The sequence below is a fragment of the Podarcis erhardii genome (assembly GCF_964252035.2).
Source record: "Podarcis erhardii genome assembly, chromosome: 16".
In the NCBI taxonomy this organism is placed as follows: Eukaryota; Metazoa; Chordata; class Lepidosauria; order Squamata; family Lacertidae; genus Podarcis; species Podarcis erhardii.
Genome location: NC_138514.1, coordinates 11,982,919 through 12,053,973, shown reverse-complemented (window position 1 = coordinate 12,053,973; position 71,055 = coordinate 11,982,919). Strand labels below are relative to the sequence as shown.

At 45.2% G+C, this 71,055-nt stretch overlaps 4 protein-coding genes across 6 annotated transcripts in view; all 4 read left to right on the top strand.

Annotated features, from left to right (window-relative positions):
- Positions 1-10,223, top strand: part of LOC309331891 (carboxypeptidase inhibitor SmCI-like) — a 14,501-nt gene extending 4,278 nt beyond the window's left edge. Inside the window, exons 3-7 of one of the 2 annotated variants that reach the window (XM_081844474.1) lie at positions 3,814-3,864; positions 5,945-6,121; positions 7,534-7,572; positions 8,193-8,372; positions 10,028-10,223. In XM_081844474.1, the coding sequence (XP_081700600.1) occupies positions 3,814-3,864; positions 5,945-6,121; positions 7,534-7,572; positions 8,193-8,372; positions 10,028-10,032 (452 nt within the window). In that variant the 3' untranslated portion in view covers positions 10,033-10,223. Of the gene's footprint in view, positions 1-3,813; positions 3,865-5,944; positions 6,126-7,533; positions 7,573-8,192; positions 8,373-10,027 lie in introns of both variants that reach the window. The other variant, XM_081844473.1, reaches the window with a different exon arrangement.
- Positions 10,224-13,248: 3,025 nt separating this feature from the next.
- LOC309331483 (carboxypeptidase inhibitor SmCI-like) lies at positions 13,249-33,708 on the top strand. Of its 2 annotated transcripts, none has more exons than XM_081843693.1 (8): positions 13,249-13,436; positions 13,757-13,936; positions 14,088-14,123; positions 15,079-15,255; positions 16,375-16,413; positions 17,698-17,877; positions 20,046-20,093; positions 21,954-22,088. In XM_081843693.1, exons 1-7 carry the CDS (start codon positions 13,346-13,348, stop codon positions 20,057-20,059), a joined length of 717 nt encoding a protein of 238 aa, XP_081699819.1. In that variant the 5' UTR covers positions 13,249-13,345; the 3' UTR covers positions 20,060-20,093; positions 21,954-22,088. The 2 variants fall into 2 exon arrangements, with proteins under 2 accessions (XP_081699819.1, XP_081699818.1); XM_081843692.1 differs by lacking the exons at positions 13,249-13,436; positions 13,757-13,936; positions 14,088-14,123; ... (2 more) ...; positions 17,698-17,877; positions 21,954-22,088 and adding exons at positions 25,119-25,519; positions 27,170-27,349; positions 28,304-28,339; ... (2 more) ...; positions 32,140-32,319; positions 33,462-33,708 and having other exon boundaries at positions 20,064-20,093.
- A 4,095-nt stretch (positions 33,709-37,803) lies between these two features.
- LOC309331840 (boophilin-G2-like) lies at positions 37,804-53,793 on the top strand (the record flags this gene model as incomplete). The annotated part of the gene is made up of 6 exons (XM_081844345.1): positions 37,804-37,906; positions 41,920-42,099; positions 44,322-44,363; positions 50,277-50,453; positions 52,308-52,347; positions 53,649-53,793. 6 exons carry the CDS (start codon positions 37,804-37,806, stop codon positions 53,659-53,661), a joined length of 555 nt encoding a protein of 184 aa, XP_081700471.1. The 3' UTR covers positions 53,662-53,793.
- A 17,142-nt stretch (positions 53,794-70,935) lies between these two features.
- Positions 70,936-71,055, top strand: part of LOC309331889 (carboxypeptidase inhibitor SmCI-like) — a 9,658-nt gene continuing 9,538 nt past the window's right edge. The window contains exon 1 of the mRNA XM_081844471.1: positions 70,936-71,055. This exon is cut by the window's right edge and continues 86 nt beyond it. Coding sequence (XP_081700597.1) covers positions 70,949-71,055 — 107 coding nt within the window. The 5' untranslated portion in view covers positions 70,936-70,948.

Below are 71,055 nucleotides of genomic sequence, written 5' to 3'. Positions count from 1 at the left end.
GTATTTTCAGGGATTCCCATTATTATTCATCTCCTGCAGCGTCAGCCAATCGGCTGGCGGCAGGGGCGGGCCGTCCTTGGGGCACTTAAGGTCGGGGCAGCCCTGGCTCGCCCCTTTTCCTCCTTTACAGCAGCTGCGGTTTCCCACCCACCCGCCCTTTAGGTTTCGCATTCGGACTTTGCTATGGGCTTCGGCTGGTCGCCGCAAGGGGCCTGGTAGGAGTTTTTCCATTTGGCTAATTGGCTGGAATTTTGAAGCCACTTGGTTTTTTCGCCTACCTCGTAGCAAACATCACAACTCCTTGGTATTGGCGGTTAGGCATTGGCAGGGGTATTGTTATGCAAATGAGATGGGGGGGAGGAACGCCATCACCTCCCCCAATTCTTGAAGGGTAGTTTGTTAAAGGACTCCGAGGGGCGTCGCCTCGTCCGAAACCTACGGAGGCTAGGGCCTAAAGCGCGCCCCCGAGCGGTAAACCCCCTGGGGAGGTGCCCAGGGATGTGCATCTGGGGGGCTCCCCCTGCTGGTGTTTAACCCTTCCTGGTTAGACTGGATAGTCTGTTAGGGCCAATGCCTAAGCCAATACTGCTCTTACCTGTAATCAATAAAGTTGTGGCCATTTTTCGCCCATTAACCTAAATTCTGGTGTCCGGTGTCTTTATTTACTCCAGCTGTAGGAGGGGGCGGGAATAGCCACGCAATATGACACACAGCTCTACTTCTCCTTTACATCTGCTGGTTCATTGTCTTGCCTTGGTAATGGACTCAAAGAGAGCCAACAAACTGAGATGAAATCCAGATAAGGCTGAGGCACTATTCTTAAGTACTGTATTTTTCGCCCTATAGGACGCACTTTTCCCCCTCCAGAAATGAAGGGGAAATCTGGGTGCATCCTATGGGACGAATACAGGCTTTCGCTGAAGCTTGGAGAACGAGAGGGGTCGTGCGCACCGACCCCTCTCGCTCTCCAGGCTTCAGGAAGACATCTGCAGCCTAGGCAGCCCTGCAGGAGGTCCTGCAGGGATGTCTAGGCTGCAGATAGCAGCCTGCTTCCCGGAGCGTCGGGCGCCCTGAAAGCAGAGTGCCCGGTGCTTCAGGAACACATCCGCAGCGTGGGGAGCCCTGCAGGAGTTCCCCACAGGGCTCCCCACGCTGCGGATAGCAGCCTACGGCCCGTCGGGCAGGGTGCCCTGAAGCAGAGCGCCCTGCGCGCTGGACAGACATCCGCAGCGTGGGGAGCCCTACAGGAGTTCCCCGCAGGGCTCCCCATGCTGCGGAGAGCAGCCTGCCGCACAGCGGGCAGGGCGCCCTGAAGCAGAGCGCCCCGTGTGCCGGACAGACATTGGCCAGCCCCACAAGCTTGGGGGACAGCAGGGAGGCACAGCGCCGCCATCCCGCTGTTCCCCGACCTGGTTCGGTTTCCCCGACCTGCTTTTGGGGGGGAAATAAAGGAAAAATTTTTTCCTTTATTTCCCCCCCAAAAAACTAGGTGTGTCCTATGGGACGGAGCGTCCTATGGGATGAAAAATACGGTAGTTCCCTAGACTAGATGGATGGGAGGCTGCTTGTTCTTGATTACCGTACACTCTCTCTGTCGCTTGAGGCTCAGGTGACCTTGGTGGTGCAAAATGCCTTCCATCAGGTTTGGCTGGTGGGCCAGCTGTGCCCCTGTTTGGACAGGAACAGCCTAACTTCTGTCATCAGTGCTCTGGTAGCCTCTAGGTTAGAGTACTACAATGTGTTATACGCAAGACTGCCTCTGAAGACACTTCAGAAACTCCAGCTGGTGCAGAATTCAGCAGCCAGGTTGCTAACCAGATACAAAGCACCGCTGAACCTTTTGTTACATAAATACAATACTAGTAACGACATACACGATGTAACAGGCTGCATGTAACAGTATAACTTCTATTTCAAAAAAGCAATTCAGCATATCATATCACAATATGCAATTCCATAGACCTACTTATCATATGAGCGGAACATACTGTATACTGAGAGATTAAAGTCCAGCGGATTGATCGGGAGATACAGTCTATTCTTTTGAGAATTCTAGAGTTTCTCCAATGAATTATCTAATTTTAAGAAAAAGAAAATCAGTAGAGATCTCAAAGATTACGCTACAGGGAGGGTTTATTTATGGCTTAGCCCATCTGGACAAGTCAACAGATTATCCAATAGGTCCGACAAGCAGCATCGTTTTACCATGCCTACAGATTATGATAGTTTATCCAGTATCAGTGGTACAGATGAAGATAGGGAGCTTAGACTCAGATCCGGTCTCACTTAGCATTCTTTTTCCAAACAGTGCATCAGGCACCCATACCAGAGGAAGTAAGCACAGACAGCAATAGTACTTCGTTAGTAGTTAATTTATCCCAAAGAAAACTTACTCCAGATGAACTCCGCGTGTTGAATATAGGTTTAGGTTCTGTATCTACACCCAAGTACTCTGCTTTCCAAACAAGGATTGATTGATTTAAGTTGATTTGGCAGATTAAATTAAGGGATTTTTTTGGTAACAGACCATGGATACCTGAACGTTTCAAGTTCAGTGCAAATCTACCTTCACCCCAGTCTCCCACAATCACCTAATTAGAACATTTCAACATTTGGTACATCATGATTTAAATAGTAAAGAAAAGAAGAAGGGACACATGCAATATAATCTAAGCAAGGAGGACTCAGTGATCCTGAGCAAACTCGCTGCAGACAAGAATATAATTATAACACCAGCAGATAAGGGTGGAGCTATTGTCTTAATGAACAAGATTGATTACATTAAAGAAGCAGAGAAACAACTGAATAATTCTAATTTCTACTCGCCCTTATCTGGTGATCCCACCATATCGGTGAAGAACAAACTTCAGACAATTTTAAATGAAGCTGTATCTTTGGGCTACGTAGACATACCGCTGGCAGAATTTTTATGTCCTGAACATGCCAGAGTACCAATATTTCACACCCTTCCAAAAATACATAAAAATAGGTTACCACCACCTGGGAGACCTATCGTCTCAGCTTCAGGTTTCCTTTTGGAAAATTGTTCACATTTTATTGATTCTTTTTTACATCCCTTTACTAAAGAAACTCCGTCCTATATTCAGGATACTAAACACATTATAACCCTTATTGAGAACATGACTTTTACCCAACATAGTATTGTGGCTACGTGGGCTGTCTCTTCCCTATATACCAATGTTCCTTTAGATGTTGTTAAGTCACAGATTCAGGAACTATTGATTGATCACAACCAAACTTCTCCCCCAGTTCATTTTTTGATAGAAATGGTAGATTTTATTTAATTTAATAATTTAAATAAACTGCACTTTAATCTCTCAGTATGTGTTCCGCTCATAGGGTAAATTGGCCTATGGAATTGCATATTGTGACATGATACGTTGAATTGTTTTTTGAAATAGAAGTTATACTGTTACGTACAGCCTGTTATGTCGTGTGTGTCGTTACAAGGTTGCTAACCAGGACAAAACAGTTTGAGCATATTACACCAATCCTTTGATCGGTAACCTATTGGAAAGCCTTACTTTATTTTTTGGGCTATGTCAAGATGAGGCTGATTTAATCTAAGGCTCCAATAAGGCTCAGTTAAAATAGCCTGAAGTTTATTCAAGAAAAGAATGGTAACTTAGATTAAGAACAGCTCCTGGGTGTCTAGCTAATTGCTAAGTTGCTGAAATACCCCTTTTTGTTTTCCTATTGAACTCTAATATCAAAGTGGTTTTGACAGTACTGGACACTCATTCACATCAAACATACCACACTGTAACAATCTTCCCCTTGTCCTTTTTGTAGAACTCCTTGTATCCTGGTCAAGTATGGGAATTGATATGAGGTGGAGACAAGGTAAGAGTTCCTATTCTTGTCTGCTCTGTGTTCCTCAGTGAGGTGCATGATTAGTGCAGGGAGAATGCCTGCAAATATGAGAGGTAAGACAGTCGCAACAGGCAGGCCTGTGCCATAACTTAAGCACCAAGATAATGGGCAGGGACCCCCTCAGCTTGCCACTCAGTTCTGTGAGGCTTGGGGGGTTGGCCTTGGTTCACACAGTAAGGATCTTGGTGTTCAACACTGGAAGTTGTGTGGCTCAACAAAAGGGAACGAAGCTGAATACTGCTTCTAGTTCATAGTCAAGTTAGGTTGGCCTTCACTGCATTGGGGCGGTTGCACACTGACCCCCCACTTTAAAAAGTGCCCAACACAGTTAGAATAATGATTGCAGATAACCTTTTTTCGTTAAGTTTAAATAATATCCTATTCTCCAAATCTGTACTGTATGGAGCGGGGTAGAGGGTGTGCATGTGTAGGGAACTCCTTGGTCCTGAATGGGGTAACTGTGCCCCTGAAGGACCAGGTGTGCAGCCTGGGAGTCATTTTAGACTCACAGCTGTCCATGGAGGCACAGGTGAATTCTGCATCCAAGGCGACTGTCTGCCAGCTCCATCTGGTATGCTGACTGAGACCCTACCTGCCTGCGCACTGTGTCACTGGCGTGGTACATGCTCTGGTTATCTCCCACTTAGACTACTGCAATGCACTCTTTGTGGGGCAACCTTTGAAAGTGACTTGGAAACTACAAGTAATCCAGAATGAGGCAACTAGACTGGTGACTGGGAACGGCCTCCAGCCTTTGATGGTTCCAACATTCTGTTCCCATCATCAAATGTCAACAGTTTCCTCACCACATGAAAAAGCTCCACTGGCTTGAGGATGCAATGAGGGAGCAAAGTAAACACGATTTGTTTCCTTCATCACAATGCAGTAGGCACAACTATGCACTCTTGTTTCCTGCAACTTCACTTCTTGCAATGAGGGAACCACCAGAAGGTCTTCGGCACAGGACCTCAGTGTCTGGGCTGAACAATGGGGGTGGAGACGCTCCTTCAGGTATACAGGGTCCAAGGCAGTTTAGGGCTTTAAAGGTCAGCACCAACACTTTGAATTGTGCTCGGAAACATAGCGAGAGCCAATGTAGGTCTTGCAGGAAACAAGAGTGCATAGTTGTGCCCACTGCATTGTGATGAAGGAAACAAATCGTGTTTGCTTTGCTCCCTCATTGCATCCTCAAGCAGCTGGCCAGTGGAGCTTTTTCATGTGGTGAGGAAACTGTTGACATTTGATGATGGGAACAGAATGTTGGAACCATCAAAGGCTTTCAATGACAAGTTTGCCAGGTGCTTTTTGGATAGAAACATCCCTCTTCTTCCAGGCCTTTGCCTAATTAAAAAAATCTATAGCCTTTTAAACTATGTGGTGGTATTGTTTTTGTCTGTTACTATGGTACATATTTTTGTGTTTTTATATTGTAAACTGCCCTGTGATTCTCAGATAAAGGGCAGTAGGGAATTATTATTATTATTATTATTATTTCAGTCTCATTTGCTATGCTACCATTATTATGGAGCAGGTAAGGTGTCTGACACAACTTACCTGATAATAGGGGATTTGTATTAGTTGATGAGGCCTTAGGATCTGGACAAGGTGCTTGCAGTGGCTTGGCCCACAACATGCCCCCCCCCAATTAAAAGAAATAATTAACGTGTCTTTACATGGGAGTGGTGCTTCAGTGTGAGGTGACAGGAAGAGAGAGTTTTTAGCAGGGTATTCTGAGAAGAAGGGAGAAGAGAGACTGGGATGCATCATGGGCAGGCTGGCTGAAGGCTGGCTGCACTGCTGTGGGGGACAAGCCCCTCTTGAAATGTCCATGCTGTAACTCCCTCCATGCAGACTGTGGGTGTAAAGAGTTGAATAAACCATATTTCTTAAAGCTACAAAAGTCTCTGTCATGTCTCAATTCTACAAAGGAACACAGACCCTGTAAGCCCCCGGAGTCTTGCAGAAAGCGGGGGTGGCACCCAACATTTTAAACAATATGTTGCAGAATAAGAGATTATATGAGCTTTCCACCCCTCCTTTCCCCCTCCAGACCCACCTCAGAAATGCAAAAAGAGGAAACGTGTAGGATGGTGCAGAGAGAAAATTACGCGTTATTATTATGATGTCAGGATGAAGAGATGTTTGCCATTTGTTTATCATGGCTGCGGAGGCAATGAGAACAATTTTGAGTCTTACTGGAAGTGTTCTCAGATGTGCGAACCATTGGGTAAGTAGAAATAAGTTTTTATGGTAATTTCAGGCAACCAAAACAACTTGCACCTTTCTTTTAACATTATCCACTCATTAAGGGTATTTTAGCTCCAGTACCTGAAATCTTGCCTGAAATATACTCAGAGTCTTGTAGTGATTTCATGCTCTTTATTGCAGCTTGTAAAACAGTGATTGAATTGCCCCCCCCCAAACCTCAGGCTTTTATATACATTATTTACACAATGAGTTCCGTCGGATTGGCTGAGTCTGCTTCGCTCCTGGAGCCTGATTGGTCTTTTCCTGCAGGCCAATCAGTTGTTGCATTCTAGGATCCTACTTGCCTGTTGTTCTAGGATCCAAGCTTAGTACATAACATTGCCCTTTAAACATGAGAGGGGTAATGAGAGTGTAGGAATCCTGCTCGGGAAGGGGTTTTCCTGCTGCTGCTTTTTAAAAAGTCAAAAGAAATCCAGCCTTTGATGCTAGAGTCGGAAACGTACACAACTGTCAAAGGGGTGGTGGAAAGAGTCCAGAAAATGTGCTGCATGGTTGGTAGGTTTCTGGTGTTTACAACTCTTTCCTATTAGGATTACATGAGTTAACACAGCCTCTGAATAAGTAACAATTTGAAAGGGGAGATCATCAGGCATGGTGCCAGGTGAGCATTCCTTGGGACAGCATAGTTGGGTGGGAGCATTACTGTATCCAATCTGATTGCCTTTCACCTAATCTCTGATGGCATATGGAGAAGGAAAGATGTTAATTTATAGGCTGATTCATGCGAAAAGAAAAGGCAGCCTTGGGTCTTAAGCTGAGCTCCTGTAAGTCCTTAGCTGCAAGTGGCCATTCTGTTCTTGAATAAGCATTGGGCAGCTAAGAGCAGCTCCGACAAAAGAAGAATGGCAAATGAAATTAATGGACTATGCAGAATTAGATAAATTAACAGGAAGGATTCGAAACCTGCAGGATCAGAGATTCTTAGAGGACTGGAGTAAATATTTGGACTATTTGAAAAGCAATTGTAATAAACAGATTACTCTAGTAGGACTGCAAGAAGTTCTGCAAGGATGGTTTTGTGAAATATTGCAAGAAAGACTTTGAAAAGAATTATTAGTTAAGGAGTTAAGGACAATTAAAAGTAATAGAGAAATTAAGAAACGCAGAACAAGTGATAAAGAACGGAAAATCTTCAGAGGTTGTTGGCGGAAGTCTAAAATATTGTATAAGATAAGAAGTTATATTAAATGATTGTTGGAACTGATATGCTAAAAAATCAATTTAAAAAAAATGCAGCTCCTGGTCCTAACCTGCCACCACTAGCATGCAGGCCATGTAAGGTTGCCATGAGGGGTTGCAACTTTCAGATAGAAAAAGGTTTCTCACCCCTGCCATATAGTAACATTGCACTCCTTGTCCTTATTATAACAGGAAGACCTCAAGATTCGAGAAACCCTGAAGTGAATCCAGGTAAGGATTGAGTCTAAGTAACAGCCTCATGGCATTTCATGTCTGACCCTCATATGCACTGGCTTTCTTCAATATTGCAGTCTCCTTTTTAAAGTCCTTTTCTAATGTTTCTCAATCACTTGGGACTTTCCACCTTGTTCCCAGGATAGTAAGGCTTGTGTCCTCACAAGACACAGTAGCATCTGCCCATAAGCACCAAGTCTACCACCATTAGACCCACTGGGCTAAGCAGGAGCTACCGCAGCCTAGCAGAAATCAGGAGTTCAAGCAATTCTTGTAGGGATGACAGAGAAGGAGAGTAGCATTCCAGCCTCAGCTGTGCTCCTCTACTCAACTGTCCATCCAATGGCGGTAGACATAGTACCATGCTAAATCTGCCTTATGGAACTACATAAATCATAGTCGTACCTAGCTAGTTTCAGCCAGTCTCCTTTGGTATATGATTTTACCTCTCCATCAGTATGACTGCTGAATCTCAAGGCAGAGGTGTCATTATTGTCACTGAGATCATCTTAAGAGTGGCGATCACAAACATGACCCATTCAGACTTTGTTTTCCTTTGTCGTTCAAACAATGAAATAATAGGTGTCTTTGTCCTTCTCTCCCTTCTGAAATTCCAGACTCTTTGCTTCCCACATGCCAACAGCCATTAGACAAAGGGCCATGCGATGAAAACTTTCCTCGCTTTTACTATGATGCCAAAACCAAGAAGTGTATACCTTTCCAATTTGGTGGCTGCAATGGCAATAGAAATAACTTTATGAATGAAGCAGAATGCCGTCGGGAGTGTGGAGGCCCTGGTAAGGATACAGAAATTTTACAACTTTTCCAGAGAACCTAAGGAACCTCTTGACATGGTTTATGCAGTGATCTTGTTCCAACTGCAGTAGTACAATAAATATACTTACTTCATGGGAGAGGGGGAAGCTTTGTTGCTGGTGATAGTCTTTGAGTTATGGGTTGAGGTAGAAGCAGGTGCACTCTGATGCTGGAGAAGACAGAAGTGGAGAATGGAATGTGGAGAGCCTTTTTAAAAACAAACAAACAAACAAACAAACAAACAAACAAACAAACAAAACCTTGCACCTCCCAAAATGGCAGATGGTTACTGGAGAGGTGGTATCTTTGCTGCAAACTACCTTTTCACCTGAAGTCTAGATAAACACTGTTATCCTTTGGCTTGTATGGAACCCACAGCTTCTGCAGAATTAAAAGGTGGAAAACAGTGGCATGAGGTGAAATTTTTCATAAGGTAACAGTTAAGGCCAGAGGCTCCAGATTGCAAAGGCGATGGGGAGGGTGACATTCCTGTTGGCTATTTGCAGTATGGTAGCGCAGCAGAGAGCTTGCTTGCTGGGGAGACCATGCATTAAAAAGGGACTCAAAAATAACTTAAACAAGGTTTTAATTACAAAAACTCCTTATACACTAAATACATCAACAACAAACCAGACCCAACCACCAACCCATCCCCCAGGGTAATGGGAGAGCTAGGTGCTGCTCCTTATATACTACACCCAAATGCTGACACACCTTAATCAGTACAACTCAGCAGCACCTGCTATGTTTCACAGCTGTAAAGCTGGGTCTCGTTATTTTGCTCTGGCCCTTTCTCTGGCCCCTTAAAGACATACACATCGGGTGGAACAATGATGAACCTTTACATTTAAAGAAACCATTCAACAATTCCGTGTGTGATGTTGCAACATCGCATGTGTGAACATCATACCTCCGGAAGTTGAGCAGAAGCTTCCTGGGCTTTGGGAAGGAGGTGTCAGGCCGCTGACAGGAAGCTGGAGCCCTTCTGCCTCCTTCCCAAAGCTGGGCAGGCTTTGGGACAGTGGCAAGAGGGCCCTTGGACCTGTCAGAGCACTGTGCCTTCCTTTCCAAGCCGGGCAGAAGCTTCCTGCATAGTACATGAACAGTGTGTGTGGTTTGGGTTATATCAGCGATGTTGTTGTAGATACAGTGGATGTGTGCTTCTGTCCTCCAACAGGTATGGGGACTTTCTGCCAGTCATAGCTGCATAAGTTTTAGTGCAATAGTTTTTAGGCCAATGTAGCCGATAAACCAGAGCATGCCAGATGCATGAAGAGTCAAACACAACTAAACAACAACAACGAAGCTGATAAACAAGGCAGATCTCTATAGTTTGGATTGTTCTATAAGCTGGTGGCCATCATCAGCACCTGGGGTAATGAATTCCATAGTTTAACTGTATAAAGAAGTCGTTCCTCTTGTCTGTTCCTGAATCTCCCACCATTCAGCCTCATTGGTTTTTCTAGTTTTGTGAAAGCAAGAAAAAATTCTCTTTGCCTAGTTTCACCACACTTTACCTTATTTTATAAACTTGGATCATGAGCTTCCTGCCTAAAGCCCTCAAAGAAACATTTCCTCGTAGTAGCATCTCTCACCTTTAAATTTGATTGTCCCTACATTTTGCTTCTTCCTTCAGGTTAACATTGAATCCTTGTGCAGAACTGTATTCAGACTCATTAACATATCATTTGCTCCTGCGGAATAAAGGCACCAGAGAAAGCCAGGAAGCCTTCCCCCCCACAGCTTCTTCTAAAGATGGATGCCTTTTATCCTGCTGTATCAGTCTGCTGGAATGTCTTTCTTGCTTGCCAATAAATTCACCTGTTATTCCAGATCCTGTGGGCTCTATTTGTTGGGCATTATTACTACTACCACTACTGTTACTACTATTATTATTGATGTCTTCATTTTAGAAAGTCCATGCACCCCTGGGGCAAAAGTGGGGAGAATGAGGGAGAGTCTTTTAAAGTAGGACAGCAACTCCCAAGCAGAAAGGGCCTTTTCTCCAGTTCTGAATATCCAGTCTTCAGAGCTTTCAGAATCTACCCTGGTACCAGTTTAAGGGCATTGGCAGAAACTACGCCAACAAATTAGCCTTCTAAAAAGTAGGTGGGTTTCATCCTTTCAATGATTAGACTTTTTAAACTGGAAAAAAAATGAATCATTAATTAACATTAATTAAAAAAGGAGACTTTGGCAGCATGAAATGCTAGCTAGCAGCAGGCATCAGCTTAGAAGAGACAGGCCTCCTTTCACTTTCATAGGATGGATTGCATCTTTGACGAAGGTGACTCCTATGCCATAGACATGGAATATCGTTTTTAAAAGTACGAGTTTCTTCTTCTAAACTTTAATGTCAGTCATATGCTAATAGATATAGATAGATAGATAGATAAATAGATAGATAGACAGATAGATATTCTATGCCTAACCCAAAATCACAGGGTAGATCTACACACAGGGGAAAACCCGCTATAAATAAGTCAGAAATTAAACGGTTATAACAAAACAAACAAAAAAAAAAACCGCTATGGAAAATCACAAAGAATTTTATTTTTTGCTCTCCAGTGCCATCTGGTGTTACATGTTTATAATACATTCAAAATGCTGATGACCCAGACCGTGACAGTTTTTCTAAGCAATAAATTAAAGCTGAATTTCTAGCCACTGCAGTAAAGAGGCTTCGTTGGATGCCCACAACTTCTGCTGTTACAGTGTTATGAGAAAGGGAGAAAACTGTTCTCAGTCCATCTTCTTCTCTGTGTTGAGCATAATTTTATACAACTCTATCATGTTGCCTCTTGCACGGAAACAAAAACACTTGAACAAAAATATATATTAGGGCAGCAGGACAAAGAAAACAAAACAAAAAACCAGGAAAAAACCCCGAAAAAAAACATCCCTCAAACACAGACAGGAAAGGTGCCAGGCAAAAGTTAAGTGCCCTTTCTATAAGCTGCTGACCTCCAAATGTTGTTGGACTACAACTCCCACTGGTCAGGGGAGATGAAAGCTGCACTTTAAAATGTCTGCTAGGCTGGGGTAGGCAGCGGCGTAGCGTGGGTTGTCAGCACCCGGGGCAAGGCAAGTAATTTGCGCCCCCTAACCCAGGGCAAGGCAAGTAATTTGCGCCCCTAACCCCTAACCCCTAACCTGCTGCCGCTGCCAGCTTCTTCTTGCTGCTGCCTGGGCTGGTCGGGTGTGGTTCTCTCCCGCGCTCAGCGCTGCGCTGGGCGGCCGCTGCACTGTCCCTCCCCCAGATAGTCCCTCCCTCGCTCTCTCTCCACTCCACTCCGCACCGCAACGCACGCCTGGCACCCTCCCCCTCCACAGTGGGCAGCGACCCGGCAGCTCGGATCGGATTCGCACAGCCAGCACTGCAGTGAGAGTGAGTGAGCCAGATAGGGGCAGAGAGCTGCGAGTGCGAGCGCCCCCCCCCAATGTTGCGCCCGGTGCGGCTGGCCCCCCCCGCATCCCCCATGCTACGCCACTGGGGGTAGGCTGTATTAATTCAACGTTCACCCAGATACATACGTGTGATGGGGAAATTCATCATAATCGAAATCATTATTGTGTCATGAATTGCAAGCTATTCTGGGAAATACAGCTTGTCACTGGAAAAAGCTTCTTATTTTTAACTGGGACTATTTCACACAGTGTAATTGCCCTAATCTGTGGAACAATTCCAAAACCGTAGTAAGTGCTGGTGGAAGGTGTGGAATGAATATGGCTCTTGCTTACCCACACGCTCTTAGAAGCAAGCAGAATCCAAGATCCTGCCATAGAGTACGCAGAGAGTTAACAAGAGAAGTTCAAACCTGTAGAAACCGGTCCTGTTTTGCCAGCCACTCCTCTAGAGATACAGCCTGAGAGATCTCCCAGTACCCCAATAATAGCCAGTGGGGTTGGATTGTGCTTTGCTGTGGATAAACCAATTGTACTCTGTTCCTTTTCCCACCCACATCCCTTCCTTAAGTATAAGATGGTTCCAGAATAGCTCACCTGGCTAGTTTTCTTGTGTTGAGTACAGGACATTTGTGAGGTTTTTGAAGCAGCTGATCACACAGCCCAGGGGCTGACTATGTTACATATGTTTTTGTGTTTCTCAGTAGTGTCGTTAATTATTTGTGGATTTCCTAGTCCATGTTTCATTTGTATACCAGGCAGGGCATATTATTTTATTTTTTGAACATAAATACAAATCCCGTTTCTCGCCAGTCTGCCCTTACTGGGGACCCTGAAAAATCTTTTTTCACTGTGGCCTTTTTTCGCAGTGGCCCTGGGAACAACCAGGAGTGCATACTGAGGATCCCAATGGTTTATTTGCAGGGATGCCCTCACCCATACACCTCAACTGTCCTGTTTTAATCTTGGAATCACAGAAGCCAATCTTGGCTTCTGATTGGATCATGGAATGCCTTGAGTTTTGGTCCAGCACTCTGGAACGAGTCCTCAAGACAGAATGCTGGACCAAAAGACACTCAGCCTGGCATGAGTCAGCTGGGTGGCACTAGAGCGCTGGAATGAAAGCCACAAGTCTTGCAATCTTGTGTGTGTGAGAAAGCTCAGCCAAAAAAAGAAGTGCCCTGATTTGGGTCCCAAGAATGCTGGAGAGTATGACTTTCACTGTTGTCTGTCATCAGGTATCAGTCTGTACAGATGCCTAGAGAAGGAGGAGGCAGCAGAGTGGGTTTGTATCACCATCTACAGAACTCTTTCTGGCTTTGCCAAGGTTATTCCTGCTTGACCTGATAGTTCCTCCATGTGCCTATTTCAGAACAGTCCTCATTCAAGAACAGGACATTTCCTTGATCGAAGCAGAGGTGCTTCAGAGTGTCCCTACCTATTAGAAAATTGTATTTAGTGCTCAAATGATTACCCCCCTCCACATCACTATTGAATACTATATAAAGTGGCTCCTCTCAGCACTGAGCATTCACATCCAGCAGCCACCATGAAGTGCAATAACACGGCATTCCTGGTCCTCATCATGGGATTATTGGCACCTTGCCATAAGGCAAAGTATTTCTTTCCCCGTTCAGAAGGTAAGAATTCTGGTCCTTAAAAGCATTAAGTGTGCAGTATGCCAAGCCTCTCTGTAAGGACCCATTTATGTATTTTTACTATACTATTGCAAACAATGACTCCCTCCACACCAGATATAAAAAGCACATGGATCCAGTTTTCTTATGAAACCACCATGGGACTCTTTGTAGGGTCTCATTGTGGAGCTTGCATCTTTGGTAGAGATGATATCAGGTGTAAGGTTCACAAATGTCTTCAAATGGTATTATGTCCTGTGTTTCAAAGGATGAGATGACATATATTGTACTTGTGACATTTCCTCTTCTCGTCCTTCCTCCAGAAACTATGCCTAGAAAATGTGCACTCACTCCAAAGTATGGAAAATGCAGTTTATCCCTTCCACATTTTTACTATGATGTCAAGAGCAACATGTGTATGAAATTCATTTACAGTGGTTGCGGAGGCAATGGAAACAACTTCGAATATTATTACCAATGTGTTTTGAAGTGTCAACAGTTTGGTAAGGACAATTAATTCCCCCCCCCCTTCCTTACACCTTTAAAACAACCAAATGTTTGAAGCGAAAATCTGTTGAAAAGTTGCCTTCTGTATTAATGTGGTTTCACACTCACATCAAACGTGTAAGATTTGTCTTCTTGCCCTTTTCATAGCACTTCTAACGTTCAGGTCAACAACAGATATACAAGGTAAGAGTTGTTATGGTTGTCTGCCGTGTGATTCAAAAATTGAGTTGGAGGTGGGTGGGTGGGGGAGCCTGTCAATATGATAGGCAAGCCAGTCAAAGACAGGACATTAGCTGCAAGATGATGAGCAGGGACTGCTTCAGCCTGCTACTTTATTCTGTGGGACTAGGGAGCAGATCTCTATATGTCGGCCATTTCCCTTCCATATTTATCCTTTTAATTGAAATTACTTCTGTTGGAGGGGTCTTCTTCAACACCGGACACTACTGCATACCACTCCAGGGTTCCTGTCATTGGCCACTTGGAAGAGATAATCTCAGCAGTTTGAATCATAGATGCAGGGCTTTGAAATAGGATTTACATCTACTATGGTAAAAGGTAAGGGGACCCCTGACCATTAAGTCCAGTCGTGGCTGACTCTGGGGTTGCGGCGCTGATCTCGCTTTATTGGCCGAGGGAGCCGGCGTACAGCTTCTGGGTCATGACTAAGCCACTTCTGGCGAACCAGAGCAGTGCACGGAAATGCCGTTTACCTTTACCTATTTATCTATTTGCACTTTGACGTGCTTTTGAACTGCTAGGTTGGCGGGAGCACGGACCAAACAACAGGAGCTCACCCTGTCACGGGGATTCGAACCGCCGACCTTCTGATCGGCAAGTCATAGATGAGCTTATATACTGTATTGGTCCGAATATAAGCAGCACCTTTAAAAGTCGGGGGGGGGGGTGGTGTAAAAAAGACAAAACCCGAATATAAGCCACTGCCTATATATAGGCACTCACACCCGTTCTGTTTTACCATATATCTTCTTTCCACAGCGATATAGTAAAAGCCAGTTTTTGTAATGTCATGAATTTAAGCCGCACTTTAACTTTTCACGGTCAGGAAAAAAGTGAGGCTTATATTCAGGCTAATGCGGTATGTGTGAGCTTTCCACATACTGCTTTTCTCCTCCAGGCCCACCTCCGAAATGCAAACAGCCATTAATATTAGGAGACTGCAAAGCAAGTAAGCGGCGCTATTATTACGATGCTGGGAGAAAGAGATGTTTCGTGTTCATATATAGTGGATGTGGAAGCAATGGGAACAATTTTGATTCTTTCAGGGAATGCTACGAGGAGTGTGAAAAGTATGGTAAGAATGAGCACTTTTAATCTTTTTTCCCAATCAACCCGAAGAACTTGCACTTTTTGCTTAACTTTATGCATGCTCTAGTGCAAGCTTCCTCAATCTCGGCCCTACAGATGTTTTTGGCTTACAACTCCCATGATCCCAAGCTAGCAGGACCAGTGGTCAAGGTGGAAATTGTAGTCTCAAAACATCTGGAGGGCTGAGGTTGAGGAAGCCTGCATTAGTGCATAAAGCCTTAGCCCACAAATATCTAAAGCAGTGGTGGCCAAACTCGGCCCTCCAGATGTTTTGGGACTACAATCCCCATCATCCCTGACCACTGGTTCTGTTAGCTTGGCATGATGGGAGTTGTAGTCTCAAAACATCTGGAGGGCCGAGTTTGAGGAAGCCTGCTCTAGTGGCATTGCAGCTCCACTACAGCATCATATTGCCCTATAGACATGCCGGGGGGGGGGGAGAGCTTTGGTATTAAGAGGTTAGCATGTTGGGGAAATTAGTTCTCTGATTTAGAAAATCAGCAGAGATGCAGCGTTTGATGCAAGAGTGGGGAAGCTTGATGCTAGAGCAGAAAAAGAGTGCTATCTTCAAAGGGGAAAAATTTGAGTCCAGCATTAAGAAAAGAAAAGTTGTTGTTGTTTTTTAATGTTCTAATTTGAAAACTGACAAAAGACACCTGAACACCTGGCTGAACAAAGGGTTTTGTACTGGCATCTGAAACATATAAGAATATGTGCCAGGTACTCTATCTAATCTGATTCTGCTCCACCACTGGCACATGGAGATTAATGGGAAAGGGCAAGGCAGCTTTTTGGGTCCCAAGCTGAGCTCCAGGATACTAACATCCATTTCATTTCACTTCTAATTTGTATATTATGTTTCTGCGTCACTAAACACAAGGCAATTTACAAGCTGAAGAAACAACAAAATAGATGGCAAAGAATGACTAAGTTACAATCAATAAAAACAATGGCAAGATGCATTGCAGAAAATACGACAAAACATACAGAGCCATGCAAAAGGATCAAATGGAGAAACAATTGGGGTGAAGAGTTAGTCCAGATTGCTCAGGAGCAATTGCAGCCTGAAAAAGGTCTCTCATGGTTCTCCTTCTCCTCATAACAGAAACACCCGAACATCTGATAAATCCTGACAAGCTTGAAGGTAAGGGCCAAGTAAAGGTAAAAGTTCCATAGCATTTTCCTTCTGACTCTCATATGCATTTTGCCTTCCACTCCTGCTGGCTTTCTTTAGTTCTGATGCAGCCTGTTCCTTAAGGCCTCCTTCACTGTGTCTTTACTTCTTAGCAGTTTTCACCAGGATCCAAGGGCTTGTTTCCTCCCAATACATCATGGGATCTGGCCAGAAGAATCCGTTGCAGCCCCTAAGCCAGTGATGGCCAAACTCGGCCCTCCAGCTGTTTTGGGACTACAATTCTCAGCTCTCAGCCTCCACGCAATTGAGGGAATCCCCGGCCGCGTCATCCCCTGGACAGCCAATCAGCTGGCTCGGGGTGTGTGGCCTGCCCAATTTAACGCAGGGGCGGCCAGGGATCTGCCTCTTTTGCCGCCTCCAATTGCTCCCATTAACCTTACTTAATTGTGTCATGTGTCTTTATTTCCACTGGGGGAGGGTAGGAACTCGCCACGCAACTTATGGATTGGGGAGGGACAAGATAATGTCCCGAGAGGACAGTTGTCTTCTGCATGTGTCATTCAGTTCTGAATTCAAAGTTCTCAGCCAAAAGTTTTCACTTTTTTCTTCTCCAAACTACATATTGGTCTCTCAGCCCAAGAAGCTTAGGACACCCCCTACTTCCCTCTCTCCTCTTAGGTTCAAGGGCCTATTTATTGACAGAGTATCTGAAGCCGTGTATGAGTATGCAGCCTACTGCCCCTATTGCTATTGCTATGTCCTTCTACTGATCTCCTTGCCCACCATGCTTCCTCACCTGCCATAGCAAGCAAGACTCCCCTTACTTATACCATAGAAGGTGGGCATGGAAGGGGAAAGGAGGTCCCTGAAGAAAAGAGGGTGGGATGTGAGGCACCGGCCCACTCTCCACACTGCCTCAGAATGCATTAAGGACAGGCAGGAAACCCAAGACTCTCATTTCACATCTTGACATGTCTCTTTCTATGAAGCTTGGCTGCACCAAATCAAAGGCTGTTGGTACGTTTTCTGTGATAGTATGCTAAATCTACCTAGAGGCATCTCAGAAGGCATCACCTCATCTTACTTAAGTCCAACTGGTCTCTTTCATCTGTGCTTTTCCCACTCTTGTCAACATGGCTGTTGGATCCCAGGGGAGAGTTCTCCTAATTGTCACCGAGATCATCTCAGGTGTTGCAACCACAAGCACGAAACCTTCAAATTCTGTTTTCTTCAAGAAATGAAGTAACAGATGTGAACCTTGTTTTTGTCCTTCTCTCCCCCCTGCAATATCAGACTTTCTGCGTGATTATTGTGACCAACCCCTAGACGTGGGAGGCTGCAACAAGGACTTACCTCGCTTTTACTACGATTACAGTAGCAGGACCTGTAAGCCGTTCAACTACGGTGGCTGTGCAGGGAACAGGAATAACTTTGAGACAGAAAATGAATGCCTTTGGGCATGTGCAGCCGATGGTAAGGGCACAGAAATGTTTAGAACTTAGAACTTTCATTATTCTCTGAATGTTATTTATGCAAGGATTGTGTTCCAACTGCATCAATTCAACACCCTCATTTCATAGGAGAGGGAGAAGCTCTGTTTCTTGGAATAGCCTTTGAGTTGTGGATTAAGGTAGTGAAAGGTGCATTCTGTTTGATGCATTTTATTGAAAAAATGTCAAAGGATCTGGTGGTGGAGGAAGGAAAAGCAACAACAACAACCCACAAAATGGTTGGCAGTTGCAAGAAAGATGGTATCTTTTTGCTGCAAGCTACTCTTTCACCTACTGTTTCAGCTACTAGGGACGTGGGTGGCGCTGTGGGTTAAACCACAGAGCCTAGGGCTTGCTGATCAGATCGGTGGTTCAAGTCTCCATGACAGGCTGAGCTCCCGTTGTTCGGTCCCTGTTCCTGCCAACCTAGCAGTTCGAAAGCACATCAAAGTGCAAGTAGATAAATAGGTACCACTCCGGTGGGAAGGTAAACAACGTTTCTGTGCACTGCTCTGGTTCGCCAGAAGTGGCTTAGTCATGCTGGCCACATGACCCGGAAGCTGTACACCAGCTCCCTCAGCCAATAAAGTGAGATGAGTGCCGCAACCCCAGAGTCGTCTGCGACTGGACCTAACGGTCAGGAGTCCCTTTACCTTTACTATTTCACCAGAAAGCTAGATGAGCACTGTTCCTCTTGGCCAATATGACAAAAGAATCTGTCTGCCCAGAATTGTAATGAATAATCAAGTTTTGAAAAGTTTCTGAAAATTAGTAAAAAGGTAAAGGACCCCTGAACGGTTAACTCCAGTCAAAGGTGACTATGGGGTATGGTGCTCATCTCACTTTTCAGGCTGAGGGAGCTGGCCTTTGCACACCAACAGCTTTCTGGGTCATGTGGCCAGCATGACTAAACCACTTCTGATGCATGGAAGACTGTGATGAGTGCCAGAGCACATGGAAATGCCATTTACGTTTCTGCTTCAGTAGTATCTATTTATCTCCTTGCGCTGGCATGCTTTCAAACTGCTAGGTTGGCATAAGCTGAGACAGAGCAATGGGAGTGCACCCCATCATGTGGGCTCGAACCACCAGCTCTCCAATCAGCAAGCCCAAGAGGCTCAGTGGTTTAGACCATAGCGCCACCCATCTCCCCACAAAGATTAGTAGAATGACCTGGTGATGTGCCAAGGCATGTCACACGTTGGTAATGTACAATTCCATAGTGATCCGTGGCACTCATATCAGTGCATTCCACACAAGGTCCTGTATACCTGAAGGAGTGTCTCTACCCTCATCGTTCAGCCCGGACACTGAGATCCAGCTCCGATGGCCTTCTGGCGGTTCCCTCGTGAGAAGTGAGGTTACAGGGAACCAGACAGAGGGCCTTCTCGGTAGTGGCGCCCGCCCTGTGGAACGCCCTCCCTTCAGATGTGAAGGAAATAAGTAGCTATCTTATCTTTAAAAGACATCTGAAGGCAGCCCTGTTTAGGGAAGTTTTTAATATTTAATGCTGTATTGTTTTTAACACTTGATTGGAAGCTGCCCATAGTGGCTGGGGTAGCCAGATGGGCGGGGTATAAATAATAAATTATTATTATTATATTATTATTACAGTCTTGAGTGGTTATGCTAGCTAGAAATTTCAAGTAGCCGCATACATGTACCTGTAAATCTATGGCCTTAATTGAGGAGCAAATACACTTAATTGAGGTTGCGTGAACATTCAGATTTCTTCTTCTTCTTCTTCTTCTTTGAAGTGAGGTGACCATAGGGTGGCAGTCTTTATTTTTTGACTTATGCTGTGCACATGCTATACATCATGACTCCTCACCTCCCCACCCAAAACTCCTGGGTAGTGAAGGGTGAACCCTCAGAGAGCTCTAATTTCCAAGGGCCCTTAATAAACTACAGTCCCCAGGATTCATTAGAGGAAGCCTTGTGCTTTAAATATATGACGTAGCTTTAACTAATCCAAAGGTGATTTGGTGGTTCAGTTGCCACAGCATCCCTCTGTGTGTTTGTGGCTGTACCTCATTGGTTGTGAGCGTGCTCAGAGCTGTGTTGCTGAATGACAAATCTCCTCAAAGACAAGCAGGGGAGCAACAGAGAGTATTTCCTGACCTTAAGGAACTTTTCCTTTCTTTCGTTTAGCATCTGATATCTGACCTTGCTAGAGGGAGAGTCAGCAAGCAAGCAACAGTGAGTCCTTTTCTATAATCTCGTTTTGCTCCCCCACCCCCTGCCTTGAATTGGAGAAGTAGGAGGAGAAATAGTGGGTGGCTTGTGTATGTGACATCCGCCCCCTTTTCTTTCCACCATGCCTAATTTTATAAACTTGTATCATGCGCCCCCTGACTCAGCATCCCCGCAAGCTAAACAGCCCCCCAAAGTATAGTTTCATCTTGGTGGAAATAGGTCTCAGCTGCACCGCCACATTTAACTAAATTATGCCAAGACCAAAATAATGGCCTTTGCTGCTCGACTGAAACCTAATTTATGGTCAATTAATGGTATTCCTTTAGAGCAGGTCAGTTGCTTCAAATACCTGGGTCAGGTTGTAAGATCAAATAGGTCCTTCTTGGCGCACAGAGAATACATAGCCTCGAACGCATCGAAAGCAGCCTTGGTGATTAGAACCCTGTACTCCAAGAAACAGGCACAGTCAAAGTTGCCTTGCGACTCTTTAAAATGAAAGTCCTCCCTCTTCTGCTGGTGGGCATTGCCTTGGGCTCACGTAGGGACTCTGAAAAACTGGAATCTATTCAAACCCAATTCCTCAGGGCCATACTCAGGATCCCCCCCTCCACGGCAGGTGCGATCATGAGATTGGAAACCGGTTGTCAAGCCTTTAGGTATGTGGCCCTGAAAGCGAAGTTATGGCTATGGCTCAAGCTCTGTTTCAGACCGGTGGGTTTGGCCCCCTTGATTCTGAGGGATAACTTTAAATCTCCATGGGAAGGGGAGATAGTGGAGGAAGTGCAGAAGTGCGGGTTGTCCTCCCTTTATATAGAGTCCATGACGTATAGCCACGCAAAGGCGGTGATCGCCCAAAGATTAAGGGATATTGCCAGACAGGAGGGCATAGCCCGTGTGAAACCTGGGTTGTTTCTGGGGGAGCAGATGTATCGGGCTGCTCCAGCTCGCTACCTGGCGGATATCCACTACGTGGAATACCGCAGACTATTTACTGCGGCTAGGCTGAATGTTCTTGACTCGGCGGTTCTGAAGGGAAGATATGGAGGAGTCCCATATGACCAGAGATTATGCCATTGTGCGTTGGGTGAGGTAGAATCCACAGAGCATATTTTACTGAGCTGTCCCTTCTACAACGATTTAAGACAGTATCTTATAACTCCATACTTACCCCAGCTCAGTCCCCGACAAAGAGGAAAGCAGACAGCATATCTGCTAAATAAGTCTTCTGGGAAAACAACTTTGTCAGTGGCTAAATTCCTTTTCCTGGAAACGTATAACTGAATGCTTTGATGTGGGTTATCTGTGAGAGGTTTAGTACTGTGGTCCTACCTTATTTATGTACCCCTATGATGTTTTAGTTTATAATTCTGTATTGTGTTTTATCTCTGACTATCGGTCGAATAAAGGAATTGATTGATTGATTTAATTGTTCCTACCTACCTCTTCTTTGGGACGCGGGTGGCGCTGTGGGTTAAACCACAGAGCCTAGGACTTGCCGATCGGAAGGTCAGCGGTTCGAATCCCTGCGACGGGGTGAGCTCCCGTTGCTCGGTCCCTGCTCCTGCCAACCTAGCAGTTCGAAAGCACGTCAAAGTGCAAGTAGATAAATAGGTACCGCTCCAGCGGGAAGGTAAACAGTGTTTCCGTGTGCTGCTCTGGTTCACCAGAAGCGGCTTAGTCATGCTGGCCACATGACCTGGAAGCTGTACGCCGGCTCCCTCGGCCAGTAAAGCGAGATGAGTGCTACAACCCCAGAGTCAGCCACGACTGGACCTAATGGTCAGGCGTCCCTTTACCTTTACCTTTTCTTTCTTCAAGTTCACATTGAGTCTTTGTGCAGGGCTTTGCCTCTTCTATTTTCAGATTCATTACCATCTGATTGGGTCCTATGGAACAACGGCACCAGAGGAAGCCAGGATGTGCATTCCCAAAAAACTATGCCTTCATCTAAAGGCTTAATTCTTGCATGCTTGTCAATAAACTCACCTGTTCTTCTTCTTCATCCTGCAGGCTCTGTTTCTTGAATATTATCATTATCATTATCATTATCATTATCATTATCATTATCATTATCATTATCATTATCATTATCATTATCATTATCACCATCCCAAATGTCTTAAAATCCACACATTCTTAGTGTGAATGTGGGGAGAATAAGAAGCGATGAACGTTTAAACCAGGGCAAGATTATTTGAAGCAGGGTAGCAACTGCCAGTCAAAAAGAGGTTTTATCTTAATATGGAGTTCAGAGGAATACACCATCTATCTGCCTCCAATGTGAGAGGTGAGTCCAGATTAGTTAAATGAAAAGAGCTGCTAGGAGGGGATTGATGGAAACTATGAGTTGATAGCACAGTATGTGTGGGCTTTGTTGGGGATAGAAATCTCCCAGCTAATTCCTTATATATCTTTGAATCTGATCTAGGGTCCACTTTGTAAGAACCTGGGGAATTATTTCAAAAACTAACAATTTGCTAACCAAGTAGTCTCCCTATATGATTGTAGCTGCTCCATAAAACCGTCCCCAAGAATTCCAAAATTCTCCATATTAAGTAGTTCAAAATAGTACATAAGCAAAGCCATAAAATTATAAAACTGGACTGGCATAGTCCCAGGGATCATCCACACTTAATTTTTGCCTTGCTCTTTCCAGGCAAAGGTCAGTGTTTAAAAGCTATGTACCTAAGCAGGGGTTTTTGGTATGTGTAAATTGCTCTGAGCTTTCGCCCTGAAAACCTGTTCTTTAGTGCTGCATTGGAGCAAACATTAATTTGGGCTTTCTGTGGATTGACATTTGCTCTGATTGAGCTTTAAAGAGCAGGTTTTCACAGGGAAAGCTCCAGAACAGAGGTGGATAAACCAAGTAGTATTTTGAGAATTTTGTTTTGAATAGCTTACCATTGACTTACCATTGACTAGCTTACCATTGACTAGCTGTCCCAAGATTTCTCCACCATAAGTCAACTTTGCCAAGAAATATTCTCAGGGAAAGAGAAATCACTTCGCTGTAGTAAAACTGAGAACTGTTTCCATATATATTAGTGTTTTGCTAAAGGCTCATACACACTTCTGCTTCTCTTGTGCCTAGAAAGAATGGGTCTGAGCCATTTTCCCTTTGCTCTGCTCCTATCCCTGAGAAAACCCTCTCTTTACTGCTAAATTGGAGCAAAAGTCAATCCGGAGAAACCCTGAATTGCTGTTTGCTCCTAGGTAAAGGTAAAGGGACCCCTGACCATTAGGTCCAGTCGTAGACGACTCTGGGGTTGCGGCGCTCATCTCGCTTTATTGGCCAAGGGAGCCGGCGTACAGCTTCCGGGTCATGTGGCCAGCATGACTAAGCTGCTTCTGGCGAACCAGAGCAGTACACAGAAACGCCGTTTACCTTCCTGCCACAGCGTACCTATTTATCTACTTGCACTTTGACATGCTTTCGAACTGCTAGGTTGGCAGGAGCTGGGACTGAACAATGGGAGCTCACCCCATCGCGGGGATTCAAACTACTGACCTTCTGATCGGCAAGCCCTAGTTCTGTGGTTTAACCCACAGCACCACCCGCTGTTTGCTCCTATTGAGTGCTAAAGAGTGGTTTCCTCCAGAGGAAAGCAGCTGGGAAAGAAGTGTGGATAAGGACTTAGTCTGCCTAAGGAAAGACTCAAGTAAAGAAGGGGACTTCAGCATTGCCCCTTGACAAAGGTCCCAGGACCATCGTCCCAACTGGGTTTCACTCCCTGAAGAAGCAGATCACACAAGCAGTTAATCTGTCCTCTCTGCACATTGAAATGCCAATACACCATTTGCCATCACACCCTCAAAGCAAACTCAAAGCACACCCTGTAATGGGAAAAGGTTGTATTTGTTTAAATATAGCAATAAGAACTCAGGGGATCTGCATAATCAAATACAGTGGTGCCTTGCAAGACGAAATTAATTCGTTCCACGAGTCTCTTCGTCTTGCGGTTTTTTCGTCTTGCGAAGCACCCCTATTAGCGGCTTAGCGGCTATTAGCGGCTTAGCGGCTAAGCGGCTATTATCAGTTAAGCGGCTATTAGCAGCTTAGCGGCTTAGAAAAAGGGGGGAAAGGGAAAAAACTCGCAAGACTCGCAAGCCCATAGGGAAATTCGTCTTGCGAAGCGCCTCGAAAAATGGAAAACCCTTTCATCTAGCGAGTTTTTCGTCTTGCGAGGCATTCGTCTTGTGGTTCGAGGACCCGACCCCGCAAAGAGTGAAATGAAGACACAAGGACACGTGATATAAGGTTAATGGGCTAGAAAAGGCCACAACTTTATTGATTACAGCAATGAAAAGGTATTGGCTTAGGCATTGGATCGAAACAAGTGGGGTTTATTCACCAGTAGGTGGAGCCTGTTGATGCTGATCCAACTATAGGCTCACCTCCTGCTGTCACCGAGGGTCGTGCCATGGCCTCCCGCCAAATGACTCGCAACGGGACGACGAGGACTGAGGCCAGGAAGAGGCTGGCGCTGCAGCAAAAGGCTGCTGGACACGCCCCCTCCGTGGCACCTGGTTGGATGGCCACCCGGGGGGCGTGAGCGCCAGCCAGGTGAGCTGGAGGCAGGGGGCAAATGCCCCCTGCTGGGCGGTGCTCGGGCTCCCGCCCACAACCACTTCCCTCTCTTTCAGGGAGGAGAGTCTTTGCGGGGCACCACTGTAACTGAACCAATCAAGCAGATCAAATTAGTCCAAGCAGTAATTCAGGGAGGTATCATCTCCCTTCCTGCTCTTGGGCAAAATGTCAGGCCTCACCTGTGTCCCCACAAAAAGGACTGGGGTTCTTCATCCTTGCCACTAGTGACGTGGACTATGAATGAGGCAAGTACACAAAGCCCCACTGTTTCTGCATTCAACCAGGCACGCATGCCCAGCGCACAGGGCATCCACATGAAGCATTGCAGGGCAAGGTGACAAAAGAGTGCTTGCTCCCAAAATGCCTTAGGAATTCTACCCAACAATGTCGGAAGGCATGACTTTAGCTGCCCCCAACAATCCCTTGTTGTTTGTCATCAGGTGCCAGGATGTACAGGTGCCTAGAGAAGGAGGAGGCAGCAGAGTGGGTTTGTATCACCATCTAATGGAAACAGAACTCTTTCTGGCAATGCCAAGTTTATGCTGATTGACCTGATAGATAGTTCCTCTATGTCCCTAGTTCAGAGCAGTCCTCATTTGCAAGCAGGAGGTTACCTTGATCTGAGCAGAGGTGCCTCCGAGTGTCCCTACCTATTAAAAAATTATGTTCAATGTCCAGGTGGTTATCTCCCTCCACATCACTATTGAATACTATATAAGGAGGTTCCTCTCAGCACTGAATATTCACATCAACATGCAGTGCAATAGCACTACACTCCTGGTCATTATCATGGGGATATTGGCACCTTGCTCTAAGGTGCTGGGTTTTTTCCATTCAGCAGGTAAGCCTTCTGGCCCTTCTATGCATCAAGTGTGCAATATGCCAGGCCTCTCTGCAAGTTAGGAATCCCCTGCAGATTGGACGGGATTGGGCAGGTTGGGCATTGGGCGTCATGGCGACAGTTCTCTGGCATGTGTAAGTCACCATTGACTCTGGGAGACTCAGAGAAATGCTCTGCTTTTTCACCTTTTGTTCAGCCTGCCTGTATCCTTGCCTCTAAACTTTCACCCTAATGAATACATAGGGTCCCATCTGTGCTTTACCTTTAAAGCAGTATTATTCCCCTTTAAACTGCCATGGTTTGTACGAAAGATTCCTGGAAGTGTAACTTGGTCAATGGGCTGAGAGTTGTTCGGAGACCCCCTTCTCCTCAATGTACAAGCCTTCTTCCCAGGCAAATTTGGGAATTGTTGCTGTGCGAAGGGACTTGGGGTCTCCTGACAAGTTTTATCACCCCTAATAAACTTACAGTTCCCAATGTACTTTGGGGAAGCCATGGATGTTTAAAGTGGTATAATAGTTTGAGTCTGCCCTGTAACTGGTGATAATGGGAGGCATACCATTCTTTGTTACATATCCAGTTTTATAAATTCAAGTTTGGAAGTCTCTTGACACATAAATCTACAGTAATAGGAAGTGTTCACTGGGATTTTAAACCATTTCCTTCTTTATAGTCTATAACTTCTTAAAGGTAAAAGCAACATCTCCTAGAGATTAGGAAGCACAGTTCCTGTTGAACAAATCCAGAAATGTCTCAGGAAACAATGCTTTACAAAAATAATTTTAAAAATGCCCCCAATTCATGACATTGGAGAACTCATATTCCCCCCCCCCCCCGAGGCAATGGCTGCCTCTACACCATATATTTAAAGCACGTAGGACTCCAAGGCCTACAATGCCCACAGAGCTACAATTCACAGCACCCAAAACAAACTATTCCCAGGATTCTTTGAAGAACACAGTTTGCTTTACACAGATAGTGTCTACACAGGCAACATCACATGAGCTGATAATGCCCTTTCTAGGAAAATTTCCAGCTCCAGTTTGAAAGCATGTGGCAGGTATCACATTCTTTGGCTTCTGGAGAGACATTCTTAACGCTAAAAGAAAATGAAATCAATAGGGCTAAAAAGCCCTTGGGCTAGCATCCCATGGGGCAGGAAATATAAATTATTTCATGATCTCAGTTTGGATTACAATAGCAAACTTTGCTTAAAGTCGCAGCTGATTCTACATTTGACTTGAGAATGATGGATACACTGCATTTGACAGCAACTAACACATTCCATGCTGCCTTTAGTGCCTCGGTGTGTGTGTGTGTGTGTGTGTGTGTGTGTGTGTGTGCAGCAGCTTCGTTGTCAGTGTGACCCCACAGACATTCACTGAATTGATTATTCTTAAGTGCTGCAGTTTTCTTAAAGGCTATGGGGAAAAACCACCACTGAACTCTACAACTGGACTCCAGATTGGGCTCTTTAATGTGTATGCCTCTTGGGTCCCAATGTGTAGGCTCCATCTTTGGCTACTTGGTAGAGAAGATATCAGATGTCGGGTTAACAAATGTCTTCAAATGGTATTATCTTCTGTGCTTCATAAGATGAGCTAACATATATGGTACCTGTGGCTGTTCCTCTTCCCATCCTTCCTCCAGGAACTATACCTAAAAAATGCACACTCACTCCGGATTATGGAAAATGCAAGACCTTCCTTACACATTTTTACTATGATGTTAAGAGCAAAATGTGCAGGGAATTCATTTACAGTGGTTGCGGAGGCAATGGAAACAACTTCCTAGATTTATACCAATGTGTTTTTGAGTGTCACCCGTCTGGTAAGGACAATTTTAATACCCCCTCCTTGCCCCTAAACCTTAAAAACAACCAAATGTTTGAAGTGAAAATCTTTTTATAAGTTGCCCCTGTGTTTCTAGGGAGTGTTGTACTGAATTGATTCTCTGCTGCTGGAGGTGTTCTGCTGCATCACTTTTTTTTTTTTTTTTAAAAAGATGTTAATAGGAGTTGTTGTCCAGCAACATATAGTGACTCCATCTTTCCACACCCTTCCCCTACAGACTCCCATGGCCCATAAATTCAACTTCAGTGGGGACCCCAAAATTCTTGTAAGCTGCCTAGGGAGGTGTTAACCCTGTAATAAGGGGGGGGGGGATGTAAGCATTCCTGCCCTTAGTTCTTACAGTAATCTCTAAATAAATAAAACAATTAGAAGTGAAAGCAGCACACTTTAGATTACGGATGGGGAAGCTGAAGCCCACCTACTTCTTCGATTATTGGCTGTGCCATCAGCAGAGGTGTTTTTAGAGCAGTGTGACCAGTTTCCCGGCACATGGTGAACTGAGCTGAGAGGCCGTTTACCCACCTCCTTCCCAAAGCCTAACTTGCTTTGCGAAGGAGGCATGAGGGCTCTGCTGACAGGGTCCTAGAGTCCTCCCAGATCCTTCCCAAAGCCTACCTAATGCTTGCCCAACTTTGGGAAGGTGATGGAAAGAGCGTACAGTAACGTTTAATGGAGATAGTACAGGCATAGGGATGGTGGGAGTTGTAGTCCCAAAATATCTGGAGGGGCGAGTTTGCCTGTGCCTGAGATAGTACAATGTTTAATTAAGAACCGGATGGGAAAGAGCAGTTCCTGAATTAATTTCTAGCTAATTGTATCAGCTGTCCAATGGTCCGTTTTTCATTTCCCCGTAAAACTCTGTATCTAAGCTGTTTCACACTCACATCAAATGTGTTGTACAGTAAGATTCTTCACCTTGTTCTTTTCACAGTGCTTCAAGTACACAGGCTAATTGGGTGGAAACAAGGTAAGAGTTCCTGTGGCTGCTTGCAGCACGATTCAGAAATGGAGTGGGGGAGATGCCTCTAAATATGGGAGTCAAAAGAGACAGGACATAAGCAGCAAGATGATGAGAAGAGACTGCCTCAGCCTGCCACTTTGTGGGACTGGGAGCAGAGAAGGGAACCCTACGAGGGCATTTCATGGTTTACACATCCTGAACATAGGATATGCAAACCATGAGATCCAGGCCCCCCAAAATTGATGGGCATTTCCATTCAAATGGTCTCTGTGCACCAAGTCTTTTGATTATGTGAGGCAGGACTTTATTATTACGGTCACAGACCAGTTCCGGCTCACTTACAATATCAGGAAAATCATAAAACACAACAGGAATACATTGAATTGCATTTGGGTATAACAGAGGCAATTCAGATATAGCGGCAGTTAAAAATATATATTAAATCTTGATGACTAAAATATAACCTAAAATTGTCATTTAAAACCTTAATCATTTTGGTAGTACATCTTGTTCCCTAAGTTTTATGGCAGTTGCACAGAATTTGGCCACCCTTAGCGTAATCTCTAGATCCTTGTCCTCTACCTTGTCCTCTTGTTTTAGACATTGAAGTTCGGACCCATTTGGAGATTTTTGTATAACAGGAGTGATAAATACCGAGTGTATATCCCCGTAGAAACAGCAGCATAACAAGACATGAGAGACAGTTTCTACCTCTATCAAGCCGCAGGGGCAGACTTATTTCACATATGGCTTACCCTCGAATCTGCCCTGCAATAAGGCAGATGGCAGCATGTTGAATCTAGTGAGGGTAAATGACCTTCTGTATTTGGGTATTTGTAATTTTGACAAATAATTTGCTGGGGTAAATCCTCTCCCATTATCTTTTGTTACCGGGTGTTTATTCATCTCGCTCACGTGGCATTGCAGTTCCACATCCCAAATTCGTTGGCGGATTATTGCTCTAGCTTTCTCATAACCTACAGCTATGAGGGCATGTGGGGAAAACCCCAAGCCTCTTAGCTTTTCATGCAGTGTAGCTTTCCGTTTGGATTGGTAGGAATCCAGTAGGGGGCAGGACTTACCTTGGCTTCCCCCGATGTTTTATTCAAGTTGGCACCCCGATACAGAATCTTGGGGTCGAAGGGGCTGGGAAATGGGTGGGGTCTTTTTCAACACCTGACATTCCTGCATGCCACTCCAGGGTTCCTGTCATTGCCCACTTGGAACAGATAATCTCAGCAGTTTGAACTGCAGGACTTTGAAATAGGGTTTACATCTACTATATATGTGTGAGCTTTCCACATCCCCGTTTCCTCCTCCTCCAGAGCTACCTCTAAAATGCAAACGGCCATTTACATTCGGAAATTGCCAATCTAGTGTGCTACGCTATTATTACAATGTCAAGTTGAAGAGATGTTTCATGTTCATATTTAGTGGATGTGGAAGCAACGAGAACAATTTCCATTCTTTCAGGGAATGCTACGAGGAGTGTGAAAAGTATGGTAAGATGGTAAAAGTATGTCTTTTTTTCAATCCACCTGAAGAACTTGCACTTTTTGCTTAACTTTATGCATGCTCTAGTGACATTGCAGCTCCGCTACAGCAGCATATTGCCCTATAAACATGGGGGGAGTGCGGTAGCGTTGGTATTAAGGGAGTAAGCATTGCTGATTTGAAAAAAGTCAGAAGAAATGCAACATTTGACGCTAGAGTGTGAAAACTTGGTGCTAGAGCAGGGAAAGTGTGCAGGCTTCAAAGTGAAAGAAAATCTTGTATAGCACTAAGGAAAAAAAGGGAAAGGGTGCAGAATTTTATTTTTTTAATGTTATCATTTGAGAACAGTGACAAAAGTCACCTGAATTCATGGCTGAACAAAGGGTTCTGTACAGTGGCAGCTTGGTTCTCGAATGTAATCTGTTCTGGAAGCCCATTTGGCTTCCGAAACATTCGAAAACTGAGGCACAGCTTCCCATTGTTTGCAAGAGCTTCTTGCACTCAGTGGAAGCCACATTGCACGTTCAGGTTCTGAAAAATGTTTGAAAACAGAAGCATTTACTTTTCGGTGTTCAGGAGCCAAAACGTACAATAGTGGAGGCGTTCAGGAATGGAAGTTCAACTGTGCTGGCAATCTGAAACATATCAGACTAGGGACTCAGCTACATTTGTAAAAAAAAAAACCACCACATTATGATTGCGTTAAAACACTGAGACACCAGATGTTGCTGTAGAGCTGAAATCTGAACTCGATGATATTTCCCAGTGTGAGCTTTGAAACTCGCCCCCCCCAATGTTTTTTTATAACTGTGTAGATGCAGCCTTAGGGGGGAGTATCCCTTGGGACAGTGGTTCTCAAACTTATTGCTCTGTGCCACACTTCCAAAATAAAGGTTTGCTTGCGCCATACCAAAAATTGTTATTGATAAGAAATATCTGTAAATAATTGCAACGTTCTGTGTATAAGGTGATCCCCAATTTTAAACTTAAAAAATTTGGGGGTAAATATAGTATTGTACATGGAAAAATGCAGTAATTATAAACAAGTATCTTTTATTGTCCTTGAATTTTCCGACCACACTTGCCATCCTCTCCTGCCACACCGGTGTATCTAATTACTGTATCTAATCTGATTCCGTTTCACCTAAACTCCACTGGCACATGGATAAGGGAGGATGTTAATTTATGAGCATATTCATGGGAAAGGACAAGACAGCCTACCGATCATTAATAGATCCTAAACTGAACTGCAGTAAGTCCTTAGCATAGCGTTTTTCAAGAACAGAAACTTAACTAGAGTTGCTCTAGATTGCTCTGTAGCGATTGTAACTTTCAGCATAAAAATGGTCTCCAGTCTCTGCCATTTGGTTAACATGGTTCTCCTTCTCCTTATAACAGAAATACCTGAATACCTGATAAATCCTGACATACTTAAAGGTAAGAACTGAGTAAAGGAGGGCTCCATGGCATTCTCCTTCTGACCTTTGTATGAATTCTGCCTTCCACTCCTACTGCATTTCTTCAGTTCTGCAGTATGTTTTTTCAGGTCTCCTTTGCCATATCTATACTACGAAGCTGTTACTTTCTATGAAAGGCTGCACCAAATTTTCTGTGATAGTATGCTAAATATTCCTTAAGGAATCTCAGAAACCATAATCTCATCCTATCTAAGTCCTTGACTGCATCTACACAGCTATAAAAAAACACTCTGAAAATGCTATGAAAAGAGACCATTTTAAAGCTCACAATGGAAAATTTCATAGAGTTCCAATTTCAATAAATTTTCACAGTGCTATACAGTAATGCATTTATAACTTATTTTTTTAACGAAAGTAAATGTAACGAGTCCCAACTGGTCTCTTTCATCTGTTGTCCACATTTCCACTCTTGTCAATGTGACTGTTGAATCCCAGGGCAGAGTTTTCATAATTGTCACTGAGATAATCTCAGGTGTTGCAACCAGGCGTTCCAAGTGGTGGGGGCTGAGGGGTCTTCAGACCCCTGCCATTTTTTTCAAGGAGGGGGCTGAACTCCCTCAAAATCCTGTGGCTCCACTCCTCCTCCATCTCCCCATCAATGTAGGGAGGAGGTGGCCCAACTCCACACTCCCCAACACCCAGTATGCGAGGGCCGGCATTGTGGCGGTGGGATGCCTACACAGCCCTGCCCAGTGGTCTGCCCCACAACATGGGGGCAAGTTGGTGCCCTTGGTTGCGACCACAAGTATGACACCTTAAAATTCTATTTCCTTCCAAGAACCAAGTAATAAATATGAACCTTGTTTCTGTCCTTCTCTGCCCCTGCAATATCAGAGTTTCTGCTTGATTACTGCGAACAACCCCTAGACATGGGTCACTGCCACAGTGCCTTTCGTCGCTTTTACTACGATGACAGGAGCAGAACCTGCAAGCCATTCAACTACACTGGCTGTGCAGGGAACAGAAATAACTTCAATGAGGAATATGAATGCTTTTGGGCATGTGCAGGCAATGGTAAGGACACAGAAAATGTTTAGAAGTTTCCCAGAGAGGAACTTTCATTATTTTCTGAATGTTATTTATGCAATGATTGCGTCCCAACTGCATTAATTCAATATCCTCATTTCATAGGAGAGGGAGAAGTCCCCTCACCCTCTCTGGTGGGCACCATTGTGGGCTGGCATTCCTCCATGCATGGGAATTCAACGTGGGAATACTCAGGAACTGGTTCTCTGACAGCAAAGGAAGCCTCTGGGCTGAGCTTGCTGCCTGGGTTATTGGTCCCACCCACTCACTTAATCAGCAAATCAAGAGTAGGCATGGGCCACCACAGGGTTTCTGAACATTCAGATGGGTTTGTTTTTTGCTGTTTACTATGAAATGAGGTGACCAGTGGGTGGCAATTTTTCTTTTTTGACTTAGGCTGCACATTTAAAGCTCATGACTTCTCCCACAATTATCCTGAGTTCTGAAGTCGAACCTGCACTGAGCTCTGATTACAAGGGCCCTTAATAAATTACAGTTCCCAGGATTCATTCGGGGATGGCCAGGTGCTTTAAATATATGGTGTTTATGCAGCTTTAACTAATACAAAGGCAATTTGGTGGTTCAGTTGCCATACCAGCCCTCTACATTTTTGGGGCTGAACCTCTGAACCATCTCTGTTGCATCCCTTCCAAAAATGCCCTCAAGTTTATCCATGAGGCGCTATCAAGGGCCAACTCTAGACTGTCATTGTTTTGCAGAATTGACAAATCTCCCCCAACTTTAAAAAACAACACCATACCTTTTGAAGTAGGGAAGATGATAGGAAAATGCAGTAAAACTGTGGGAGAACATTCAATGGATTGGAAGTCATATAACCCCAAATCTCAAACCACACACTCTTTCTTTACCCCACCAATGCATTTTATACTTTTTAGAGCATATAGAGGCAGCAGTGGGGGATTTCTGTCAATCTCCTGTTCTCTGGTCAATCTGCTACCTGCACCAGTCAACCGATTCTGCCATGCATGATGTTATAAACTTATCTCATGCTTCCTGTAACTCAATGTCTCCACAAACTAAAAATACCCCCAAAACATTCCTTGTGGTGGAAACGGGTCTCGGCTGCACCTTCACATTTAATTGTTCATACCTCTCACTTCTTTCTTCAGGTTGACCTTGAGTCCTTGTGCAGAGCTCAGCCTGTTCTATTTTCACACCCGCTAACATCTCATTGAATCCAGTGGAACAAAGGCAGCAGAGGAAACCAGGAGGCATTCTTTTTCTCAGCTATGCCTTTATGTATAGGCAGATGGCTCATCCTGCTGTACCAGTCTTTGCCAAAAATTCTCACGCTCTTGCCAATAAACTCACAGGTTCTTCTGCACCCTGTGGGCTGTGTTTCTTGAGTGCTGTTGTTGTTGTCTTCAGGTCCACATATCCCTTTTGTGAATGTGGGGAGAATAAGAAGTGATGGTTATTTGAAGAAGGGTAGCAACTCCCAATCATAAAGAGGTTTTACTCTAATATGGAGTGTTCCAATTCATACATTATCTGTCTGCCTCCAAAGAGAGAGGTGAGTCCAGATTAGTTCAGTGGGAAGAGCTGCTATGAGGGGATCTATGGAAACCATGGGTTGATGGAACACCATGTGTGGGGCTCCAAACATGCTTTCGTTCACCTTCTAGGCTATGACTTTCCCTCATTATATTGAGCCTGGCCAAGTTACTTTACAACCTGAGTATAATGTGACCTTGGTGTAGGTACCATTGCCTGTTCCATCTCAGGCAACAGAGATCAGGGATTGGATTTAGCCAGGAGGCCAGATCCAGATGTTTCCCCAATCCCCAGGGACCACTTTGACAGGTAGGTGTGGGCACCCACCTGCCAATCATACAACATCACCATGATGCCAAGCAAAGTATTTCCTTGTCCCTGAAAATGGTTTTCCTTTGCGATCCTTGCTGTCATCACAGATCAGCTGACCAGCGCTGGCAGTAAACCTCACTAGACAAGGGACAAGTAGTAGCCATTTTCAGGCTCCCAAACATTCCTCTGGACCCCCATCTTTACCTGCATCACACCTGACGTCACATATGCCTCAGGCAGCCCCTTCACTCTGCCTAATGATAGGGCTGGCTCTGGCTGTATATACCTATACACCAGGAGTGGGGAAATGGCCCAGGCCAGTGGGCAGGATCCTGCTTTCCTCAAGCCCACAAGAGCCACTTTGACCCACCTGTCAATCATCTGACATCACCATGGCATCAGGTGAAATGCTCTTTCCTCCTTGAGAGGCTGAATTTCAAACAGCACAGGAAAAGGAAGCATTTCCACATGGTCCTTGTCATGACAGCAAATCAGCTACAGAGTTGCTGATTGAAAGCTTGCTCGTACAGCCAATCCCAGTGGGCCCTGCTCATAGCTGTCAACTTACAGATTTGAAAATAAGGGACCAGCAGCCTCAAAAATAAGGGATCAGCAGCCAAAATAAGGGATTTTCCGGGCACAGGTATGTTCAACTTCTGAGCCCCTCCAAGCCAAAGGCAGAAAGCCCTGCCAGCAGCCAAATGAAGCCTCAAGCAGTGGTTCCCACAGCGCAGCAACCCGGCAAAGGGGATGCAGCAAGGAAAACCACCGTCACCTCTCTGCTGGGAAGCACTGACCAAAAGCGAGTCCCCAGGCAATGCGGCCAATTTGATCGGCACAAGGCATGCAAGCTCCACCCCCCAGTCGTTCTTAGACTCCTTACTGGGTGAGCAATGCAGCCAAGCAACACAGTTGGAGCCTCCCTCCTCCCTGGCCAGCAGGGAGGGAGGGAGAGGAGCTGCTTCCTTTGAAACCCTGGAAATTTAAGGGACATCATCAATAAGGGGCAGCAGCAGGAAACGGCACTAGGATAAGGGACTTTCCTGCCAAATAAGGGACGGTTGACAGCTATGGCCCTGCTGAATGTACACTGAGGCTCCCAATGGTTTCCTTGCAGTTGTGACTTCACCTGCCACACACCTGATGCAATGTCACATGGGACATTAGGTGTGGGGCAAGTGCGTTTGGTTGGAGGGAAATGGTTTTGCAGGCTTTACATTAGGAAACCTTGTTCAGCTTAATCTGGCCCAGCAACTGGAGGTTCCCCTCTGCTGGTATACAGAGTGATGGCCATGCAAGCAAACTCCTCCATGTCCCTTGTTCGGAATAGTCCTTGTTCACGAGCAGGAGGTTGCCTTGATCTAAGCAGAGCTATTTCAGTATGTCCCTGCCTATTAACAAATGTTTGATGTCCAAATGACTATCTCCCTCCATATCACTGTTGAATACTATATAACATGGCTCTTCTTAGCACTGAGCATTCACATCAAGCAGCCACCACGCAGTGCATTAACACGGCACTCCTTGTCCTCATCGTGGGATTATTGGCACCTTTGTCCAAGAAGCAGGATTTCTTTGCCTGTTCAGCCAGTGAGACTTCTGGCCCTCATAGGCTTCAAGTCTGTAAGCTGCCAGACATCCCCTGCAGATTGGACTGGGTTGGGAGGTTTGGACTAGCGCCATCATGATGACAGTTTTCTGGCATGGGACCTGTAGATTGCTCTGGTGCTGAGTGTTGTTAGAGACCCCTATTCACCTCCGTTTAAAAAGCAACTGACCCTGTCAGAATTCACCATTTGGTTTCTGATTTACAAATTCAGTTTCATAAATTCATATCTTGACATTTCAACTTGCAGCAGTATGAGGTGTTAGAGGGAATGTAACTCTTCCTTTATTCTTTATAACTTTCCTAAAGGTAAAAGCAGCACCTCCTAGAGGCCAGGAAGTGGAGTTTCTGTAGTGTGCTTTCAAAACAGGGGCAGGAAAGTCTCTGGAAAGAGTGCTAAAGAGTCACCTGAAGTGATTCAAGTCAAGTAACCTTTATTGGCATCACATAAGAACATTCAGAATACAAATTGAAGTTATTGTGCTCCCAAATCATGACATGGGAGCACCTATACCCACCCCCTCCATAAAGCCTTTGGAAAGAATGGCTTTGTACACACCAAACATTGAAAGCACATCAAGAGCACATGGCTTCCCTCACACAAAAGTGTTCTGTAGTGGTCTCTACAGGTATGATTCCTCATACCCCTAGAAAGTATAGTTCCCAGGATTATTTGAGGGAATGGCATTTTCCTTTCTGTTTCACAAGACAGAAAGGAAAATGCTATTCCCTCAAATGGATAGCAGCCTGCCACCCGGCGGGCGGAGCGCCCTGAAGCAGAGCGCCCTGCGCGCCGGGCAGACATCCGCAGCATGGGGAGCCCTGCAGGAGTTCCCCGCAGGGCTCCCCACGCTGCGGATAGCAGCCTGCCGCCTGAGGCAGACATTGGCCAGTCCCACAAGCTCGGGGGACAGCAGGGAGGCGCAGCGCCGTTCCTCGACCTGGTTCAGTTTCCCCGACCTGCTTTTGGGGGGGAAATAAAGGGAATTTTTTTCCCTTTATTTCCCCCCCAAAAAACTAGGTGCGTCCTATGGGACGAAAAATACGGTAGGTTGTGAGGAGAATTTCTGGGTAGCTAGTGGATGGCTCCCTCCCTCAGACAAAAATAGGAGCTAACCTGGAAATGAAGGTAAGGCTGGTTCTAAGGGAGCATGTTCTCTCTTTTTTTTTTAACCAAGGTGAAATATATTCAGAGTCGAGAGTGGATTTCATGCTCTTTATTCAGCTCATAGTGGTGACGAGGAATGAATGTTTCCCCAAAGTATCTGCCTTATATACATTATTTACACAATGGGCTGCACATGATTGGCTAATTCCAGAATTCTCCTGTTGGCCAATCAGGTAGTGGATTCACTTCCATCTGGAGCTGAATTGGGTGACTCCTGCAGACCAATCATACTGCTGCATTGTTCTAGGACCAATCAGACTGCTGCATTCTGAATCCTATTGTTCTAGGACCAATCAGACTGCTGCATTTTGGATCCTGCATTTTGGATCCTATTCAACTCAGTACATAACACAAGGAAAGCCCACTTTTTAATGCTAAATCAAAACCAATGGCAACTTGGCTTTTCTGTGGTTTGCTCTGATTCAATGATAAACAGCAAACTTTCAAGGGGAAAGTGCTGGGGGCGGAGGGGGGAGGGGAACTTGAACACTGAGCTTTAAAGCTAGAAATGCAGTACAAAAGGAAGTCAGAATGAACCCTGAGTTGGTGGCCAACTATGTTCTGCAAGAAGAATTGTATCCGTTCTGAATCTTCCATGTCACACCTGTTGGGTTTGTATCACCATCTTATGGGAACAGATCTCTTTCTGGCTATGCCAAGGTTATGCTGAAGAACTTGATGGCTCCTCTATGTTCCTGGTTTGGAACAGTCCTCATTCAAGGACAGAAGGTTATCTTGCTCTAAGCAGAGGTGCTTCAGAGTGTCCCTGCCTATTAAAAACTTGTGCTTGATGTCCAGATGACTATCTTGCTCTACATCACTATATAAAGTTGTTCCTCTCAGCACTGAGCATTTGCATCAAGAAGCCACCATGCAGTGCAATATCATTGTATTCCTGGCCTTCATCATGGGATTATTGGCACCTTGGTCTAAGGTGCACGGTTTGTTTCCCTCTCTGGATGCCATTTGGGAAGGTAAGACTTCCATTTTTCTGGCCCTCATATGCCTCAAGTCTGCTGGGCCTCCCTGCAAGTTAGGCATCCAATGCAGAACGGAATGGGATCTGGAGGCACAGGCTTTGCGCTAATATCATGAGAACAGTTCTGTGGCATGTGCCACTCACCTCCGACACTGGGCGACAAAGGCTGTGCCTTTTCGCATTCTGTTCGCCATGCCTGCATACTTGCCTCTCAGCTTGGGACTTTCATCCTAATGGATACATAAGGTCCCATCAGCACTATACCGTTAAAGCGGTGTTATACCACATTAAACAGCCATAGCTTTTTCCAACGTATCCTGGGAAATGTGAATTGTTAAGGCTGTTGAGAGTTGTTAGAAAATGCCCATTCCCCTCTATTTCCAGAGCAGTCTAACAGTGAATCCTAATTGTAGTTCTAATACCCTCCAACATTTCTCTACTGAAGTGTTATTTTTCTAGAAAAAGAGGTGCCAGAACTCACCGTGAATGCCTCCCTTGTTCTCTTAGAATGGCAATGGTGCCAATCTGAGAGGTGCCGGAACTGAGTTTTGGTGTGTTCCGGCTGAAAAAAAGCCACAGGAATGTCCTATTCTGTACGCTCCAGGAGTGCCAACTTGGCGCCACAATTGTGGGTGCCATGTAGTGTGCATGGCCCTGGCATCGAAATTTGTGGGTGCTCTGGTGCCCTGGGCCCCAGGGAGTTGGCACCTATGATACCCTCCAACATTTATCTGATGAAAATAGGGGCATACTAAGGAAAAGAGAGATTCGGGTGGTGCTGTGGGTTAAACCACAGAGCCCAGGGCTTGCCGATCGGAAGGTCGGTGGTTTGAATCCCCACGATGGGGTGAGCTCCCGTTGCTCGGTCCCTGCTCCTGCCAACCTAGCAGTTCGAAAGCACCTCAAAGTGCAAGTAGATAAATAGGTACCGCTCCAGAGGGAAGGTAAACGGCGTTTCCATGCGCTGCTCTGGTTCACCAGAAGCAGCTCAGTCATGCTGGCCACATGACCTGGAAAAACTGTGTGCCGACAAACGCTGGCTCCCTTGGCCAGTAAAGCAAGATGAGCGCTGCAACCCCAGAGTCGTTTGCGACTGGACTTAACTGTCAGGGGGTCCTTTACTTTTACTTTAAGGAAAAGCAGGACATTCCAGGATCAAATCAGAAACCAGGACGACTTCTGTAAATTCAGGACTGTCCCTGGAAAATAGGGACACTTGGAGGGTCTGATCTCTGAGGGCGGGGGAAATAGAGGCTTCCTAAAAATTGACATTGCAGAATGTACAAAAATATATATACATTCCCTACAAAAGAGACAGAAAACGTTTGATTCCTGAGTGTGCTGAACTATCTAATATTAGAAGCACTGGGGAAGGTGGCAGTTTTTCTTATCACAGGTTTTTAAGCACCCTTATTTTTTTTTTTTTTAAAGTTTCAGCTTTTAAAATAGTTTGGGAGAAGCCACAGCAGTTTAAAGTGGTATAATATTGCTTTCAAAGTTTAGTGTGGATGTTTCCATACAGGGTTCAGTCACTCCACCCTGTAACTAGTGACTGGCAGTCCAACCCTATCAAAATTCACAATCTGTCTTCTGAATTACCCTTTAAAAAAAATATAAATTCATGTTTTGAAGTATTTTGATATTTAAATTCACAGTTATATGAGGTGTTCAGAGGGATTTTAAACCATGTTCTTCTTCATTCTCTTTAACTTTCTTTAAAAAAAGCCAACATCTTGAAGAGGCTAGTGTTGTAAACAAAATCTGCCCTTATAGAGTCTTTTGTAGGTTCTCCATCAGTAGGAGAAAATAACAGAGGCCAACCAGAGAATATTGAGAAGCAAAGCAGCTAGTAAGCCTGATCTTTATTAAAGCTGTTGCAACAGGGTGCTCCCCTCACAGGAGAGCGGAGGAGGACCCAGAACAAAGGTGTGCCCGCCCTTATATATACCGTACATTTTGAAATTCCCTGCCCTGCAGCTGAAGACTACCCCTCCATACATCATACATACATCACAGAAGGGGTGTAGCCCTAGACCACCCCCCACCAACATCATACCTACATCACAGAAAAGGCGGTCTACAACAGAAATTTGAATGTTGTTGTTTTTCCTGTCTGCCAGGTTATCTCATAATGCTTTATCTGATTGCTTTTTCTGGTAGTCTGGCCATTCCTTTGAGATGGTAAATACTTAATTCCTGAGACAATGGGAAAGTTCCCTCACCCCCTCCCTCCTTGCAGAGAAACATTTGATGAGTTTGGGAGTCAAAATGGTTTCCTGTGCTGCTTCAGATATGTGGTTTATATATTTATGTACGTGTTTGCTTGGTACATTTATGAACATTTATTTTAAATATAAGACCTTAAATAGGAAGTGCAATATATTTAGTGTATTTAGTGTATTTTCAAAACACAGCCAGAATTATGTCTTGAAAGAGGGCTTTGTGATCACATGAAGTTATTTCCAGGAACAACATGCAATTAAAAAAAAAAAAAAGTTCCTTCAGATCACAACACGGGAGCTCCCATACTTTCCCCCGTACAGCCCTTGGAAACATTTGCTGACCACACAGCAGATGTTTAACGCACAATGCTTCCCCCCAAAGAATCCTGAGAACTGTACTGTAGGCCACAGAGCTACAGCACCCAGCAGCTTTAACAAAGTAGATTTCCCAGGATTCTTTGGGGGAAGTCATGATCTTTAAATGTGTGGTGTGTATCAGACCTTCCAGTTGTCCCTGTTTTCCAGGGACAGTCCCTGATTTACAGAAGCCGGCCCAGTTTCTGATTTGGCCCTGAAATGTCCCTCTTAGGGGATGGAGTTATGCAATCCCTGAGCAAGGAGATACAACCTTTAGAAGACATCTGGAAGCCGTCCTGTAAAGAGAAGTTTTTTTAAAAAAATATTTAATGATTAATTATTATTATTTTGCATGTTGGAAGCTGTCCAGAGTGGCTGAGGCAACCCAGTCAGAAGGGTGGGCCATTATTATTAATTATTGTTGTTGTTATTATTATTATTATGGATGGGCTGTCATCATCATCATCATCTCTATTTTCATTGGAGAAATGTTGGCAGGTATGGTGTACGCAGCCCAAAATTATGTGATCTCATTTCCAGTGACCTTTTTAAAAGTATGCAGCAGGAGTCACACTTACTAGCCTCTAGGAAAGATGTTTATCTTCAAGAATGTTAAAGAAAATAAAAGTGAATATGGCCAAAAAGCCCTTGGACTGCCCACCGCACCAGGTGGAAAATGTATATTATTTCACACACTTCGTTTGGATTACAGCAGCAAACTTCACGAGATCAAAGTCCAGGCAAGTTGTACATAGATTTGATTTGCAGATTAGGGACAGACTATATTCAACAGCGGATAACACATTTGAAGTCAGGGTCTGCTGCATCTGCTGCCTCGTTCCTCCATTCACACCTTTGCTCACTTTCTAGCTCTCCTGATGATATAGCATGTGGAATGGTTTTCTTAAACTAGAGCACATGGGAATGAAAGAGCTTTGAAAGGACCAGTGGAGGGAGAGGGAAGGAGGTGCAGCAGCCTCATTGTCAGGGTGATCCCACAGACCTTTACTCAGGCAAGATCGACACAGATATATATATATATATAAAAGTTCTGAAAACACTCTGCAAAAAACAGCTCTATAGCACCATTTGGTGTCACAGTGTTATAATGCATTTATTGACTAATGTACCTGAGTCCTCTGTTTATTATGGTGGTGTGCTATAGTCTTCTTAAGGGCTGTGGGAGACTCTGCAACTCTGCAGAGACTCTGCAACCAGACTCTGCAACTAGGCTCCCAGTTGGGTTCTTTGGTCTATATGATTCTTGGATCCCATTTGGGAAGGTCCAACTTTGGCTGCTTGGTAGAGGTGACATCAGGTGTTGGATTCACAAATGTCACATCTTCAAACGGCATCTTCTTTTGAGTTTCGAAAGATGAGATGGCATATAAGGAACTTGTCATTGCTCTTCTTCTCACCTTTCCTCAAGAGGAACGGCCTGCAAAGTGCAAATTACGTCCAAGATATGGAAGGTGCCATTCAGTTTACCAGAATTTTTACTTCGATACTGTGAGCGGCAGGTGCACGACCTTCATTTACAGTGGCTGTGGAGGCAATGCAAACAACTTTCTACATCTCCTTGATTGCGAAGCCGAGTGTGTAAGGTTTGGTAAGGACAATTCTTTTTTTCTTTCTGTTCCTGATCTTTAAAAATTAACAAATGTTTAAAGTGAAAACCTGTTCAAAATTTCTCTTTTTGCTGCTAGTGAGGTTCTTTTAAAAATTGTGAATAGGAATCATAGCCCAGCAAAATCTGGAGGGTCACAGGTTCCCCATCGCTGCCCCACAGCTGGTCACTATGTTTTCTGAAGGAAGGGTTCAGGAGGCCCAGTGGAGACCTGTTGTTGTTTTGTCGTTTAGTCGTGTCCGACACTTCGTGACCCCATGGACTAGAACACGCCAGGCACTCTTGTCTTCAACTGCCTCCCGCAGTTTGGTCAAACTCATGCTGGTAGCTTCGAGAACACTATCCAACCATCTTGTCCTCTGTCGTCCCCTTCTCCTTGTGCCCTCCATCTTTCCCAACATCAGGGTCTTTCCCAGGGAGTCTTCTCTTCTCATGAGGTGGTCAAAGTATTGGAGCCTCAGCTTCAGGATCTGTCCTTCCAGTGAGCACTCAGGGCTGATTTCCTTAAGAATGGAGAGGTTTGATCTTCTTGCAGTCCATGGGACTCTCAAGAGTCTCCTCCAACACCAGAATTCAAAAGCATCAATTCTTGGGCGATTAGCCTTCTTTATGGTCCAGCTCTCACTTCCATACATCACTACTGGGAAAACCATAGCTTTAACTATACAGACCTTTGTCGGCAAGGTGATGTCTCTGCTTTTTAAGATGCTGTCTAGGTTTGCCATCGCCTTTCTCCCAAGGAGCAGGCGTCTTTTAATTTTGTGGCTGCTGTCACCATCTGCAGTGATCATGGAGCCCAAGGAAGTAAAATCTCTCACTCCCTTCATTTCTTCCCCTTCTATTTGCCAGGAGGTGATGGGACCAGTGGCTCTAGACCTAGTGAAGTGCAATAAATATAGACTGGTCACCAACACCCCTTGCTTGGCAAAACTAGTGGACAGGCCGCTTGTGGAACCATTGCAAGTTTTCCTGGGTGAGACTGATTATCTATATTTCATGCGCTTTGGCACTCGTCACGGTGCCCTGTTGTGCCAGAAGCAGTTTACAGTGGTGCCTCGCAAGACGAAAAGAATCCGTTCCGCGAGTCTCTTCGTCTAGCGGCTTTTTCGTCTTGCGAAGCAAGCCCATTGACGGCTTAGCGGATTAGCGGCTTTTAGTGGCTTTTAGCAGCTTTTAGCAGCTTTTAGCGGCTTTTAGTGGCTTTTAGCGGCTTATCGGCTTAGCGGATAAGCGGATTAGCGGCTTAGAAAAAGGGGGGGAAAGGAAAAAAAAACCTGCAGGAACTCGCAAGACATTTTCGTCTTGCGAAGCAAGCCCATAGGAAATTCGTTTTGCGAAGCACCTCCAAAACAGAAAACTCTTTCGTCTAGCGAGTTTTCCGTCTTGCGAGGCATTCGTCTTGCGGGGCACCACGGTAGTCATGCTGGCCACATGACCCGGAAAGCTGTCTGTGGACAAACACCTGCTCCCTCGGCCTGAAAGGAAGATGAGCGCCACAACCCCAGAGTCACTTTTGACTGAACTTAACCGTCCAGGGGTCTTTTACCTTTACCTTTTTATAGCGTGGTTCCATTAGTATCTTCCAGGCTGTGTTCAGAGAATAGCACTAATGGGTGCATCTTGGTCCCCTGGTACTTGTGCTATGGAGTTCTACAGGACACTATTCCTCCCCCAGTGCTTTTAAACATCTATATAAAACTATTGGGAACAGTCATTAGGAGATTTGGAGCACCAGTATCCTGATGACACACAGCTGCATTCTTCCATAACACCTTTTTAAAGCCTGCTGAAAACTTTTATTATGCAGGCATAATAAGAATATTTAAGAATTCTTATTATGAATTAAATATTTAAGAATAATTAAGAATATATATTTCCACAAAGGTTCATCTGCTTTCTGATTTATATAGCTTTTATTGGCTGGTTTGATCTATAGCTGTTGTGAACCACTTTGATTTTTTAAAAAATAAAAAAAATGAATTAGTGGTATATCCATATTTTAAACAATGAATAAATTCAGTAAAAATAACAGAATGGTAACTTGGGGTAAGAGCAATTCTTGAATGAGTGTTTAACTAAATTGTTTCAGCTGCCCACATACCCCTGTTTTGTCTTCCTATACAACCGCATATTAAACTGGTTTAACTCAGCACCCACATCAACCATGTCATGCCATAACATAGCTATCGTTTTACTTTTCATAGGCAAGCCAGATGGTTGGTCAGCTCACACTACCCACAGTAAAGGTGAGATGTCCTGTTCTTTTCTGCATTGCATATCTCAGTGGGATTCACGATTAGCGCAGTGAGAATGCCTGCATACATGGGAGGTAAGCCGGCTACAATGGGCAGGTGTGTGCTGAGCGCTTAAGCACCAAGATGTTGAGCAGGGACCCCTTCAATTTGCCACTCAGTTCTTTGGGACTTGTCAGCAAGGAAGAGACGCCTGCTGGGGTCTTTCATGGCTCACACATCCAGAATTTTGGGGTCCAAGGGGTTGTGAGCTGCAAGTTGGGCTCCTTCAACAATTAAAGTTGTGTGGCTCAATAGTATGGAACCAGGCAGTATACTGTTTCCAATTTATGGTCAAGTCAGCTCCTCAACCACTTCAGCAGGGAGGTCACGTGGTGGCTCCCACTTTAGAAAGTGCCCCAAACCGCTCAAATAATACTTGCAGATTCTCTAGTTTTTATTGAGTTTAATAAAGTTGCGTGGTGAGTTTCCTCCTCCCCCTTAGAAATAAAGACATGAGACACAAGAATTCAAGTAAATGGGTCAAATTAGGCCACAACTTTATTGATTATAGGAATTGAGCAGTATTGGCTTAGGCATTGGTCCTATCAACTAACCTGTAAGGGTTAACCACCAGTAGTGGGAGTTCTGCTGAGGCACGTCAACTAGGAGCTCCCCCCAGAGTTACCGCTTGGGGGTGTGCCGTGGGCCCACACCTCCATAGGCTTAGGACAAGACCATGCCCCCCAGAATCCTTTACCGGACTACCCTTTGTTTTGGGGGAAGGTAATGGCGCTTCCTTCCCCCCTTCATCTGCATAATAATACCTCTACCAATGCCTAACCGCCCATACCGGAAGTTGCGACGGTTTGCTATGAGGTAGGCAAAAACCAAGTGGCTGGTGCCAATCTGCCAATTGGAAAAATTCCTACCAGGCCCCTTGACGAAGACCAACCAAAGTCCATAGCAACGTCAGATAGCCTAGCCTAACGGGTGGGAGGGGAGGGAAAACCTGATCAGCTGAGGCGCGGGAAAGAGGGAGATCCTTGGCCGCGCCAGCCCTAAGTATAGCAGGCCACGCCTCCTGGGCCAGCCGATTGGCTGGCCGGGGGGGTGACACGTCCGAGGATTCCCCTGGTATCGTGGGGGTTGAAAGCCAGCCCCTGCTGTGTGCTGTGGGGAGGGGCGTGAAGCCCGCAACCCCACCTCCTCCCTAGCTCAGAAGTGGCTTTGTGGCCATAGATAAGCCAATCATGAGCATCTCGCCTCTTTACATTCCTTCTCATTTACTTGTTTCTCAGCTTCGTGCTTTGCCCATACCTCACGGAGAGGCATTAGTTTAGTTTTACACAACGGAAGGCAAGAAAGAAAGATGGTTGACAAAACACGTAGAACGGAGTGGATGAGCTGTGGCTCTCCAGAGATTGCTGGACTACAATTCCCATCATCCCCGACCATTGGCCATGGTGGTGGTGGCTGATGGGAGCTGCGATCCATCTTCTTCAGCAGGGCCACAGTCTAGCCACCACTGGTGCAGACAAATGAGGCAGAAGTTGCGGCAGCTTCCTACTCTCTGACTGCCACAGAAAATTTCAAAGGCCAAGCACAGCTTCAGGGCTATTATCTCATGATCCTACACTGCTCCATGTACCTCACTATGCCTAGTGAGCTCTGCTCCATGAAGCTCTAACAGGTGTTCATGAAAGCTGCTGTGGTGATGTGCCAGATTCTTCTAAATGGCAATAGCAGCCTAGTCCCTCCTGGACTCTGTTCTGTGATTTGGTAACTGGGTGCAACTCTAGAGTTTCTCTGCTGCCTTGACTGGAAGACATAATCTTGGGATTCTGAATAACAGAACAGCACTTTCAAATGCCATCTATATCTGTTAAAGAATAGCCGCTCTCTCTCTCACACACAATATGCATATATATACATATTTTATATATATATATATATATATATTTGCTTTCGTAGATTTTCACGGGTACAGGAATGCAGGTTTTGGTGTCCTCGGGTGTCTTCCCGTGTAAAAGTTGGGGTGTCTAGGCGACGTTTCGACGAGGTCTCACTCGTCATCTTCAGGCTGGTGCTTTCGGCTTCTTGTTACTGGAACAGAGCAGGATCTCAGTGTTTGAGTTCCTATAAATACTGTAGAGGGGGTGTGGTGTATAGCCTCCAATGTTCTGGGCAGAGAGGAAGTTCCCAGGCTAGTGTGCCTTTTCTTCTTTTGTTCCTTAATTACTTGAGAGATATCTCGAGTGATTTCTTGAGTGATATCCTGAGTACCACTTAGGTGGGTCATTAGGTGTGGATTAGTTGCTAAAGTCTTTGTGTCTTGACCTCTTGAACTTTGTGAAGAGTTTTCCTGAGAAGATGGCTGTACTGTACATAGTTGTGCTCTGGCTTGGCTTCGTGTATAGGGGCGAGCTGTGGTTTTGTGGCTTGTGTCAGCCAGATCTGTGTAGGGATTGCAGGGGGGTGCAGCATCCGGAGGTGCCACCATGGATTGGCTACTGGATGGTGTCTGTAATTCATCTGTGGAGAGGGTCTGGGTTTGGGTCTGGTGTGGTTGATTGGTGTTGGCGTTCTGTGTGCCTCTGGATCTGGTGTCAGTTTTTGTGGGGAGGGCTAATTTCCAGATGTCTGGCAAGCGGGATGTGTCGTCACGCTTGTTCATGTTGTGAGGGTGTTCCTCCATAAACACAATATCAAAACAGCCTTTTGCACCAACCAAAAAATAGCCAATATCCTCAGAAACCCCAAGGATAAAATCCAGTTGGAAAACCAAGGGATCTATGAAATACCCTGCAAAGTCTGCCCAGCCACGTACATTGGACAAACAAACAGACGAATAAATGCACGTATCGCAGAACACAAGAATGCCGTCAAAAAAGAAGAAAAAACTTCCTCTCTTTTCCAACACATGAAAGAAACAGGACACGAAATTAATTTTGCAGATTCCAAATTGCTCTTTAACACGGAACATCACCACAAGAGAATAATCATGGAAGCCATCGAGATAGAGAAACACCCTCACAACATGAACAAGCGTGACGACACATCCCGCTTGCCAGACATCTGGAAATTAGCCCTCCCCACAAAAACTGACACCAGATCCAGAGGCACACAGAACGCCAACACCAATCAACCACACCAGACCCAAACCCAGACCCTCTCCACAGATGAATTACAGACACCATCCAGTAGCCAATCCATGGTGGCACCTCCGGATGCTGCACCCCCCTGCAATCCCTACACAGATCTGGCTGACACAAGCCACAAAACCACAGCTCGCCCCTATACACGAAGCCAAGCCAGAGCACAACTATGTACAGTACAGCCATCTTCTCAGGAAAACTCTTCACAAAGTTCAAGAGGTCAAGACACAAAGACTTTAGCAACTAATCCACACCTAATGACCCACCTAAGTGGTACTCAGGATATCACTCAAGAAATCACTCGAGATATCTCTCAAGTAATTAAGGAACAAAAGAAGAAAAGGCACACTAGCCTGGGAACTTCCTCTCTGCCCAGAACATTGGAGGCTATACACCACACCCCCTCTACAGTATTTATAGGAACTCAAACACTGAGATCCTGCTCTGTTCCAGTAACAAGAAGCCGAAAGCACCAGCCTGAAGATGACGAGTGAGACCTCGTCGAAACGTCGCCTAGACACCCCAACTTTTACACGGGAAGACACCCGAGGACACCAAAACCTGCATATATATATATATATATATATATATATATATATATATATATATAAAATATGCATATATATACATAATATATATATGCAGGTTTTGGTGTCCTCGGGTGTCTTCCCGTGTAAAAGTTGGGGTGTCTAGGCGACGTTTCGACGAGGTCTCACTCATCATCTTCAGGCTGGTGCTTTCGGCTTCTTGTTACTGGAACAGAGCAGGATCTCAGTGTTTGAGTTCCTATAAATACTGTAGAGGGGGTGTGGTGTATAGCCTCCAATGTTCTGGGCAGAGAGGAAGTTCCCAGGCTAGTGTGCCTTTTCTTCTTTTGTTCCTTAATTACTTGAGAGATATCTTGAGTGGTTTCTTGAGTGATATCCTGAGTACCACTTAGGTGGGTCATTAGGTGTGGATTAGTTGTTAAAGTCTTTGTGTCTTGACCTCTTGAACTTTGTGAAGAGTTTAATTTTGCAGATTCCAATTAATTTTGCAGATTCCAAATTGCTCTTTAACACGGAACATCACCACAAGAGAATAATCATGGAAGCCATCGAGATAGAGAAACACCCTCACAACATGAACAAGCGTGACGACACATCCCGCTTGCCAGACATCTGGAAATTGGCCCTCCCCACAAAAACTGACACCAGATCCAGAGACACACAGAACGCCAACACCAATCAACCACACCAGACCCAAACCCAGACCCTCTCCACAGATGAATTACAGACACCATCCAGTAGCCAATCCATGGTGGCACCTCCGGATGCTGCACCCCCCTGCAATCCCTACACAGATCTGGCTGACACAAGCCACAAAACCACAGCTCGCCCCTATACACGAAGCCAAGCCAGAGCACAACTAAGTACAGTACAGCCATCTTCTCAGGAAAACTCTTCACAAAGTTCAAGAGGTCAAGACACAAAGACTTTAACAACTAATCCACACCTAATGACCCACCTAAGTGGTACTCAGGATATCACTCAAGAAACCACTCAAGATATCTCTCAAGTAATTAAGGAACAAAAGAAGAAAAGGCACACTAGCCTGGGAACTTCCTCTCTGCCCAGAACATTGGAGGCTATACACCACACCCCCTCTACAGTATTTATAGGAACTCAAACACTGAGATCCTGCTCTGTTCCAGTAACAAGAAGCCGAAAGCACCAGCCTGAAGATGACGAGTGAGACCTCGTCGAAACGTCGCCTAGACACCCCAACTTTTACACGGGAAGACACCCGAGGACACCAAAACCTGCATTCCTGTACCCGTGAAAATCTACGAAAACATAATATATATATATATATATATATATATATATATATATATATATATATATGCATGTAAATTAGCCACTGGTGATGTAGAATGAGGCAAAGATGTGGCAGCTGCCACATAATATTTCAAGGGGCAACCACAATTTCAGGGTTTTTGTTATATCATGACCCCACATTTTCCCATAAATTTTGTCATCCTCAGTCAGCCCCGGTCAGTCATTGCTGTTGTGGTGAAATCCTAACTGCTTCTGAACTGCAGTGGCAGTTTATTTTATTTTTTTAATAATGATTTTTATTAGTTTTCAATTACAGTCCAATAATAGCCTCGTTATAACAATACCAATTTATAATACAATCATTAATACCAATTGTTCAAATACCAAATTATATGATTTAGATAAAGTGGCTCCCTGCGTGCTGGATTTGATGATTTTCTTTATTTCTGCATTCCAAAATCTTATTAATTTCCATTACATTCCAGTCTTAATAACAATCCCTTATACAACAACTGCAGTATTAATAATTTCTGTTTGTGTTGACACATTAAATGATTTATAAAACTACAAGTGAGGAACTCAAAGTATATCCTTGTTCTTCCTATGTGTGGCAATTACTCTGTCCATGGCTCTTCTTCCTGTACTTGTAAGATGTTCTTTCTTTCCCCCACTTGTTGCTGTTATTCGTCATGCCTTGGGTGGAGCTGATATCCCATTATTGTTCCACAAATTTTCCCCGCAGTAGCGGTTTAACCCCATCTGGGCTCTCTGTTTCATGATTTTAACCTCCTGACTACTGCAGAGCTCCTGTCACAGCCCACTTGGAAGAGATCATCTCAGCAGTTTGAATAATAGATACAGGACTTTGAAATAGGATTTACATTAGCTGTGGAAGTGTGAGTGTGTGAGTGAGTGTGTGTAAGATTTCTATGCACCCCTTTCTCCCCCAGGCCTCCCTCTGAAATGCGAACAGCCAGAACAAACAGGACCATGCAAGGCTATGTTCCCACGATATTATTATGATGTTTGGGACAAGAAATGTACGCACTTCATATATGGCGGCTGCGGTGGCAACGAGAACAATTTCAAATCTTACTTGCAATGCTATGTGGCGTGTGAAAACCCTGGTAAGAATGAGCCACTTTTAATGGTTTTAATAGACAACAAAAAGAACCTGCAGTTTTTGCTAAGCATTACGCATGCATTATAACTCCCAAACTGGGCAATCTTATCTTTAATCAAGGGAGTGGGGGTGGTGGGACTGGAGCTGTCGGCATCCTGAGGAATGGGTCCTCCCATTCTTGCTTTCTAAAATGTCAGTAGCAAAGCAGCTTTTGATGCTAGAATAGGGAAAGTACATAGTTTTCAAAGGGGGGGGGGGGAGTCTGCAAGTGGTAAAGTACAGTTCCTAGGGCACTTGGGGCAAATGGGTGTGTTTTTAAATGTATTGTACATGTACAGTGTATATGCAGTGTAAGGAAAAGGGGAAGGTTGTAAGTTATAATTTGAAAACAGAAGCAAAAAAATCAAGGGTGAATAATGTATCAGACAGATGGCACATGGAAAAGGGAAGGTGTGCATGTCTGGGTAGAATCATGTGAAAAGCAAAGCAGTACTTTTTACTGGGGAGCTTTACTGGGCAGTACTTTTTACTGGGGAGCCAGTGTGGTGTAGTGGTTAAGAGCGGTAGACTCGTAATCTGGGGAACCGGGTTCACGTCTCCGCTCCTCCACATGCAGCTGCTGGGTGACCTTGGGCTAGTCACACTTCTCTGAAGTCTCTCAGCCCCACTCACCTCACAGAGTGTTTGTTGTGGGGGAGGAAGGAAAAGGAGAATGTTAGCCGCTTTGAGACTCCTTTGGGTAGTGATAAAGCAGGATATCAAATCCAAACTCTTAAGTTGAGCTCCAATAAGCCTTTAGCTGAAATATATAACCTCCAACATTTCTCTGATGAAAATAGGGATGTCCCATTGCTGCTGCTGCTGCTGCCGCCCCACCCATCTGGCTGCCCCAGCTATTCTGGGTGGCTTCCAACATATATAAACATATAATAAAAGATTTAACATTTAAAAATTTCCCTATACTGGGCTGCCTTTAGACTTTTTCTAAAGGTTGTATTGTTACGTATCTCCTTGGCTTGGGGCTCGCATAAGTCCATACCCTCTAACATTTCTCCAATGATAAGAGGGACGTCCTACCATAGCCTCCAACATTTCTCTGAAAATAGAGATGTACTAAGGAAAAGCGGGACATTCCAGGATCAAATCAGAAACCGTGACGGCTTCTGTAAATCTGGGACTGTCCTTGAAAAATAGGGACACTTGGAGGATCTGGAAATGGCATAATACTTATTCAAGAACGGGATAGTAACTTGGGGTTAAGAGTAGCACTGAAGCATCTGGAAAATGGTTTTGGCTGCTGAAATTCCCACCAGCATCACTCATTGTCACAGTCCAGGTTGCAGGCAGTCGGAGTCCCGGCTTGGTACGTCGGGACCGGGGTAGAGGTTGGGAAGCGGGAATCAGCAGTCCAGGGTCAGCAGTCCAGGGGTCAGGAAGCCAAGAGTCCACAAATCAGGAAACCAGGAGTCAGGAAGCCAAGGGTCCAAGAGTCAGGAAACCAGGAGTCAGTAAGCCAAAGCACAGCTAGGTGGGTAACATGTTGCTGTGGCAAAGAGCCAGGGAAATGCCGGTCTCATATACCCCTCCCGGACCTTCTCACCAGGTGCTATGAGTCTTCTGTCAAACCTCACTGTGCGGCCATGCCTTGCTCTTCCTGGCCAAACTCAGGAAGGCCCCAGTCCTGCGAGGCCCTACCAGTCACAGGGCCTGGATCCTGCACACACTCCTGACACTCACTTTTCCTTCCAGCCATGCTCACTCCCACTAATGATGTCACCTTAAAACTTGCAAGCTTCATGCAGAAAAGGTCCCTCACACCTGCTATACAGTAATATTGTTCTCCTTATCCATTTAATAGGACACAAGTTTAATCCTGCGCTGACTCAAGGTGAGCAAAGGTAACAGCCCCGTGGCATTTCCCTTCTGACCCTCGTATGCATTCTGCCTTCCACTTCTGCTGGCTTTCTTCAGATTGGCAGCTCACTTCTTAAGGTCTTTCCCCACTCTTTCTGTACTACTTTGTCATTTCCACCCGGGTCCCAGGGCTTGTTTCCTCCCAAGACACAGTGGGATCTGGCCATAAACACACAGCCTAACCCTCATCCCCTGGACTGAGCTACACTGAGCAGGGCCTACAGCAGAGATCTAGCTGAGATCGTGAAGCTTCATGGAGTTCAAGTGATGCTCAGGTGGATGAGTGAGGGAGACAGTGGTATTTCAGACCAAGCTGTGCTCCTCTACTCAGCCATCCAGCCATCCCAACTGACTTGGAGCCCTGGAGCAGGGCTCTCCCGGGAAGTCACATTCTGGTTAATTGGTCTTCTGTACTCAACCACTGTGGTCATCATCATTCAGAAGAGTCTACTGCCATCAGTATTTATGTAATTTATGCCCCATCAGTATTTATGGAATTTATGCCCCAGGAGGACAGCCATCCTCTGCATCCTCTGGGTCATTCACTTTTGAACCCAAGACTCTCAGCCAAGGTCTTCCCTACTTATGTTTTTCTCCCACATCCTGCGTATTGGCCTCTCTGTCCACAAATCTCGGAACACTTCCCCTACTTCCTTCCTTTCTCTTGGGTTCAAGGGCCTACCTACTGAAACATTCTGAAGTGGAAGCATATGCAGCCCTCTGCACCTATGGCCATGTTCTTCTGCTGATCTCCATGCCCGTCTCTTTAAACCTCTCTCTCTCTGCTCATGCAACCTTCTGTTTGTTTTAGGGCCATAGGTCAGTGGCAGAGCATGTGCTCTGAATGCAGAAGGCCCCAGATTCAATCCCAGGCATCTCCAGGTGAAGCTGGGAAAAAGTTTCCCTGCCTGAAACCCTGAAGAGCTGCTGCCAGTCAGTGTAGACAAATGTGTCCTCTTCTTTGCTCTTCAAACTATGACAATACACATACACATATACAGTGGTACCTCAGGTTAAGTACTTAATTCGTTCTGGAGGTCCATACTTAACCTGAAACTGTTCTTAATCCAAAGCACCACTTTAGTTAATGGGGCCTCTTGCTGCTGCCATGCCGCCGGAGCCCAATTTCTGTTCTCATCCTGAAGCAAAGTTCTTAACCTGAAGCACTATTTCTGGGTTAGCGGAGTCTGTAACCTGAAGCGTATGTAACCTGAGATACCAGTGTATACCTATATATATATGAATGAAACTTGTCTTTGTGCTTCTTTTTCTCCTCTAATGCCAGAATCTCTGCTTGAGACATGCAAACAACCAAAAAACCCGGGACCTTGCAAAGCAGCCTATCCTCATTTTTACTATGATTCCCAAAGCAAGACGTGTAAGCCTTTCATATACGGTGGCTGTAATGGCAACCAAAATAACTTTGAAACTGAAGATGAATGCATGCAGGAGTGCATGTAGGCGCTGGTAAGATCACAGATTTCTTTAGAACTTTTCCAGGGAACCCAGAGAACCTTCCTTTTCCTTTTAATGCTATTTATACAATGGTTCTGTTCCAAACGCATGAATACGATATCCTGACTTCACAGGAGAAGGATAAGTTTTGTTCCAGGGGATAGCCCCTGAGTTCAGGAGGGAGGTAATGAGATGCACTCTGTTTGATGGTATGTTTTTTCGTGCAAACTACCTTCTCACCAACAGATTAGATTATCATGGTTCCCCTTGGCTGGTATGAAAGAAACCCTCAGCCCATTGATAATGATCATGAATTAGAACAAATTAGAATTGCTAAGTTGTGGGTGAACATATCAGACGACACAGCGATTCTTCAAACAGCTCTTGTTTATTCACAGGCCAGAACAGAACTGAACTGAAGGGTTCAGCCAGCCTGCTTATATAGAGCGCCACTAGAACGCAACAGTAACCATTTTGTGTAACTATCCAATCACTGAATGTCACTTTCAATCCCTTATTTGCATTTGTGGACCTGAGTGAAACTATCTACAGTATCCCCCTGCTGGCCCAGGGTGAGAACTTCAGTACATAACAAGAACAATGCTCTTGAAAGATCAATAGAATAGCAGAGAGAGGAAAGGAGAGGGAGAAGAGAAGAGAAAAGAAAAGAAAAGCACATTCATTTATAGTGTGTGATTTCGTTGGGGGCAATGGCACTCATATAAGCACATTCCACACACTGTTTACAGGCTGTATACACACCATACATTTAAAGCACATCTTGTCCCCCTACAAAATTCCTGAGAAGCGTAGCTTGTTAAGCATGCTAGGATTTGTAACTCTTTGAGGAATAAACTACAGGAACCTTTGGGAAAGCACACTACACTTTAAATGTACAGCACATGTGGTCATGCTAGCTTGAAATATCAAGTAGTCATCTGATGTCTATGGGCTTCAGGGAGTATGAACATCTGGATGGGAGTTTTATTATGAAAAGAGGTGACCAGTGGGTTGCGGTCTTTTCCCAGGCCTTCGCGTATTTAACCTTCCCCTGGGCATGGCACCAAGCCCCACTACTGGTCAGTTGGCACCATGCCCAGGGGAATGCCTCCTAAATTCCTGTTGCCATTGGCCACTTCAATGGCAGGAGGACAGTCTGGCCTGCTAGAAGCCGGTTCACAGGGGAGACCTGGTGCCTGCCCGCAAAGCCGCCCGCCCAAGGAGGGCAAACAGACCTATTAAAATACGTGACCAGTTGGTTGTGGTCTTTCCCCAAACCTTCGCATCGCTAGCTACAACAGGGATGCCATTCCCATATGTCTCTGGGCAGAAAACTACCCTATTTGACTGACATGTGAATATTAGGATATTAGGATTACTGAATATTAGGAGAACCACTGACTTTTCATTCCCTGATGAGAAGGGTCTTGTTACCTCTGTTGTTTTGAGGGCTATCAAAAATTCCTGGATGCCAGTATCTAAGTTTGGGGTGAGTACTCTTGGTTGAGAGAACCACTGCGGAGATTTAAAATCACAAAATATGCAGCAAAGCAAAGCATGGGAATGCAGGCCATGAAAACCTTAAAATGTGCCCTTTAATGTGAGTTCCAAAGTTTCCCTCTTTCCCTAGCATAGAAAAAGACCACACACTTGCTAAATAAAAAATTGTGTACTGCCATCAAAAAAAGAAATTAGATTAATTTGGCATGACTTATATTTGAGAAACCCATGCTAGATCTTAGTAATCACAACATTCCTTTCTAGGTGCTCACAGACCGACTGTTGAATTATCTGTTCTCAGACCCTACCTGGTATCGATGCCAAGCTCACTGGTGCATAGTTAACTGGGCCTTCGTTTCCCCCCTTTTTGAAGGTGGGGACATTTGCCCACCTCCAGTCTGCAAGATTTCTCAAAGAGCATAGGCAAGAGCTCCTCCTCTAGTGTCGTCGTCCTCCACCTCTTCCTGCTCCCGCTCCTCACGAAGGGTGCTGCCGAAACCTTCCCATCATTCATCCTCACTCTCTTCCCAGTCTCTTCCTACCAGTGGCATAGCAAGGTCAGGTGGTACCCGGTGCAGAAAATTTCTTGTCACCTCCCCCCCCATTGAAATTATTAAAAGAAGGGGGAAATAAGAGTGTTATTTTCTGGTTTATTTACTTAACATTGTGAGCATAAGCACTTAAAATCTTTTTTTTCATGATGGGAATTTCTTATAAATGAAATATTTTACCTAATTTCACTATTTTGCAGCCTTATGTTGATGTGCACTGCAGGAAGCTGAGGTGCTGTGTGAGCACAACTGCAAAAATCAATCACCAGTGTGAATATGCCTCCGCTCTTAAAGAGCTTACCTAGAATACAAGAAGAGCCAGTGGCGGAGGAAGGGGGTGCGAGGGGTGTCATTATTGGGGGGGGGGGTTGACAAAATGACAAACAAATGAGTTGTTGTTGTTGTTGTTGTTTTAAAAAATGAGCTCACAAAACTTTTTAGTTCAGTCAAAAAACATAATGAAATGTGGCTGGCACTGGGCACCACCCCATGGGGGCCGGTACTTACCGTGTGGCCTGCAGCATGCCCAAACCATGCGTCTCTCCTGGGAGTGACATGGTGACTTGGGTGCCTGCAGGCTCTGCGCTGCCTAAAACAGCAGCGTGGGACTTGCATCTGCCCTCCACATCACCCTAAGTGTTAAGTTGTGGGTGAACATATCAGACGACACAGCGATTCTTCAAACAGCTCTTGTTTATTCACAGGCTAGAACAGAACTGAACTGAAGGGTTCAGCCAGCCTGCTTATATAGAGCTCCACTAGAACGCAACAGTAACCATTTTCTGTAACTAGCCAATCACTGAATGTCACTTTCAATCCCTTATATGCATGTGTGGACCAGAGTGAAAACTATCTACAGTATCCCCCTGCTGGCCTAGGGTGAGAACTTCAGTACATAACACTAAGCCACCCTACAGCTGAGGGGGAGGCAGTGGAGAGGCTCCACACAGCACCCCAAGCCCCATGGGTGGCTGGCCCTGCCCCCAGCTGCAGGACACACACACCTGAGGACCCTGGCACCTGAGCAGCTAGCTACCCCATGGAGCAGAGCCCTGCTGAATCCCATCTGGAACAGAATCCTGTTCTCACAGCGGCCAGCTAGATGCCTATAGGAAACCCTCAAGCATATACCTTCCAGTACATATTTACCCACCAGCAGGATCTTGCACCTTTGCTAGTGCTTTGTGCAAACTTTTGAAATGCATAATATTATTTGTGATCACTAGTAAGCTCTCAAGTTAAAACAGTTGAACGCATCATCAGAGATTTGCAACATCTCTTAGATAATGAGAGCTATCTTTCCCAAGCTCTGGGAAGAAAACCTTTACATTGCCTACAGAAAGCCACCCAATCTTAAACAGCTCCTCACACACAATAATACAGCAACCAGACTTAACATGGACACTGACACAAGAGCCTGCAATAAATCAAGATGCCAACTTTGCTGCCACATACACCTGGACAGCATCATTATTGGCCCCAATAACATCAAACATACCACCTCAGGCCTATTTAATCGTTCATCTTCCAATATTATATATGCTATCAAATGCCAACAGTGCCCTTCAGCTCTCTCTATTGGACAAACAGGACAAACTTTACACCAAAGGATAAATGGGCATAAATCTGACATCAAGAATCATAAAACAGAAAAACCAATAGGAGAGCCCTTCAGTCTCCTAGGAAATTCTGTGCAGGATCTTAGAGTGGCTGTCTTACTGCAAAAGAATTTTAGAAATACACTTGAAGGAGAAGTTGCTGAATTATAACTCATCACCAAACTAAAAGCTTTGGAGAGACCTGGTCTGAATAGAGATGTTGGATTCATGTCCCATTATACAGTGGTGCCCCGCAAGACGAATGCCTCGCAAGACGGAAAACTCGCTAGACGAAAGAGTTTTCTGTTTTGGAGGTGCTTCACAAAACGAATTTCCTATGGGCTTGCTTCGCAAGACGAAAATCTCTTGCAAGTTCCTGCGGGGTTTTTTTCCTCCCCCCCTTTTCTAAGCTGCTAAGCCGATAAGCCGCTTATCCACTAAGCCGATAAGCCGCTAAAAGCCGCTAAACCGCTAATAGCGCTAATCCGCTAAGCTGTCAATGGGCTTGCTTCGCAAGACGAAAAAACCGCTAGACGAAGAGACTCGCGGAACGGATTCTTTTCGTCTTGCAAGGCACCACTGTACATACTAAAGCTAATTTTGGTCATCTATCCCTTTAAAAATCCCTTGCCCTTCCCTGTGGAACCAACTGCCATAACAGTCATCAACAGTTATAAGGCTGAAGCCACCTCCGCTTCAGAGTGTCTGACGAAGTGTGTATTACACACGAAAGCTCATACCTTGAAAGCTTATATTTAGTTGATCTTTAAGGCGCCACTGGAATTATTAAAAAAGATTTTTTCACCTTTCTTTTTTTAAAAAAATATTTTTTATTAAGTACAAATTAGAAAACATACATATTTACAACAAGAGAAAATACAAAAGAAAAAGAAAATACATATAACCACGGAAAAAAATTAGAGAATACTTTGTCTCTTTTCATATTTACAGTTATTTATTCATTTTGTTGTTTACCATCGGAATGTTCTCCCTAATATTAAGTCTGACTCTCCTCTCCTGCCCTCCCCTCGGGAGCAGCAGAAAACAAGCTTGCTCCCTCTTACAGCCCTCAGATACTGGAAGATGGCTCTCCTCTCTCAGTCGCCTCTTCTCCAGGCTAAACATACTCAGCTGCCTCAACCGTTCCTCATGAGGATTGGTTTCCAGACCCTTCATCATCCTGGTTGCCCTCCTCTGCTCACCTTCCAGCTGCTCAATATCCTTCTTCAACTAGCCTGCACTGACTGGCAGCAGCTCTCCAGGGTTTCAGATGGGGGGGGGCGACATTCCCAGTCTCCCCAGAAATGCTACCCAGGACAGAAGACCTGCATGCAAAGCAGATGGTCCAATCCTGCACTATGGAGACCCCTGGCCTGCCTTGAAGGATGTGGGGGTGGTCTCCCTTTGGAAATGGGGCTGCAGGAAGGATGTGGAATGCCGACATGAATCTGCCGAGAGAAGATGCAGCCCAGCTGCAGGCGGAACAGCAGGTACCTCTAAGTTCTGACAGTGGAGCATCACCTCTCAGGAGGGGCCAGGTCCAGGTGGGGGGGTTGCCACAGTGACAAGGACCTGCCCTCCTTTGTGACATCTCTTGCTTCTCCCTTAAAAGCCATTGTGGGCAAGTGGAGGAGAGAGGAGTTGGTGGTGGTTGGAGAAGATAAGGAGAGGTGTTCATTTGATTGTTCATTTGATTTATTACTTTTATTTGATTCATTTGATTTTATTTATTTTGATTTTATTTCTTATTTTACTTTTTTATTTTAACACTTTTATTTTACTTTTTTATTTTATTTTTTGTTCTTTATTTCCATATTTTTTATTTTACATTATTATTTTGTGCACATTTTGTATATATTTATTTTGTGCATAGAGGAGTAGTTAGGGGTAAGTGTAGGGTTAGGGCTGGGGTTGGGGTTGGGGTTGGGGTTGGGGTCAGAGTTAGGCTTGGGTGGGCATTTTAGCTAGTTAGCTAGTTTAGAGAAGACGATGGGAATTTTCTGTGAACAAAATGTGCAGACTGTAAGTAGCATTCCTTTGCTTTCTCTTGGTCTCCTGGGGAGGCGGGGTGTGAGTTCTGTGGTCCCTTGGCTCTCTGGAAATCGACCCGGCCAGTCTTCTCCAGAGAGCTCAGCTCCTCCACACTCTTTCCCTGCCTTCCCCTTTTCTCTCCCCTCTCATCATTTACATTTACTAGGACATTCCTAGCCCACTTTCCACCCAGGAGCTCAAAGTGGCCTTCATGGTTCTCCCTGCCAGTAATTGTTATCTTCACAGCAGCTCTGCAAAGTAGGCTAGGCTGTCCCAAGGTCCACCAGGGAGCTTCATGGCTGAATAGGGATTTGAACCCTGTCCTCCCAAGGTCCTCCTAGTCCAGCCCTCCAACCACTATACTTCTGGCTGACTCCATTTTGCATCTCTCCAGCTGCCCTATGACATCGGCCTTCTCCCTCTTCCTGGGGGTCTCTCTGGCTCCAAGGAAGACTCCACCACCTTTCTCATGTTCTTCTCCTCTTCTGGGACACCTTGATGCTTGGAGGACCCTCCCAGGGGTCTCTTCCCTCTCCGGGAAGGGCAGGGCTGTTCTAAGAAGATGAGGCAGAGCAGCCCTTTAACAGCTGGCAATGCTTCTCTTTCCTTTGGGCTGGAGCTCAAGTGAATGTGGAGGCCAATTCTGGATCCACACATCCTTCCACAGTGGGGACCCTGGTTTCTGGGTGGGAGTTGATCACAGTGTGGATTTGCCAAGCGTGCCTTCCTCTTAGCACGTTTCTCCCTGCGTCCTGAGTTTGAGTGTCTTCAAAGCCCATGACATCTTTGGTAAAGGCTGTTCTCCAACTGGAGCGCTCGCAGGCCAGTGTTTCCCAGTAGTCAGTGTTTATACTACATTTTTTAGATTTGCCTTGCGACTGTCTTTAAACCTCTTTTGTTGACCACCAGCATTACACTTTCCATTTTTAAGTTCGGAATAGAGCAGTTGCTTTGGAAGACGATCATCAGGCATCTGCACAACATGACCAGTCCAAAGAAGTTGATGTTGAAGAATCATTGCTTCAACACTGGTGATCTTTGCTTCTTCTAGTACACTGATATTGGTTCGCCTGTCTTCCCAAGTGATGTGTAAAAATTTTCGGAGACACCATTGGTGGAATCTTTCAAGGAGCTGGAGATGGCGTTTATAAGTGGTCCATGTTTCACAAGTATATAGTAAGGTCTTGGTCCTCAAACACTCTGCACTTCAATCGGGAGAAAGCCGCACTTGCAGAGCTCAGGTGATGCTGCATTTTGGCATCAATTTTGGCCCTTGTGGAAAGATAACTGCCTAGGTAGGAGAAGTGATCGACATTTTCCAACTGGGCTAGTGCCATCATGGTGACAAGTCTCTGGGACCTCAGATGCTGGAAAATTCAGACCAATGATCTGTTTTTCCACATTTTGTTCTACAGTGGTACCTCTGTTTACGAACGATTCGGTTTACGAACTCCGCAAAACTGGAAGTAGTGTCCTGGTTTGCAAGCTTTACCTTGGTCTAAGAACAGAATCTGAACAGTGGAAGGGCACTGGTGGCAGGAGGCCTCATTAGGGAAAATGCACCTTGGTTTAAGAATGGTTTCGGTTTAAGAACAGACTTCCAGAACGGAACCACTATGCTTGCCTGTATACTCGCTTCTCAGGCCTCTCAACATGGGAGAAAGCAGGCAGCAAGAATCAGACTTCCTAGTCTCTTGGAGAGCTGTTTATCATTGAGAAAGTAGAAGAAAATAAAGTTAATATGGCTCTAAAACTATTTGAATAATAATATCAGGTCATCTAGTTTTTCTGATTTTAATAAAGTCATTGGTGTAGATAACCCAGTGATGAGCATCTTACCTCTTAATGCTGGGCGTGGATGCAATATTCACTTACTCATACCTGGTGCCCTCCAGCCCAGCCCTGGCCCATGGTCAGGACTAGGTTTTTTTTCGGGGGGGGGATGCAGGGGTACGCATACCCCTAAACATTTTGTGAATCTAAGTTTGGCCTCATTGAGGGGCAGCATTTCAATATGAGTAGGAAAAAAGTACTGGTCAGGACAATGGGAACTGTAGTTCAAAACCATCTGCAGGGCACTGAGTTGGGGAATGCTGTCTTTACTTCTCTAGGTTCACAGAAGTCTTCCTAATGACACAAGCTGAAGCACTGGAGGGATATGAAGTGATGATCTTCAGAGACTGAACGGCTCTTTCAAATGCCATTTACATCTGTCAGAGCTGCCTCTAGGTCCCAGCTCACAGAGGACCAACGCTAGGCTGTCTTAATGTACAAAAGTCTTTATTGAAGTTCAGTTTCCATTTCAAAGCCACAGCGTGCAGCCCTACGTCTTAAACCCTAGATCGGCGAAGTCCCGTCTGAGTCTCCTCCCCTCTGACACCAGTTTAAGATCCTAGCCCTGCTCCACCTTTTCTGCTGCTCTCTCCTCCTCTGGGTCCTCCTGCCCGCTGGGGCATTGCCCTTTCTGGACTCTTCCGACGCTGAGTCGCTTAGCTCCTCCCCCTGCCTCCGGCGGGCTTTAGGACCCGGTTCCCAATCCTCATTCTCTGCTGTCCCGCGCTCCTGTACATTTGAACTTGCCTCTCGCGCCAACCCAGTGACCTTTCTCCTAACCGTTACACTACTTCTGTCACTGCTTCCCTCTTCCGGAATACTGGCCGGATCTGACCTCCCCTCCGTTGTCCGACTCTCCGATGGAGGCGTGGTCAGCTCTGCCTCGTCTTCTCTCCCTGGTGGGGAATGCACTGGCCCCGATACTTGGGGCTCTTCCCCCCCACTCTGCTCTGGTGGGGAAGCTGGTCCTGATTTCCAACTACTGCTCTGGGAGTCCCTGCTGCCCCCTTGCTCCTGGGGCGTTCCCCTTGGGAACCCCCTACCCCTGGCCACTGGCGCCCCCTTCTGTGAATCTTCTGATTCGCTGGAGAGGCTCATGGAATCCCTCGGGCCACTGTCATCTCCTACGCTCCCCTCAGATTCCTCCCCCTCGCTCTCCATTTCCTCCCCCTCCTGTGCCTCTGCTCCTGAGCCCCTGACAACATCTGTTATAGAGAAAAGAGATTTTATATGCTTTCCACACACCCCTTTCCTCTCCCAGACACTCCTCCGAAATGCAAACAGCCCCCCAAAGTAGGAACATGTAAAGGTAACATCCCATGCCATTATTACGATGTAAGGGACAAGAAATGCACACCATTCATGTTTAGTGGATGTGAGGACAACGAGAACAATTTGCCATCTTACATTGAATGCTATGCGACCTGTGATGAATATGGTAAGAACAAAGCACTTTTGTGGTTTTTTCCCAGACAACCAAAAGTACCTTCACCTTTTGCTTGACATTATTCATGCAGTATTGTTGCAATGGTGCTTGCTAGGACAAAAAGAATGCACAGAGAAAGAACATTTTACATGTTCAAAATGCTCAGGAGCAAATGCTCACCTAACATATATGTGGTGGAAATGTCAACATGCCTATGATTTTTGGAAGCACATTATGCAACATACAACATTGATGATAGGAGCAAATATGAGGCACACTTTCGCTAATGGGGCCTCCCACTGGTGCCGCGCTGCCAATGCGCGAGTTCCGTTCTCATCCTGGGGCAAAGTTCTCAACCAGAGGTACTACTTCCGGCGTGGTGGAGTTTGTAACCTGAAGTGTTTGTAACCCGAAGCGTTTGTCACCCAAGGTACCACTGTATGTGGTAGAACTGCAACCCTGTAAGCCAGTGTTGCTTGGGAATCCTAAGGCTACTCCCCACTCAAATAAATGCAGTTATGAAAGGTTCAGTTCACCATCTTGGTTCAAAATAGCACCCCCTTGCATCCAAACAGTCAAAAATCTTGTTATGTACTGAGTTGAATAGGATCCAAAATGCAGAGTCTGATTGGTCCTAGAACAATAGGATTCAGAATGCAGCAGTATGATTGGCCCTAGAAGAATGCAGCAGTATGATTGGTCTGCAGGGGCCACCCAATCCAGCTCCAGATGGAAGTGAATCCACAACCTGATTGGTCTACAGGAGAATCCTGGAATTAGCCAATCACGTGGGGACCATTGTGTAAATAATATATATAAAGCAGACATTCTGGGGGAACTTCCATTCCTCCTCACCACTATGAGCTGAATAAAGAGCATGAAATCCACTCTTGACTCTGAGTATATATCAAATCTGCTCCATGATCTTAGAAACTAGCATGCACAATTTGGTCATCGTATCTTTAAAAATGCCCCAAAATGACAGAAGAGCAATTTTCCAAAATATATATCAGACAGCACAGTAAGTGTTGTGTTCTAAATATACTGTCAATCAGTCTCTGGACTGTGAGTTTTGCTTAAACGACTAGTTCTACTCAGGGCTTTTATTCAGCCGGAACTCAACAGAACTCAGTTCTGGCACTTCTCAGGTGGGCACCATTGCCATTATAAAAGAACAAGGGAGGCATTCATGGTGAGTTCCAGCACCTCTTTTTCTAGAAAAATAGCACCTGTCCAAATAATAAAAATAAATTTTTAAAAAAATATTTATACCCCGCCCTCCCCAGCCAAGACTGGGCTCAGGGTGGCTAACACCAGGTATAAAAACAAATGATTAAAATATAACTTAAAAAAAGATTAAAATACAACATTAACATGCAGCCTCATTTCAGTAGAAACTCAAATCAAAAACTTTTTGGGGATGATAACTGTTAAGCTGTGGGTGAACATATCAGACGACACAGCGATTCTTCAAGCAGCTCTTGTTTATTCAGAGGCCAGAACAGAACTGAGCTGAAGGGTTCAGTCAGCCTGCTTATATAAAGCTCCAGTACACATAATTGTAACAACTTTCTAAAACTATCCAATCACTGAACGTCACTTTCGATCCCTTATTTGCATAACTATCTACAATATCCCCCTGCTGGCCCAGGGCGAGAACTTCAGTACATAACAATAATGTCAAATCTTCACCAAGGGCAACTATCCAGACTGGTCCTACTTAGTGATGAGGATCGCTTTCCAAGGCAAGTCATGCTATATGCTGCAGATCCCACAGATATTGCACACACCCCAATCTCTGAGTGGTAAGAGACTTCAGGGGTGCCAGAACTTAGCCAGGGTTCCATTTCTTTGGAATGAAGGTCACTGGAGACAGCGTTGTAGCTAGCTGCTTGGATGACTGGTCCTGGGGCATGTCCTGCAGCCGGGGGGGGGGGCGATTTGTGCCCATGGAGGCGGGGCGAGCCTCTCCAACACTTGGTGTCTCTCCACCGCCTCCCCCTCAGCTGTAGGGCGCCTGAGGGAGAGGCAGTAGGCAGACGCAAGTCCCATGCTGCAGTTTCAGGCAGCGCGGAACTTGCAGGTGCCTAAGCCACTACATCATTCCTAAAAGTTTAGTGAGCCCATTTAAAAAAAACTCATTTTGTCACCTCCCCCTCAGTGATGACACATGGGTTGGACCGCTCCCCCCGCGCCCCTGTTCTTCCACCACTGACTAGAGACTGTGGTGTCTTTAGGGCATTTGGTTTTATTTGCATATATATGCAACCTAAGCACAACAAGGAAGGGCTCACAGCATTAACATTCCAACAGATATCTTCATTCCCCATTAGGTTTCCAGTCCCCGCAAAGTCATAATTCTTGTGTCAGCACAGAGAGCAACTTCAGGTTCTCTGTGTCTCTCGAGCTTCCACCCCAAGACCTGAGTAGAAACAAAGACTAGCTCTTGGCTATTTTGCTTCCAGCCAGTTGAGGGGAGAGAGGCTTACCTCCTGGAAGAGCAGCTGGGGACCATCATGTTGGAGAAGGCTGCTATAGGGCAAGAACGCAACTTCGGAGATCACTCAGGAAAGCCCAGAAGCCTGGAAGGGCAACGTAAAAGAAAAGGAAGCTTTCTCAGATAATCAGTTTTTTTAAAAAAAAATGAGACAAAGACTGAATTATGAGACTTCCTAAAAAGATGGGGAGAGAAAAGAAAGAGGGATTGCGGAATGGTTGGCAAAGCTTCTTGGATGGCTTTAGGCCTTTGAGGAGGTGGGAGGAGAGAATCTGAAGAGGAACAGGTTTCCATTCTTTCCTTATCATCATGTCCAAGTCCAAGGAACAGAGTGTTGATTCAAGGGAGTGCAGGTGGAAAGATCCCGATCATTCAAGGTCCTTAGGATCCTCACAGCTCCAGGGTGCCTCTTAACTTCAGAGATCACAGTGGGCCGCTTACACTGAGAAAGGGCACCCCTTTTATCGCAGGATCGCTTCCTTTTATTTTCTGCAGTGTAGTGGTCCTTATTGAATCCGGTTGCCCTCCTTGCCTCACCCCCTGACTGGCCACAGAAGTTAACAACCTGGACCCTTCTCAATATTTTCTTTGTTCACTCCTTTAGAGGTACGACAGCTTTCCTCATGTTCTGGAGCATTTGGCACCAGTGTGAAGGGACTGATTCTTTTACGGATGTATGTGCACATGGCTTCTCCAAGCAAGACGGTGATCTACAATTGAGATTCCTCTTAGTTTGAAGGGGACTGCATATGTGCATTGGTGCATACATGTGGCCCCTTTGGACTGATGGTTCTTCTCTTAGCAGAATGGCAGCAGCAGGAGCACTGAAGCAGCAACCATGTACCAGCATTCTGTGGGTTTACATTTAAACCATGGTTAAGATTGACCGTGGTATAAAGTGATGTCTGAACCAAGACATTGTGTCTACAAAAAGCTCTTGTGGACTCTGAGATATTGCCCATCAGTATTGGTTGGCTTGTGCCAATAACACATGCTCCCTGCTCTCTTCTGTCATTATATAAGACAACCATATTTGTCTGCCTGATTACCTTAACAATCTGCATATGGTAATAAATCATAAAGCCTTTGTGATGGCCATACTGAATGCTTTTCTTTCCCTAGTTGTGTTGGGTATACATACACTGGCATTTCAGCAGCCTCCAGGCTTTGCCATGCATTGAACTTGAATAAGTCATGTTAGGATATGTCTGTCTTGTAATTTCTTCTTGGACAATCATCTAATAAGCCACCTCCTGAGATCCTTAACTCATATATCAATTGAGTTGAAGGAATTTCTTAAAGGTGAAATGTTGAAGGCATAAATGCAGACAATTTCAACAAGAAAGAAAAGTGGGAGGTATCTAAAGAAACCAATGTGGTTACATAAGGAGCTTACAGATTTTCAAAGGGCATATATAGTATAAGAAATGGAAGAAAGGGGAAATCATTAAGTAAGAGGATTCAAGAGAAGCCAAAAGATGCAGGGAAAAGGTAAGGTGGACCAAAGCTCAGAATGAGCTTATAAGAGAAGTTAAAAAAATAATAATAAATGTTTCTTCGGCTACGTTCTAAGAAAGAGGAAGAACAAATAAGTAGTAGGTCCTCTGTGTGGAGAAGATGGAGAAATGCTTTTGGGTGACAAAGTGGAACTGCTCAACACATACTTTGCCTCTGTCTTCAACTAAAGAGATAAGAACAGGGGGACATTCAGGTATGGGTCCAGAAAAATATTGTGGCCACAGTGTAGATGTTTCCTCTTCAGCATAAACCATGAGAAAATGAAGAATGACGGCTAGAGGAGACTGTATGAAACACAAGAAGGAGGTTATAACCTTGGACTTGGCTCCATGTTCTTTTCCTTCCCGTTGGGTTTTGTATCATATTTTTGAGAAGAATTAAATCACGCAATGGGTTGGAAAGAGAATTTTGAACTCGGCAGTGAGTGTTTTTCCCCCTTTTCTTTGTTTGCCCTCACAATTGAACCAGCCCTTAGAACTAGGATGGTTGGGGGTTCCCCAGCTGGATCCTCCCACCACTCCTCTGTATCCAGCCAGTCCATGACATTGGCTACCAGGGGATTGATGGTGGGACGATGATGAGTGGTCAGAGGGAGAAAACTGGGAGAAGAGGGTTTGGAAGCTGAAGGGGCAATAGGTTTTGCTTGGCTGAGGTCATTGAGGGCATTAGAGGTTAGTTGCAGGTGTGAGGGTATTGGCGGCGAGCCTTCGGCTCGAGTGGCAGTTAGGCATTGGTAAAACCTGGTTTGGGGGAAGTGAGGTGTGGCCATCACCTGCCCCTCCATGTTAAAGGGTAGAATAGAATAGAATAGACTTTATTTGCGTAGCCGACAGGCCATAGCATCAAAGGACAAACACCGACAAAAATACATTACGAATATAGTTACCATAAAATCTTATGACCTATTAAAACCCTAGGTAGAAGCTGGATTATCATTCATCCATGACCCTCTGTCCCATGGGCGGCGGCCTTTTCTCTGATAGATTGTTCCAGGTCGGTTAAGTGAATAGACCAGCCAAATTGAAAGATTATAAATATAAATATAACCTCGGAGGGGTGGTCAGGACAGGGAGAAAGATAATAATAACCAGATGCAGATAAATTAATAATCTCAGTACTTAAAACTTGGCAGAGGTAATAAAATAATAATAATAAAACATAATTATGATAATAATAAGATCCTAGGCGAGGAATCCGGGTGACGACACTGATGTCATTCAGATAGCAGCTCTCAGTCTCATTGCTCTCTCGATAAACTTGGCAACCTTCTCTGTTGTCGAGCTGTTCTGGTCGGCTAGGAGTGAGAACAATTTGGCTTCACAAGAGCGGCCTGGGATGGCAGATAGGAGCGGCGTGATGGTCTCGTCCCCGAGATCTCTATATAGGGAGCAAGACAAGAGAACGTGTGACACTGTCTCTACGTAGCCAGCTCCACAGGGGCAGAGCCGGTTTTCGAATGAAATTTTTTGATATCTACCTTCAAGAACAGCTGAGGGTAACATATTTAGTCTGGCCAGTGTAAAGGCCCATCTGAGTTTTGGAATGGTTAAGGTAGACAAATAAGGTGCCCAAAAATCAAAGTGGGAGGGGGGCAGATAAGCGTACCAAGCACTAAATTTCTTAATATAGGCCAGATTATTCTGCTGCTCAATATCCTTCATGCGCTGGTCAATAAAGGTTTTTGCCTTGGGGAGACCCATTTTCAGGAGATGCTGTGCTTGGAGGCCACATGTAAGTAGTTTTCGATGCACTACTTTGGACCACCGACTTCTATGAGCATCTCGTGCTACTAGAGGTAGTAGTCCGGATGGGTTTAAGCGAAGCCAATAGTTGAATGTTCTTAACCAGGTCTGGGTTTCGATGGAGAGGAGGCCAGTCTTCAGCCGTAGGGCCGCATTTGGTGCGCATGGTGGAACGGCTAGAATCTGTCTTAAAAATTTAGACTGGACCGTTTCAAGTGTGCGGCAACGATTTCCCGTCCAGATTTGGGCCCCGTAGAGTAATTGCGCCAAGGGTTTGGCGCTTTGAGATGCTTTTTCCCTAGCATATTTATAATGGCCCTCCCAGGCCCCTGTTGACTGGAAAACTACTCCAAGGTATTTGAAAATTTTGACCTGTTCTATTGGCTGATTGTCCATCTCCCATCTGTGATGTCTGTGTCTCCTAGCGAAGACCACGACTTTGGTTTTTTGGTGATTAACCACCAGTTGATTTCTCCTGCAGTAGGCTGAGAATTCTCTTAGTAGCCTTTTGAGGCCTACTTTAGTTTGTGATAAGAGAACCACGTCGTCCGCATAGAGGAGCGCTGAAATTGATTTTTCGGCCAATTTGGGGGCATGAAGCTCCAGGGATGTTAGGTATTTGACCATGTCATTTATATATAAGTTGAATAAGGCCGGGGAATAAGGCTGACTGTTAAAGGGTATTCTGTTAAAGGAATCTGGGGGTCATGGTTCCTGTCTGAAGCCCGGGTGGGGGCTAGGGCCATGGCACGACCTTCCAGTCACCCTGGGGGATCTCAAAGTTGATAAACACTAACAGGGCCGCCCCTACTGGTGGTTACTTGTGAGACTTCCTGCATGGCTGGCAGGAGTCGGATATACAGTGGTGCCTCGCAAGACGAAAAGAATCCGTTCCGCGAGTCTCTTCGTCTAGCGGTTTTTTTGTCTTGCGAAGCAAGCCCATTGACGACTTAGCGGATTAGCGCTATTAGCGCTATTAGCTATTAGCAGATAAGCGACTTAGTGGCTTAGAAAAAGGGGGGGTAGGGGGAAAAAAACCGCAGGAACTCGCAAGACATTTTCGTCTTGCGAAGCAAGCCGATAGGAAATTTGTTTTGCGAAGTGCCTCCAAAACGGAAAACCCTTTCGTCCAGCGGGTTTTCCGTCTTGCGAGGCATTCGTCTTGCGGGGCACCACTGTAGTCAGTTCATTTCCAGTGCCTAAGCCAATACCGCTCACATTCTGTAACCAATAAAGCTGTGGCCTAAATTTTGCCCATTAACCTAATGTATGGTGTCCAAGTATTATTATTCAACATAAGGGGGAGGCCTCGGGGTCTTGACACGCACTAGGGTTTAGTGAGCAGGAGGAGGCTGAGGCAGAGAGCAGTCCCAGCTCACAGGCAGGAGAGGAGACTAGAGAGGAGGGGGTCCAAAAGGCAGCAATGAGGCAGGCTGCTGAAGAATTTGGGGACTCTTCCCCTCCTGCTGCAACCAGCTCCCCTCCCACCTGGTCTCTTAGAAGACACAGGGAAATGAAGAGCACAGAGCAGAGATTGGTTGTGCACTCTGCAACCGATTGGAGGAAAAAACTCTGGAGAAGAGAGGTCTTAGTCAGCTGTGGACAGACAGAGACCTTCACTTCTCACAAATGCCACATTAGGGCAAAACCTACTGGAAGAGTTGCTGTGATTACTAGGCCTGCGCTGTTTTGGTTTCTTGAATAAAGAGTTCAGTTCACTGCAGATACACACACACACACACACAGAGAGAGTCATACCTTGGGTTAAAGACGCTTCAGGTTGAGGGTTTTCAGGTTGTGTCCTGCGGTGACCCGAAAGTAATGGAACGGGTTACTTCTGGGTTTCGCCACTTGCACATGCGCAGACGCTCAAAATGACGTCACGCGCATGCACAGAAGCGGCTAATTGCGACCGGCGCACACGCAGACGCAGGTTGCGTTCTGCTCAGGATGTGAATGGGGCTCCGGAACAGATCCTGTTCGCATCCAGAGGTACCACTGTATATATATTGCTGACCCATGCTTGACTCTGGCTCCTGACAATCAGTGACGCTTATTCTGACTTGTGACCAGACTGTTAATTCTCCTGGAAGGCTACCAGGTACGCTGACATTCAAAATACAAAAGTCTAGTCAGCGTGCAAAACCCTACATAATTACAGGTATTGTCTTTGGAATGGCGTGCATTTATCAGAGGAGAAGCGGTTCTTTTTGGAGGGCAAGTACGGTGGTGTGCATAAAGGACAGTCTCATTTGGCCCCCAAGCTATGTCAAGATGATACTGATAGGCTTTATGGCTCCAATAAATCCCTAGCTGAAGTGGAATGGCACTTACACAAGAACAGGAAGTTGGCTTCAGAGTACCCCTACCTGAAGTGGAATCGTATTTATAAAAGAACAGGAAATTACCTTGAACTACTCAAAGAAGCACCAGGATGTTCCTACTTATTGATGGACTGTCTTGGCTGCTTGAATGCTCATTACCACTTCCTTATACAAAAATGTATAAAGTGCCTTCACTAAGCAGCAAGCACTCACATCA

Bases quoted from the DNA above. Each gene is read 5' to 3' on its own strand.
- LOC309331483 (XM_081843692.1), top strand. From the start codon at position 25,342: ATGTTCAATGTCCAGGTGGTTATCTCCCTCCACATCACTATTGAATAC. The intron at 25,520-27,169 runs GTAAGCCTTCTG...TCCTTCCTCCAG, and splicing joins GGGTTTTTTCCATTCAGCAG to GAACTATACCTAAAAAATGC. The intron at 28,340-29,658 runs GTAAGAGTTCCT...CTCCTCCTCCAG, and splicing joins GCTAATTGGGTGGAAACAAG to AGCTACCTCTAAAATGCAAA.